The 72089-nt window shown below is 42.4% G+C and overlaps 1 protein-coding gene and 1 long non-coding RNA gene across 2 annotated transcripts; one reads left to right on the top strand and one right to left on the bottom strand.

The window, feature by feature from the left end:
• The first annotated feature begins 28878 nt into the window (after positions 1-28878).
• On the top strand, positions 28879-51702 carry LOC122661654 (F-box/kelch-repeat protein At5g15710-like). The gene is made up of 2 exons (XM_043857127.1): positions 28879-30112; positions 51497-51702. Exon 1 carries the CDS (start codon positions 28974-28976, stop codon positions 30066-30068), a length of 1095 nt encoding a protein of 364 aa, XP_043713062.1. The 5' UTR covers positions 28879-28973; the 3' UTR covers positions 30069-30112; positions 51497-51702.
• Positions 33730-44541, bottom strand: LOC122661655. Its single transcript, XR_006332916.1, has 3 exons — positions 44531-44541; positions 39871-39878; positions 33730-33916 (listed from the first exon to the last, which is right to left on the bottom strand). It is a non-coding gene; the product is annotated as an uncharacterized LOC122661655 (long non-coding RNA).
• Positions 51703-72089: the final 20387 nt, after the last annotated feature.

The raw sequence follows: 72089 nt of genomic DNA, 5'->3' as shown, positions 1-72089 counted from the left end.
AAACTCTATTGTAGAGTGTTGTGTTGTTGATTGCCTCTTCTTCTTCTTTGCATTTCCCTCTTTTATAATTGCTCCCTGGGCGGTTGTGGTAGTTCCAGCAACTTCCATGAACCTCTTTAGGTGGTTAATCCATAATTTCCTACCCCACCTTCCCACTTTGTCATTCAAAATCAAAAGAGGAACTCTTTTATGATAGTGTGCAATGCACGGCCTTGAAGCACACACAACTGAATCCCAATTTGTAAAATTTAGGTGCAAATACACGTCACCGTTATCATCCATGAAAACCTAAGCCCCCCAGAAGAGCCAAGACTCGTTCTAGTTTGATCGGCCGAAGAGACAGATCCATTACCAACATATAGTAACAAATTAATTTACCCAATTAAGGGCCAATCACATGATGTCAAAACAATTGAGAGGATGAGGTTCCACCAAAGGTTTCAATAATTGAGGTACTTTTTGGATTGCAGTGGAATATTGAGATGACCGAACCAATGTGGAGTGTCCTTGAGGAGGCCAAATATGGTGTTAAGCCCATGTTGCAGACTGAACTTTCTATTCCACCCTAGAACCTTTCCAACCAATTCTAATCTAGGCACGGTCCTGCAAGCATGTGAGTAGCAACGTACGGTCGGCAATGAAGAGAAGCATTGTCAACAATCCCCTTCAGCCTATGACTGATGAATCCACTAGTAAACCATGATGCTTAACAATTCTGGACCTGGTCTTCTTGTTTAATTTACCTCTCCGTCACCTCTCTAGAACGTCTCCATTCATCTCGCATGCCCCTTACCCAACATCCAATCCAGACATTTACTAACTGGTCGAACGACGGGGAAGAGCAGTAGAATAAGAACGCATACAAGGGGTGCTAATGATTCTCCCACCGCCAAGTCACAATGCGTACAAGCTACCTGTGGCTGTATCTTCTCCAAACAAGATGAACAAAGTCACCAACACCATCATTCTCTTTGTCAATTCGATCAGCGATACCTTCCTTGAGATGAGTGTTCTCCCATAATTTATGGGTCATCGCCATGAATCTACAACTTAGAGAATCACGAGCATGGTTTCTGAATTAGCAAATCGAATAAGCGAACAGAGCCATCCACAAAACCAAACGCGAGAAACATATTTGATGGCGTGAGACGTCGGCAAATCAATTCAATGCCATTTTCGTGATCGTTGTCAGTCTCCAATTCTGTATACACGGCCCTTCCAATTTGGAAGTTATGAGCCGTATGACGCCGATTTCAGATCTGGACTTAATGAATTTGGATTAAGCACTAGACCTTGGAATCTTATACGACATTTATTCTTGCACCAAGTAAACCTTACCTTGACCGTTGTCTCGGTCAACCTGGGACCAGCTTGCGAAAACAAAGCACCACGGAGTGGATGAGTGAAACTGGCAAAGTAAGCCTTTCTCAAAGCCATGCAAGGACTAAACAAGCTTAGCAAAGCTGCCAATGACGCCAATCGTGACTCCGGTCGGTGAATAAGCATCTGAAGGGATACCGTTCAAAGCCATTATCGCACCAGAGAGTTCAGCTGTTGGCCAAACAACGGTCCAAGGATCAAACCATGGTTCCCTAGGGAGACCAAGATATTTATCTTTAGGGTTTTGCACGCCCTGGGTTAGCCAATGGTGTCCCATAGGTGCCCCATTTGAATTTTAGGGTTTCCCATGGTCGCCCATGGGAACCCTGGTGCATCCCTATTAGGGTTTCTCCTTCCCTATTGCATTCCATAAAATTAATTATCACAATAGGGACGGAGAAACTCGTCTCTAGTCCATCACATGGCAAGAGGGATCCATCCCATACTCGAATGCGCAGCGAAAAATAATCGATTCGAGTTTCTTTCGCATCCCATAAATATTAATAATCAATGAACAGAAGGAATTAATAAAGAACTGCTAACCTGGTGAGCCTCAAGTGTTGCTCCTCCAATAGACAATGGTTCTTCCTCCAATGAGCGCTCCAAGCAAACAGATCTGAACCTCCAATGGTGCTACCAAGGTTCTACACGCCAATCCCAAATGCCCTCAAACTCCTCAGCACAGATCTAGGGTTTCACAAACCCTAACTCTCAAACACAGGTGAGAGAAGCAAGAAGAAGAAGAGAGATCACAAGAGGGAGAGAGAGAAACCAAAAACGTAGGAGGGAGAGTGTCTGCTCCAAAAACGTGGAGAGCTTCTCTTCTGCGTATTTTTGGTCCCCTATTTATAATAATAGGATTTAATTAAATCCTAGATAGATTTAATAGAGCCCTAGTGAGAGTCTGACTCTCTCTCTCTCAGTCTGGCAGTTCTGTTTAAACTCAAAATGCTACACAGGTGAAGAAGCAGAATCTAATAGGGAAAGTATTAATTAGATTCTTTATTTAATTATTAATGGATAATTACAATTAGCACCAAATCCATTAATTAAATAAAGAGCCAATTAAATTAGCAAATTCCAAATAACTCCCTATATGATAACAATTTATCATATACAACCCCCCCCCACTAATCAACACCATCATTATGGAATCTAGGGCATGTACACATGTATTGTCAAACCCCAATCCATAGTACATGTCCATATAAGAGCGTCTATGCATCCGATCGGGTCCCGCAAAACTCGATAAAACACTTTATTTGAAATAACTATAAATAATGTATCATTTTATGTAAAATAAATTTTGCAAAACCATTTCCAAAAGCAGATCGGATCCGATTCGATCCGACCATGCATAGACAGTCTCTATCTTGGTGTTCCCCAATCGGGCGGTTGACCGTGTTGGATAACTCCTTCACTCACAAAGTGTTCACGCATTCCCAGAACACCGGCTTTGACTCGCTTGAGTCTCAGTCATTGATGAACCAAAGAATGCGATCACACTTTGCAGTGACAGGGTTCCCTCAGGTACAGGGTGTCGGTGACACATGTCTATCCCTTCCTACATCTGGCAGTAATACATGAGGGAATCGACAAAGTAGATTCTTCGCCAATGCACACATCAAATATGTGAGCACTCGCATTCGTACCCTGACATCACATGTCTAGGCATACCCAATGCGACGACCATATGATAAGGGTGCCTAGCCCAAACCCTAGTCGTGACTACCATTTTAAGTATAACTTACGGACACATAATGCTCAAAAGGTTTATATCGCATGTGACAATATTAAACTAAAATGTATAAATGTTCAATACAAAGGTGAACCGGGTTGAACCGGACCGAACCGGGTTTGATGGACACACACTTGTCCAACAATCTCCCACTTGTACATCAAAGCCAATTCCCCATACATTTTAAACCCATGCCCTCCATGTGTTTCTCAAACACTCCTGGTGACAAACCCTTTGTCATGGCATCAGACACATTTTCAGTTGTGTCCACTTTGGAGATACTCACGTCACTCTGTGGATAATCTCTCCGATGAGGTGATACTTCACGCACGTGCTTGTTCCTCTGATGAGCCCTAGGCTCCTTAGCTTGTGCAATGGCCCCTCTGTTGTCACATAACAGGGGAATAGGGCCCTTGACAAGATCAGGGAATACTCCAGAAATGTTAGGAACTTCCTAACCCAAACACCTTATTAGCCGCATCACATGATGCAAGGTGTTCATAAAAATAGGGATCGCTGTAGATTTCTATTTTGTACTCCTCTATACAATGGCACCTCCACTCATTAAACTCGTAATGACTCACAATACCTACTGCATAGCAGACGTCCGGCCTCGTGCGCAATATAGCGTATATTAGACTTCCTACTGCTGAGGCATAGGGAATCCTCTTCATCTCTTCAATGTCCGTCTGAGACTGAGGACATCGAGATCTAGAAAGACTGACTCCATGTCTGAAGGGAACACTTCCCCTCTTGGAGTTCTCCATACTAAATCTGGCTAGGACTTTGTCTATATAGGTAGCCTGTGACAAGCCTAGCATCCTTTTCTGGCGATCTCTTATGAGTTTGATCCCAAGGATATAGCTAGCTTCACCAAGGTCTTTCATCGAAAACGTTGTGGATAACCACTATTTTACTGATGAAAGGAATCCTACATCATTACCAATCAGCAATATGTCATCTACGTATAAAACAAGAAAACATACTGGCCTCCCACTGATCTTCTTGTAAACGCATGGTTCATCCATGTTTTGATCAAAACCAAATGATTTGATTGATTGATCAAACTTGATGTTCCAGCTCCTGGAAGCCTGCTTCAGCCCATAAATGGACCTCTGCAATTTGCACACCTTTCTTTCTTCCTCCAAGGAAGAGAACCCCTCTGGCTGTTCCATGTAGATTTCCTCTTGAAGGAACCCATTTAGAAATGCAGTTTGCACATCCATCTGCCGGATCTCATAATCAAAGTGTGCTGCGATAGCCAATAAAATCCTGATGGATTTCATCATCGCTACTGTTGAAAAGGTTTCCTCTTAGTCTATACCCTCTTTCTGGTATAACCCTTTGCCACCAGTCTCGCTTTGAATCTCTCGACCTTTCCATCTGTGCCCTTCTTCCTCTTGAAGATCCATTTACATCCAATCGGCTTGACGCCAAGTGGTGGATCGACTAGAGTCCAGCCCTTATTGGAATTATCGAATCGATTTCAGAGCGCATTGCTTCCAGCCACCTAGTGGCATCAACATCCTTTAGAGCCTCAGAGTATGTTGTCGGATCATCATCCGATTCAACCGATACCATGTGGAACTCTTCCACTGTTTCCTCTTCGGTTAGAAGAGTTAGCCTGGTGGGTGGTCTAATAGTCCTCCCACTGCGTCGAGGTTCCTCAGGTGTTGGTATTTCAGCGGGTATGTCGAGTTGGTCTCACTTAAAAGTGATGTTTCGAGCCATCCGATAGCTCTTTTATGACTCTTGGTTCGGACCTCTGGGTCATCATTTCTTCCTCCAAAAATGTGACATGTTTACTTACAATGACCTTTTGGTCAACTGGGTCATAGAAATAATAGCCTATCGTGCCTTTAGGGTGGCCTAAGAAATAGCATCTCGAAGTCCTGGATTCTAACTTGTCATGCATGCATTGCTTTCGCACATGTGCTATGCAACCCCATACCCTAAGGTGTTGAATACTGGGCTTTCGCCCTTTCCACAACTCAAAGGGTGTCTTGGCTACAGACTTAGATGGAACCCTATTCAAGATATATATCGCAGTCTCTAAAGCGTACCCCCAGAAAGAAAGAGGCAGCTCACTATAAGTGAGCATCGTCCTGACCATATCCAATAGGGTCCGATTGCGTCGTTCGGATACACCATTTTGTTGTGGTGTGCCTGGATTAGTTAGTTGATTAACTATCCCTTGGGCTATGAGATGTTCTTTAAACTCATCCGATAGATACTCCCTTCCACGATCTGATCGTAAGGACTTGATGCGTTTATCGAGCTGTCTTTCGACCTCGGCTTAGAATTCTTTGAATTTATCAAAGGCTTCCGATTTCCTACGCATCAAGTATATGTAACCATATCTAGAGTAATCATCGGTGAACGTGATAAAGTACTCATACCCATATCTTGCTTGTATGTTTATGGGTCCACACACGTCAGTGTGTATCAACTCTAACAGATCTGTGGCTCTAGCACCTTTATTGCTAAAGGATTTCTTGGTCATTTTGCCCTGAAGGCATGACTCACAGGTGGGGAATGGTTCCACCCTCAGACTCTCTAAGGACCCATCCCTCACCAATCTACTGATTCGATCCACATTAATGTGACCCAATCTTAGATGCCACAGATATGTTGAGTTCACGAGAGCTGCTTTCCGTTTCAAATCAACATTTGAAACAACATTCATTCTAATAGGGCAATCTAGAAAATACAAACCACTTTGCAAATATCCGGATGCCACAAAGGAATTATTAAAATGAATAATCAATTTAGAATTTAAAGGAAAAACTATATCCGTCCAAAACAAGTTTTGAAACTGAAATTATCTTCCTCTTGAAAGAGGGTACATAATAGCAATCCTTTAAAACTAAACTAGCAGAACTAAAATTTAAAATAAAAGTTCCCACAGCCAACGCCATGTTCTCAGCTCCAGTGCCCATCCGAAGATGCACTTCATTTCTTTCCAGGTTCCTTGTCTCCTTGAATCCCTGCAAATCATTGCAAATGTGAACAGTGGATCCACTATCCACCAACCAAGAATTGGTCAGTTCAAAAGACAAATTAGACTCATAAAGAACGTGAACATCACATGTACCTTCTTTAGCAGCCTCTGTTTCATCCGGCTTCTTGTCTTTCAAAGTTTCCAGGTAAGCACGACAGTTTCTTTTCCAGTGACCCTCCTTCTTACAATAGAAGCACTTGCCTTTGCCTTTATTGCCAGACTTCCCACCCTTGGCTTTCAGGGTCTTGCCCTTACTTCCCTTTTTCTTCTTCTTCCCATTTGAAGAAGGCTTTACCTCAGTTGCATTGACCTCAGCCTTGTCCTTTTTCAAGGACGCTTCAGCCTCTACCAGTGCATTAGCAAGCTCGGTGAGCTCCATCTCCTTCTCGGACATCTTGTAGGACATCCTAAAAGCTGCGTGGGCGAAGTGAGTGACGCTAAGATCACATCGCTTGTATCGCAGGCTGAAATCAGTCCCCATGGATTCCAGTTTTTCAAACAGATTGATCATTTTCATTACATGATCCATCACTGGAGTCCCCTGAGACATCTTGGAGTTATGGATTTGACTCACCGCATCAGAATGTGCGTGTGTCAACTACCTATTGAACAATTCAGCAAGCTTATCTATTTTACCCCCAGCAGTGCGTATATCCTTGACTGAGTCTACAACTGATTTTTCCAACGATCCTAGGATATAGAGTGATGCCTTGGAATCCCTCATGAGGAACCCTTGCATCTCTTCATTTGCCTCAAAATCATTCGGGTCGGGTTGAGGAGGAACTTGTTCATCTAGAACTGTATACAGTCCTTCAGCAGTCAGGAGCAGCTTAATGCTCCGGTACCAATCGACATAGTTTGTACCATTAAGTTTGTATTCGCTAATGAGTGTTAACAGGTTGGAATTAACGGCAGTCATCGTATATTAATCTACACATGCACAAGTAAATAACCACATGCTAATTAATGACCATTGAAAATAATAAATTGAGCACACACACATCAATGGTCTTTCATGATTTGGGTTTCCCTCATAACCCAAAAGATGAATTGGATACCTACAACCCTTGCATGCATAACTTACCCTGTCGGGAGTCATTATACACACCATGGTAGTGTGGATTAAGCTGTCCACCTCATGGGCTTCCAATATTTTCGGCCACCTGGGTGTCATGTCCAGATCCTGTCGGCTGACATACACCCAAGTCATATACTTACCTATCGCATTAGTTAGAATCATGGAATCATGAAAGATGGCCCACTGTCGAGTGCCCTCTCACTATCCATACCCTAACGTATCTAGATGGAGGTAAATATAGATAAATGCGTGACAGAGGTCCTGGCAATGTCTTGTCGGCTTATGCGGGGTCATGTCACACATTTTCTACATTTATCTTCAATAGGAGGCCATGGACATGTCTACCGATTAAGACTAGTCCATATCATACATGTATTGTGAATAATGAGGGATTAATTAACTCTCACATATATGGATAGATTTAAACAACATAATTAATCAACATTAATTAAAAGTGATTATGGGATGGCGGCATTTTTATCACAAGCAATTAAAGAACCCTCCCAATAAAAATAAAACTAATAACTTTGGGTGCATTTATCATGCCATGGATGCCACGCCTCGATCATCTCCTCCGCCCGATCACGTCTTCAAAGTAGGTGACTTGCATCTCCATAAGCTTTGAGCACCACATGTGGATCACCATCTACATGCCCTGGGAGTCCTAACTCCTCTAAAATTACAATGAAAACCTAGAAAAATTCTATACACTTTCCTTTCCATAATAATAAAGAAACCCTGCATGGAGAAACCAACCCACCATTTGGGTTGCCCATGGGGTGGAGTACATTTGTTTATAAAAAAGAAAGGGGGAGAGAGAGAAAGAGAGAGAAGCATCACATCCACCCATAACCCCATGTATCACATACATAAACAATCCATCCATTTATTAGAATGCCATTCCCATAATCACATCATAATATAATTTCATGCATGGGCATTAAAGCAAGTGAACCAAAAATTAAAACATGGATTCCTTCAATTATTGAACCACCACATCGCATGTGATATCATGTATCCAAGCACATAAAATTAAAATCGCATTTTAATGCAAGTGGGTAAAGAGGGAATCTCTTCACCCATCATCATCCTCCAAAAACAAAACAAAATAATAAAATTCTGTTTTGAAAAATCTGTTTTTTTTTTTTTTTTTTTTGTTAAACTGGAGGGAAAACAAGGGGGGTGCATGCAGCCCACTTGCGCAGGCTGCAGGCACTCCCTGCGCAGCCCATAGGCACAGGGCCCAAGGACAGCAGCCTTGGGCTGCAGGCCGCAGGCCTGCTGCCCTTAGGCTCAAGCCCACGGACAGCAGCCTGCAGGCCCGCAGCCCGCAAGCTTGCTGCCCGCAGGCAGCAGCCCACAAGGGGATGCGCACAAGGGTAGGTTCATAGGGAAGGGCGTGCACAGAGGCTTGGCAGCGTGCGCTCCCCCCCCCACATATAGAACATGATTAAAAAATTTTAAAATAAAAATTAGTAATCACAACCTGATTGGATACATGCTTCAATAATTAGAATAAACAAAACAAACCAAATCCATCATCACATGGGTAGGTTGTTACACTAACAACCTTGTAACTACCCATGTGCACATGGGAAGGTTATTACAACAACCATATCCTAACCACCCATGTGCCAACTTGCATCCCACTCATGATAATCATATTAACCATTAATTATCTAATATTCATGGGTGGGAAAGGTGGCTCTGATACCACACTGTTGGCCAAACAACGGTCCAGGGATCAAATCGTGGTTCCCTAGGGAGACCAATATATTTATCTTTAGCGTTTTGCACGCCCTGGGTTAGCCCATGGTGTCCCATGGGTGCCCCATTTGAATTTTAGGGTTTCCCATGGTCGCCCATGGGAACCCTGGTGCATCCCTATTAGGGTTTCTCCTTCCCTATTGCATTCCATAAAATTAATTATCACAATAGGGACGGAGAAACTCGTCTCTAGTCCATCACATGGCAAGAGAGATCCATCCCATACTCGAATGCACAGCGGAAAATAATCGATTCGAGTTTCTTTCGCATCCCATAAATATTAATAATCAATGAACAGAAGGAATTAATAAAGAACTGCTAACCTGGTGAGCCTCAAGTGTTGCTCCTCCAATAGACAATGGTTCTTCCTCCAATGAGCGCTCCAAGCAAATAGATCTGAACCTCCAATGGTGCTACCAAGGTTCTACATGCCAATCCTAGATGCCCTCAAACTCCTCAGCACAGATCTAGGGTTTCACAAACCCTAACTCTCAAACACAGGTGAGAGAAGCAAGAAGAAGAAGAGAGATCACAAGAGGGAGAGAGAGAAACCAAAAACGTAGGAGAGAGAGTGTCTGCTCCAAAAACGTGGAGAGCTTCTCTTCTGCGTATTTTTGGTCCTCTATTTATAATAATAGGGTTTAATTAAATCCTAGATAGATTTAATAGAGCCCTAGTGAGAGTCTGACTCTCTCTCTCTCAGTCTGGCAGTTCTGTTTAAACTCAAAGTGCTACACAGGTGAAGAAGCAGAATCTAATAGGGAAAGTATTAATTAGATTCTTTATTTAATTATTAATGGATAATTACAATTAGCACCAAATCCATTAATTAAATAAAGAGCCAATTAAATTAGCAAATTCCAAATAACTCCCTATATGATAACAATTTATCATATACAACCCCCCCACTAATCAACACCATCATTATGGAATCTAGGGCATGTACACATGTACTGCCAAACCCCAATCCATAGTACATGTCCATATAAGAGCGTCTATGCATCCGATCGAGTCCCGCAAAACTCTATAAAACACTTTATTTGAAATAACTATAAATAATGTATCATTTTATGTAAAATAAATTTTTCAAAACCATTTTCAAAACGGTACTGGATCCAGATTCTGATCCGACCATGCACAGACAGTCTCTATCTTGGTGTTCCCCAATCGGGCAGTGGTGACCGTGTTGGATAACTCCTTCACTCACAAAGTGTTCACGCATTCCCAGAACATTGGCTTTGACTCGCTTGAGTCTCAGTCATTGATGAACCAAAGAATGCGATCACACTTTGCAGTGATAGGGTTCCCTCAGGTACAGGGTGTCGGTGACACATGTCTATCCCTTCCTACATCTGGCAGTAATGCATGAGGGAATCGACAAAGTTGATTCTTCGCCAATGCACACATCAAACATGTGAGCACTCGCATTCGTACCCTGACATCACATGTCTAGGCATACCTAATGCGACAACCATATGATAAGGGTGCCCAGCCCAAACCCTAGTCGTGACTACCATTTTAAGTATAACTTACGGACACATAATGCTCAAAAGGTTTATATCGCATGTGACAATATTAAACTAAAATGTATAAATGTTCAATACAAAGGTGAACCGGGTTGAACCAGACCGAACCGGGTTTGATGGACACACACTTGTCCAACATCAGCGACACCAATCAGAAAAAGATCGAGCATCGTCAAATCTCCATTGATCTCTATCGTATGCTTTATGGTGTTTCTGATTTTAGGTTTTCTCTCTGTTTCTTCTCGCAAGCACTTGATTGGTACTTGGAAGTTGGAATGGAGAACAAACAACAAAAACATAGCACTTGACAGAGGGCACCCACGTCTTCATGGCAGTTACACTGTGTTGCCATTGAGAAACACATCTAATGGTGCCTTATTAAGAGAGGATGTGTCTTCAACCCATCTCATAAGGATATATATATATATATATTTTAATGACTAACCGTAACCACTTTCCTTGATAATCATATCGGCTAAGGACACTTGTAGATGATGGATCCCACACCAATATGACCATATGCGAGAAAGATGGAATTCTAGGAAAGTTGGGAGAGATTTAGGAGAGGTTAGAGTAGTGGGTGGCATGTGGAGAGAAGAGAGAGAAAACTTAGGGAGAGAGGTGGTGGAAAGCATGTGGGAGAAGAGAGAGATAATGGGGGGATGAGAGAGAAAAGAGAGATTTTAGAAGAGATAAATGGAAATCGTGGAAGGCATGTGAGAGGGGAGAGAGAGAGATAATGGGGAGATGAGAGAGAATCTGATGGAGGACACGTGTCCCTTACTTTCTTTCTAATGATGGAAAGAAGAGAGAGAATCTAATTTATCTTCAACTACCCACGTCTCGTGCACCACTGATCCGAGTAAATCGACCTCTTGCTCTGAGTATACCTCAGATTTCCCATTTTTTCTCTTTTTTTTTTTTTTTTTGAAACAACCTACTCTCTTGTAGAAAAAGTGGCTATGCGGGCAAATTTCTGCCGCCTTGCCCTTGCTTGGTGTCTGTAGTTTTTGGCCAAAAAATAGGCTAACGGCCATCCAAAACAACACTTTGCACTCTCAAACTGCCCACAATAACAAATTGAATATCGAGTCGATCGATATGATGCACATTTTATGCCGCTAGAAACGGAAATGAGGTACCATGACCCCAAGGCTTGGTGCCATGAAAAGGTGAAAGTCCTCAGGTTCTTGATTTCACACCCAATGGCAACATCGGTCCGGCTTTATTTTGACTCTCCGATGGCATCATCGATGAAACAAAATTTTAATAAGAGAGACCGTTGCTGCTTACATCAGGAATGTGAGAATCAACTTTAGTTTGGGAAGGTAGATGAGGCATGACAGGTCACCTGATGCCATTGGATTATCTCGGCCTCAATTAGAGGCACAATGGATTATCACAGCATCAATAGAAAGATTTGCCCCTTGCCTGGTGATGTACCCTCCTCCTCAAACCATCAAAATTCTATTGGACATAAACCGTACCCCTTGCCAATGGGCTACGACCTCTCGGTGTTCATTAATAGCGAGAATTGCCCCTAGTTGAGCACATTCTCACTGCCTGATTTGCTAAAGGATTCCCTTCATTGGCATTTCTTCTTCCTCGAACCATCACGATTTTGCTTTCTGGAGTCCCACCGGGTGTGCTAAAATGGTGGCAAAAAAAAATCGCAACACTCACACACAGGGGCACATACACGTGGTGCAAATAATGCGGGTGTGCCAGAACCTTTGCGTAGGCTCAAACGAGGTTGGTACGGCCTGTCTTAGCTTCCAACCAGGATGAAACGACCTATTCTAACTGACTAACCGGCCTGTTCTAACTGACTAACCGGCCTGTTCTAACTGACTAACCGACCTGTTCTAACTTCTAACCAGGATGACACGACCTATTTTAAATGATTAAATGGCTTGTTCTAAGATGAAACGGCCTGTTCTAACTTTCAGCCAGACCAGAAACGGCCTGTTCTAACTTCTAACCAGGACGAGAAGGGGATCCTTCCGTGCCTGAGTAGCTCTAAGGTCTTTTTGGTAAAAGAAAATTATAATGGGCGAAGCAAAGGAAGAAGATTGAAAATCAAATTGTTTACTTGCAGTCTGTATCCGATTGGAGTCAGTACAACTTGTGAAATCCGACATTGATGAGGTTTATAACTTAGTGTTTACACTACAACTATTCTACGATCAAATCGCATAATCTCCCAAAAACGGATTTGATGAAGCTTCCACAACTCTGCCAACCATGGATTGATGGAGCTTGCAACTTGATGTTAATGGTCGTCTTCTGAAACACAGGCCAAAAGACAAGATTGCTAGAGTTATTCTCCAAGCATCTCCCAAAAATGATTTTGATGAAGCTTCCACAACTCTGCCAGCCACGGGCTGATGAAGCTTACAACTTGATGATGATGGTTGTCTTCTGAAACACAGGCCAAAAGACATGGTTGCTGGAGTTATTCTCCAAGCAAGGCCTACATGAATGCCCCTTGAAACACAAGCCAATGAGGCATCGGTGGCTAGAAGCCAACTCTAGCAAAAATTACATGACAAGATGAGAGATCTACATCTTAAAAGATAAAAAAAGAAAAGACAAAAACTCTATTCTAGAGTGTTGTGTTGTTGATTGTCTCTCCTTCTTCTTTGCATTTCCCTCTTTTATAATTGCTCCCTGGGCGGCTGTTGTAGTTCTAGCAACTTCTATGAACCTCTTTAGGTGGTTAAACCATAATTTCCTGCCCCACCTTCCCACTTTGTCATTCAAATCAAAAGGGAAACTCTTTGACAAGCGTGCAATGAATGGCCTTGAAGCATGCACAACCGAATCCCAATTTGTAAAATTTAGGTGCAAACAATGTGGTAGCATCGTTGCAGATAAGGAGCGGCACGAAAATGCCGAGAAGGTATATGGAATTCCAATTGTTGCTTGTTTGTTCCTAATGACATCATGGAGATTGATGGAGATGATGGTTCTTGAATTGTGTTAAATGTTGATCTTGGAATTACTATGTGATGTTCCTTCTCACCTAGTATAAGTGGTGTGGGCTTAAATTCCCATTATAAGAGATCCTCATGGAGTTGTGTCAAAACACAAGTTTGATCATGAAAAGATGAAAAGAGCCAGCTACGTGCATTATTTGTTCCATCAAGAAATATGTGACCGATCATGAGTGGAATGTTACTCATCTTATAAGATCGACCGATGGGCTTAAATTGAATAATAATAAAAAGAATACAAACCGAACGAATCTTATTTCGGTCAGTAAAATTGGCACACCCACGTATGGCCTTGGCTTCCTAAGCTAACGAACACGGCCGGTTAGATGTCAATGTCTACAAGATAGGATCGGCTTCTCGGTTTATACTTGGATTAATAGCCAGGATAATGGTGACAGTACGTGAGTAAATGGTGTTGTTGTTTGAATCGATCTTGAGCCAAAAATTGACAAAAGGAGACCGAGCAAGTAGGGACAGTGGCACCGCATTTCGGTCAAATAGACCGAACTTAAGACTACAAAAGCATTTCCACAATCCCATTCGAACTCGTGTGGCCTCGTTCAAATAGGATTGTGAGGGGCATTGTTTACACCCCACTTTTACAACTTGGGATTCAGTTATGCATAAGGCTGTACATTGCACGTGGCCATCAAAGAGTTACCCTTTTGAAGTGGGAAGGTGGGATAGAAAATTGTGGATTAACCACCTAAGGATGTTCATGGAAGTTGCTGGAACTACCACAACTGCTAAGGGAGCAATTATAAAAGGAGAGTGCAAAGGAGAAGAGGACAACCAGCCAAACAACACAACACTCTACAATAGAGTTTTATCTTTATCTTTTATTTTTTCCTTTTTTTTTATCTTTCAAGATGTAGATCGATATCTATTTCTCATTTTTCCCTGTAATTTTCGCTGGAGTTGGCTTCCAGCCACCGATGTCTCATTGGCTCGTGTTTCAAGGGGCATTCAAGTAAGTTTTGCTTGGAGAATAACTCCAGCATTCTTGTCTTTTGGCCCGTGTTTCAGAAGACAACCATCATAATCAAGTTTGCAAGCTTCGACAGATCATCACTAAACAAGATGTGGGCACTTCAACGGATGCGCTACTGGCAACAAGAGATTTAGTGTGGTTAGTGTAGTTTAACACCAAGTTGTACATGTTCAACAGTCTGTAGACGACCAGGTGTAAGCATCTTCAACGGCTATGTCATTGTCAAGCAACAATTGATTTTCAATCTTCTTCCTTTGCTTTGTCCATCGCGATTTTCTTTTACCCAAAAGACCTTAGAGCAACTCAGGCACAAAAAGATCCCCTTTTCGTCCTGATTAGAAGTCAGAACAGGTCATTTCTGGCATCTTAGAACAAGTCGTTTAGTTATTTAGAATAGGCAGTTTTGGCCTGGCTAGAAGTTAGGATAGGCCGTTTCATCTTAGAACATGTCGTTTAGTCATTTAGAACATGTCGTTTCATCCTGGTCGAAAGTTATAACAGACCAATTTGTCAATTAGAGCAGGCCATTTCATCCCGGTTGGAAGCCAGGACAGGTCGCTTTTAGTTTTGTTTGGGCCTGCGCAAAGGCTCTGGCACGCCCGCATTACTTTGACCACGTGTGTGTGCCCTTGTGTGTAAGTGTTGAGTTTTCTCCACTAACAGTGGTCCCTACCAAACATGATGTTAATGTGCTAACCTCTGCATATTTAGGTAAAAACAACATGATTTGAAGAAACTAGTACAAAGTCCCATCATCCTGTGCAATGCTTTAATCCATTGGCCGACCATTAAAACCTCGAATGGCATCAACTTAGAACATCGAAGACAAATTCCAACAAGTTCCAAGTTCCAAATGGAGCGATTGTAAAAGGGAGGTGGGTTCACATCAATGCCTCTACACACTTGACTCCATGAAACCAAGAAGTTGCTAGTTGAGTGCCCATTTGCAACTAGATGGTGTACTGTGAACCCAATCAGTAATGACCCACAAGTAAAGCGAGTGAGTTGGACTTGCACCAGCTCTTCCATACCTTTAAGGCTGGGGTGAAGGTTTAGTAAAATGGGTGATGGCTTAAAGGGCATGGCCTGATCAAGAGTGCAGTCAACTAATGGCTTCAACAACTTGATACCTTCATCGTTGAGTAGTGTTGTGCGAAGAAATCTGCTAGAGAGATATTCTCCAAGAACACAACTGTCAAATTAATTCAGAGCTTAGAAGAAATTGGGAAAAACAGAGTTGGCACTGCGAAGTAACTAAATATCTTTATTGATTATTGAACTTGGATTACATGAGCGTTGGGGCTCCTTATTTATAATGGTTATTGAGGATCTGAGGCAATCCTTCCTTTTTTGCCTTTCCTTTTTTGGGAGCATGGATTTAGGAAACTCCTACTCTAACTGCCATCCTCCTCAGTTCTCAGGATCTGGTGATTCTTGGGATATGTGGAAGTGCATGTGGGACCTCTACTTGGTTATACAACTGCCTTAGTGGGCCTACCCCCATAACCATTGTGAGCGTGATTTTTCTTTGGCATGCTTCTGATTCGATCTTGCTTGCAGTCCAAGATTGTTCACTTGTAGGGTTAAGATTAGGGCACAGAATGTGGTGTATCATTTGCCCCCTACTCCCTTTATCCTTGGTAAGATACATGGAGTATATATTTATCCTCGGTATCCCGTGTAGAATTGTGTGAAGCTCGGGCGACTTATGGATCAATCTTTTTGAGTTTGCTTTAGGACATTTTTATCCTCTGTAGGCTTTTTATAATCTTGCCGCCACTAGCCGCTATTCGAGCGTGGGGGTAAAATATCTTCCATTTTTTGCGCTTTTTGAGAGATGATTGATAGGATGTCATAAAGTTTAAATTTAAACTTCTTTTCTTTCCCAATGTTCTCTGATAAAGGCGGTCTTTTCCTCTTCCTGTAATCTGGACCATTCGCAAAGGTATGAACGGTTGGATCTTCATATGGTGTGTTCTAATGCCCCCAAGGGTATAAAGTATTTTGCTTTCCTTCACCTTTCTTCTTGGATCGTCCTCGAGTTTTTTTGCTCAAGGTATTTCTTTGAAGCTTCTACAGTCGCCTCATTTAGTGCTTCCTTTTTCTTCGACTATACCTTCCTTGTCCCAAATAAGTTTTTTCTCTTTTTCCTTTTTATTGAACTACGTTTCCTTTGTATTCATCTCTGGGAAATGGGGAAGTCCAAGAAGAGTTTGTCCTCGAAATCTAATCCAGAAGTAGAATCCCTGTTGGATGAAGGGGAGAAGCTGTATCATGGAGTAGCTCTGGAAGGATCCCGAGGGGCTTCATCCCGGTCCTCCCCAATAGAGGCTGCAAGTTCTAGGATTCCCATATTAGTTCCTAGGAATTCTTCCGAGGCGACAGCCAGTAGTTCTAGCCTTTCCTTCAAGAAGTTGTTGGGTAGAAGGGGATATCGGGTCCGCCAACCCCAACATGATCCCACCATTGGAAAAGCGGTGAATGATATTCCTTCTATCCTAACTGAGTATAACCTGCTGGAGATCCGAATCATCTACGGCATTCCTGATTCTGTAGCTCTCAGGGTCCCATCCCCTGAGGATAGGTTAAACCAGCCGCAGCGTCGTGAGGTGGGTCTGATTCTGGATGCCTTTGAAGCAGGGCTTCAATATCCTCTTCCTCCCTTCATTGCCCGGCTCCTTAGACATTATAAGGTTGCCCCCAGTCAATTAGTTCCCAACTGTTGGAGATGTGTGGGGGCTTTTATTATTAAGTGTACTCGATTGGGCAGATGTCCCTCTCCTGCCCTGTTCATCAGATGCTTCACCTTGAATCAGAACAGTGGTCATCCGGGGTGGTACTATTTCTGTCAAAGGGATATTCCAATCATGGGTCCTCCCCCATCTACTATTCATGGTTGGAAGCAGAGATTCTTCTGGGCAGCTCATGAAGGACCTAAGTGTCCCACTATATGGGATTATCCCAATACCCCGGTTGGGAATAGAATTCTCCCCTTGGACATTGAAGATCAGTTAACCCTGGAGAAGATGATGGCTGACAAGAATCGGGTCAAAGCTGGCGCCATTGATGTTTTGAATATGAACGATTTAGAGAGGGGTGAGCACCTCAAGAATTCCTCATTTCACCTTTCCCATGATGTTTTGTATAAGTTTAACTTCTTCTCATTCTGTTTACTTTTTGGCTGTAGTGGAATTTCCTTTGGATTCTCTTACCGTGTTTATGGAGAGTCTTCTTCAGTCCTTAAGGATCCACCACCCACAGACAAGACTAAGAAGAATAAGGGGAAAGAGAAAGTAAGCACGGATTTATTCGTTCCCCAGTGGTCGATTAGTAACGACCAGAGGAGGGGGTGATTGGTAGTGTTGCTGCTTCTGAGAATTTGGCCCTGAACTGCGTTCCTCCAGTCGACCTTGATTGGTTATCCAAGATGGATGACTATACACTAGAAAAGTCATCCCTTGCACGGGCCTACAAGGTAACGCTCTGTGCTCATCTTGTGTTTTTGTTATTTCCTATTTTCTATCTGTTGATTTTCCTTTCTACAACAGGCACTTGCCTTTGTCTTCGGGCTCGTGGAGTGTAAGAGAAAAATCATCGTCATGTACATGGAATCAGAGAAAAAAATGCGGGACTTGAAGAAAGCTGCCCGGGATAATGATGAACGGATTTTCCTGTTGAAGGCTGAGGTGGCGGACCACAAGGCAGGAAAAGAGGTTACCGAGAAAGCATTAGCAGAGGTTGAAGAGAAGCAAAAACATGCAGAGAAGGAGGCCGAATCTTCTTCAGCTTCTTATGTTAAGGTCAAAGAAATATTAGCCGAGAAAGAGCAGCTGATTGAGAATCAGAAGGCTGAGATTGCTACCATGAAGGCCCAAATCGAGGATGAGGGGGCCAAGGCTGTCGACGACTATCTCAAATCCGAGGCCTGCAAGATCAGTCATATGTCTACTGCATCCTTGGCCTTTTTGACAACAGCTTACTCCTTTTGGCAGCAAATAAAAGAGAGGCGCCCAGATTTTAATTTCGAGGGCATATCCGAGATACAAAACATGCTCGTACGGTTGAAGTCTGGTGCTTATAAGCCTGCATCTTCGATTGGTCGTTTGGATATCCCTTGTCCGTCTTCTTCTTCAGTGACTCCCTCAGCTGTTGGGACCACGGTGGATGGTTAAGGCTCTTCAGTTGGCATAGGGGAGACTGGTGTGGCTATGTCTGAGTAGGCGGGGGTTGAGGTTCCAATCGAGACGATCCCCGAGCAAGCTACTGACTAAAGCATTGAGCTGAGAAGCGAGGATCCCCTGCTAGCTCCTGTCGATGTCCCTGCCATTGCCCAAGCCGTCTCAGATGCTAAGAATGCCCCTGTAGTTTGACTTTCTTGCCTCTTGTTACTTGTCACTGTTTCATTCTCTCCCTTTCTCTTTTTGTTTTTTTTTTTTTTAAAGTGTAGTCTTGTGCCACTGTAATATGTGAATTTGTAATGAAGAGTGACCATAATTTACTTACTTTTCGAATTCTCATGCCTTTGAGCATAACTTTTTCCCTTTTTATTAGGATAATCTTCCTTTACGCGGTACTACGCCTGTTGATGCTTTAGAGCGAGAGAGGGAACTTCAGTCTAGGATAACAACATATGCCAAAGCCAATGATGTGCTGAGGAAACACTATCACCGTTTGAAGAATGAGCTTGATTACCTCAAATCTCTCGATCGTTGGGAGGAAGATCTATTGACCAGGCTTAAGTTCGCCCGAGATATCGTTGACAACGTCACTGATTATCTTTGGGCTAAGAAGTATGCCATAGCTAATCTTACAATCGAGCACGTGATTCAATTGCCAGTCTTCAAATGTTTTTGTGAGGACAAAGCCTTAAAGGGTGCTCAGCGTTTATACAATAGGATAAATGAAGTTGCTCCCCACTTCAATTGGGGGAAGATTAGGCTAGGTTTTGACCCTCGTATTCCTGTGAGGGAGGTTGTATTAAACCCAACTTCACTTTCAATTCCTTTCTTCCCTCCTCCTCGGGAGGCTCCTGTGCCTTTGCCCCCTAATCCTCCCCGTCCGGAGCTCACAGAGTTATGAACGCTCATATTATATCTCGGGTGGCGATTGTTGTTCCCTTACTTTGAAATAAATTATAATTTTCTTTGGTGATATGTCAACGCTGATTCCAGTTGATTTTTCTTGCCGCTCCGCTTGGTTCTATAGCTTTCTTTGGCTTAGCGACATTCGTGATGTATATATATATATATATCCATTATGACGCAAATCTTTTCCCCAAGGATTTCTTGTGGATTTCCCATAAACATTTATTGTTCCCGTCTCGACTGACACTTTGGTTAATTCACCATTAATGGAACTGGTACATAAGCTGGATCGTCGCCTCCGTAATTGCACCCTTCCCCTTTTGAGGTGGCGCTAGTCCAATGGACATTGGACACGTGGCCCTGGATGTAACTTCCCTTTAATTTGGGTAGTTGGGCCTTTATATTCTCTTTTGAATACGAACCGTCGCTGAGCCCTTTAAATAGTGTTTATACCCTTTGTTCCCCCTGGATCCATGGGTTTCCTCTGCTTATTACTCTTCTGCTTTCTTATGGCGATTCTAAACTTTCTCTGGTTTTTTGGGTGCCGGTGCCTTCACAGATATAGAGGTTGCAAGTTTCTGACGGTGTACCTGCCTCAAGACGCTTTTTTCAGCTTCAATCTTCAATCGACATTGGCCCTCACAGCTTCGATCCTCAATCGACACGCAGTGTCCATTGGGTTTCGTGGCTTTGGGGCCTTCTCTACATGTAATGTGCCCTCGCCAATGCTTGGAGGGGGAATGTTACATCAGATAAATTGAGAGTCTTGAGGGGGCTATTTCCTGCCGACCCTAACTTGTTAAGGATTCGAGGAGTGAAGATTTGGTGGTGGCAGTGCGCTGGAGGACCTAAACCGGCGCTACGCTCGTGCTCTTCAAGCTCCTTGTCTCCTGCGAAGGTAGAGGAGTAGAAACATGGCTATTTTGGTGCTTTGAAGGAGCTTCCAAATGCCCTGATGGTGAATCCCATTTGGCAAAATGGTCCTCTCCTGACATCTCGGGGTCGCTTTGGAACAGGTGGAATTGCCTCATGAATGTCTGTGTTGATCTCCATCTATTCGATATTGTTGTTATGGCTACACCTGTTTCATACCACTTGGCCTCTGGTTCTTGCATCACTCATCGTCCTGCTCAAGAGGATCAAGACAAGGCAGATCGGGCTTGAGGTTTAGGCGCACCTATAGTTTGCCTCGTTTTCTTCTTCCTGAAGGTGAATCTGGACCTGAGCATATTCGATCATAAAGGGAACCTGGACCCAAGCATATTCGATCATAAATTGGCTCTTGTAACTGTGTCAACCTTGGATGTTGTAATTATCTCATGTACTTGTATTGAAATTTTGGGCATATTAATAAAAGATCTTCATTATCTGAGCATCCTTTATTTGTATTTCTTCTGATGGCCTTCTGCTCCTTATACTTTTCCTTATTTGCCCAGATGTTCCTTGTACTGATTGGAGAAACACCCCTATGGTGCACTTCACCCTTATGGCCGGATTACCATCAGCTTGATTGGAGAAATACCCCTATGGTGCAACTCATCATTATGGTCGGATGACCATCAGCTTGATTGGGGAAACACCCCTATGGTGCAACTCACCATTATGATCGGATGATCATCAGCTTGATTGGGGAAACGTGCCTATGGTGCAACTCACCATTATGGTGGGATGATCATCAACTTGATTGGGGAAACGCCCCTATGGTGCAACTCACCATTATGGTCGAATGACCATCAGCTTGATTAGGGAAACGCCCCTATGGTGCAATTCACCATTATGATCGGATGACCATCATCTTGATTGGGGAAACGCCCCTATGGTGCAACTCACCATTATGGTCGAATGACCATCAGCTTGATTAGGGAAACACCCCTATGGTTTTTTCACCATTATGATCGGATGACCATCAGCTTGATTGGGGAAACGCCCCTATGGTGCAACTCACCATTATGGTCGGATGACCATCAGCTTGATTGGGGAAACGCCCCTATGGTGCAACTCACCATTATGGTCGGATGACCATCGGCTTGATTGGGGAAACGCCCCTATGGTGCAACTCACCATTATGGTCGGATGACCATCGGCTTGATTGGGGAAACGCCCCTATGGTGTAATTCACCATTATGGTCGGATGACTATTAGCTTGATTGGAAAAATGCCCCTATGGTGCAACTCACCATTATGTTGATTGCTGGCATATTATTAGTAACAGAGATGAACATTTAGGAAAAAAGATAATTGCAAAAATAGATCATTGCCATTAATTGCTTGATCAACTAAGGATATCTTTATTGGTCGTAGTCTTGCAATAAGAAAAACTTTGCTTTAATCAAATGAAAATTGAAATTGAACAACCTGACCTTATTGGTAGAATTTTCATAAATTTTCTGCATTCCACGACCATGGTATGGGTACCCCCTCCAGAGTCTCCAAATGAAAGGCCCCCGGTGCCACTTGTTTGGAGATTCTATATGGTCCTTCCCAATTGGGTGCTAATTTTCCCATGGACCTCGGGTCTGAAGCTTCTACCTTGCGTAAGACCAATTCTCCTTAGGGAAATCTTTTGACTTTCAGTTTAGAATTATAGTGGCGGGCTGTTCGCTGTTGATGAGCCACGTTTTTAACCCGAGATGTTTCTCTAATTTCTTCTAGTAGATCCAAGTTTATCCTTAGTTCTTCATCATTAACTTTTGGATTATAGAATTGCACCCTCATGGATGTTTCTCCTACCTCCATAGGAATTACTGCCTCTGTTCCATATACCAACATGAAGGGTGTTTCACCGGTTGCCAGCCTCGTTGTCGTTCTGTATGCCCACAAAATGTTAGGCAACTCTTTCACCCACAATCCCTTGGCAGTTTCCAGCTTCTGCTTGATTCCATCTAGTAGAATTTTATTCATCGCCTCTGCTAGTCCATTAGATTGGGGGTGGGCAACTGAGGTCTTCCTTAGTTGGATTTCGTACTGATCACTAAACTCCTTGAATTTTTGTTCAAACTGTTTTTCATTGTCAATGATGAGGGTTCTCGATATTCTATATCTGTAAATTGTCGAGTGAAGGAAAAATTTCCATACCTTTGCCGCAGAGATTACTGCCAAAGCTTCTGCCTCTATCCACTTGGTAAAATAGTCGATAGCCACAACTACAAATTGTCTACCTCCAGATGCTTTGGGAAAAGGTCCCAATATATCCATGCCCCATTGTACAAAAGGTAATGGACTTGAAATTGAGGTGAGTTTTGTTGCAGGTTGACGTGTGATAGGCATAAACTTTTGGCACTTCAGGCATTTGCGGATAAAACTCATTGCTTATTTGCAGAGGTAAGGCCAAAAATATCCCTGTCTGATGACTTTGTGAGCGAGCGCCATGCCCCCTAAGTGTGGTCCACAAATGCCCTCATGTATTTCGCGCAAAACATATTCCGCCTCAGTTGGTCGGAGACACTTCAGGTAAAGCATAGCAAAGGCCTTCTTATAAAGGATTCCTCCTATTATTGTGTACCGAGCTGCCCTTATTCTTATTTTCCTTGCTTCCTCCCTGTCGTCTGGTAATGTGTCCTTTTGGAGATAATTCACTATAGGATCCATCCAACGGGGTTCCATCTCGATTGGTAATATCTCTTCTGACTTTTCTATGCTTGGAGTGGTAAGGACATCTATGTAGACAGTTCTGCCCAGGGCTTGAAAATCTGAGGTGGCCAGTCTTGAAAGGGCATCTCCTGATACGTTCTAACTGCAACGTGTCTCCCAGTTCAAGTTTTATCAGGAGGGGTGGTCGCTCCAAGTACCTTTTCAATTTCGTGAATGCATCTTGACATTCCTTCGTCCATTCGCAGGTGAGCTTGGCTTCTTTAGCTTCTCTCTCTCGTGCTCGGCTCTTCAAAGTTTTGAAAAAAGGTAAACAACAATCTCCCGAGGTCGAGATAAATCTTCCCAATGCAGCTATCCTTCCGGTGAGTTCTTGTAGCTCCTTAACTCTCCCAAGCGGGCGCATCTCCAGAATGGTTTTTATTTTTGCAGGATTTGCCTCTATTCCTCTTATTAAGACCATAAAGCCAAGGAATTTTCCTAAGGTGACGCCGAAGGCGCACTTGGCCGGATTCAGCTTCATCTTACTTTTTCTTAAGACTTGGAATGCCTCATCCAGATCTCTAATATGGTCATCTGTCTTTAGACTTTTTACCAACATATCATCCACATATGCCTCCATGTTTTACCCTATCTGGTGCTTGAAAATGTGATTCACCAATCGCTGGTAAGAAGCTCCGGCGTTCTTCAACCCGAAGGGCATACGGGTATAACAGTATGTATCCTTCCCTGTGATGAAGGAAGTCTTCAAGATATCAGGTTCATACATCCTGATCTGATTATAACCTGAGTAGGCATCCATGAAACTCAACATCTCATGTCCCATCGTAGCGTCTATTAGTAAATCAATGCGAGGCAATGGGTAATAGTCCTTAGGGCAAGCTTTATTCAAATCAGTAAAATCAATACACATTCTCCACTTCCCATTAGGTTTGGGGACCATTACAACATTAGACAACCATTCTGGGTAGATGGCCTCCTCAATGAAACCAGCTTCCAACAGCTTCGTCACCTCCTTGATCACCTTTTCTTGCCGCTCAGGGGCAAAGGTTCTTTTCTTCTGAAATACCGGCTTAGCAGTGGGATACACGCTGAGCTTATGCTCAGCCAGCTCGTGGTCTACCCCGGGCATGTCTGTTGCGGACCACGCAAATACATCTGCATTTGCCCTCAAAAATTTTATGAGGGCAATTCGTTTCTCTCCATTCAACCTTGCGCCTATCCGCACAGTACGTTTTGCATCTCCTTCAACGATTTCTACAGGAGCTAGATCTTCTACAGGTTCATTCCTTTCTTGCTCGATGACATCTCGGTTATCATCCAGATTGATCAGTAGTATTTGCGGCTCCTTTCCTTTAGCATGCAAGTATCCTTCATAACATCTGTGGGCGGCTATCTAACTCCCCCTACACTCTCCTATCCTATGGTCAATTGGGAACTTCATCATTAGGTGTGGGGTATAAACCACTGCCTGTAGTGTGTTGAGTCCTTGCCGGCCCAATATTCCATTATGCGTGGAATTCACTTTCACCACCAAAAAGTTCATCTTCATAGTGGTAAGCTTGGGCTCCGTTCCCACCGTTACGAGCAGCTCAATGAATCCTTCAACCTGTACTGGGGTCCCCATTGAATCCATATAAAAGGGATTCCACTTTCTTCAGCATCTCAGGTTTCAGGAACATTTTGTAGAAGGCATCGTAATACAAGATGTCGGCCGAGCTCCCGTTGTCTACAAGGATTCTCCCCACCATACAGTTGGCGTTGATCATCTTGATCACTAGTGCATCGTCATGTGGAAATTAGATGTCCGCTAAATCTTCATCAGAAAAGATTATGGGCTGGTCCATCCTCCTTTTATCGGATACCTCGGTTTGAAGCACATTCCGAGCATGATGTTTTTGAGAGTTAGAAGTTTCTCCCCCCATGCCCGGTCCACCATATATGGTGGTTATCACTCTTAAAGGTGCATTCTCAGCATGTGGCTTACCTCGAGGTGGTTCTTCCTTATCGGCCTTGACAGGCGATCTTTGTCTTCCCTCAGGCTCCCGAGCTCGATAATCTGGTCTTCTGTCGCTTCCCTCCTCCTTGACGAACCTTCCCAGGTGTCCCCTCTGAATAAGGGCCTCAATCTCATCCTTCAGTTGTCGGCATTCTTCAGTGTCATGGCCATGGTCCTGGTGAAACCGGCAGTATTTATTCTTATCATGTTCATGTGCTGGTTTCACCATCTTGGCGGGCCAGCACAGGGTCACCTGGTCTTTTATATCATTCAAGATATGAGCTCAGGTATGAGTAAGGGCTGTGTAGTCTGGTTTTGACTCTAGATCTGTGGTTCTTGGAACCCAGGCCTTCCTTTCATCCTTCTTTCTTCTACTATCTTTGTCATCTCGGTCGCGCTTCGAACCAGCCTCACGGACGGACTGGTCCTTCTTTTCTTGGGCCTTCTTCTTGGGTTTATCTTCCTTCTCTGTCGCAAGAACTTTGGCCAAATTGATATATTTCTCACTGCGTGAGAATAGCTCGTACATATCCCCTGGTTCATCTATGATCAAGGACTTTTTTAACTCAATGTCACGAATGTCGCTGCGCAATGCCTGGAATTTCACCATCTGGTCCAAGTTGAGTACTTCCAAGGCTTCTTTATTGAATCTTGTCAGAAAGACTCTGATTAACTCATCGGGGAGCTACTTTATGGCTAGCAGATTGGCGGATGTCTTCTTGTGAACTCTACTGCTCATGAAGTGGGCCAGGAAGGCCCTCCCCAGATCGATAAAGTTGGAAAGAGAGTGCGGGGGAAGTTGTGAGAACCACTGTCATGCCGCTCCTTTCAGAGTGGAAGGAAAAGCCCTGCACATGATTGCGTCAGAGGCGCCCTGAAAGAATAGTAAGGACTTGAAGGTCTCCAAGTGGTCCTCCGGATCTGTGGTGCCTGCATATTGTTCTAAGGTCGGCATCTTGAACCCCTTTGGAAGAGGTTCAAACCGTACCTCATCGGTGAACGCCAGATCCGTAGTAAAGTGAAAATTATGATTTGGGGCTTGATTATTTCCCTGTATGACTTCTTGGATCTGACCTTGGAGTTCCAAGACTCTTTCGTTCAGAGCCTGTTCAACTTTGGTCATCTGAGAATCTTGATCCTTGGCATTCCGCTGCGTCTCCTTATTTCTCCATCGAGTGTTGTTAGCATTACTGTGGTTTTCACTGTGGCCCAGAGATGGAGATCTTTCGCTGTCCTGCGGAGGGGGTGGGGGTACGGGGATCCCCTGTAAGAAGTCACGCTGCATCTCCATCATCTGCTCCATCTTATCTTCCCAGTGGGTCTGCATTGCGTCAAACTGTTCCACCGTCACATACGGCGGTGGATCCGCCAGTAATCTGGAATTAAACCCCCCTGGCGTGGTAATCCATTATTTTCCGGAATAGGATCCTCGACCCCCTGACGTGAGACGACAAGAGGAGGCAATATTTCACCTTGAATAGCAGGAGGGGGCGCCAGAGGAGCAATAGTCACTGCTGTCGCGACGGCGGTGGCGGCTCTGGTAGCCCTAGATTGATTTTTGGTGTTGGTCATGGTGGGATCTCCGTAGGTCTTTTGCTCCGTTTCCCACAGACGACGCCAAACTGTTGTGCAAAGAAATTTGCTGCTGAGATATTGTCCAAGAACACAACTGTCAAATTAATTTAGAGCTCAGAAGAAATTGGGAAAAACAAAGTTGGCACTGCGAAGTAACTGAATATCTTTATTGATTATTGAACTTGGATTGCATGAGCGTCAGGGCTCCTTATTTATAATGGTTAGGGAGGATCAGAGGCAATCCTTCCTTTTTTGGGAGCATGGATTTAGGAAACTCCTACTCTAACTGCCATCCTCCTCAATTCTCGGGATCTGGTGATTCTTGGGATACGTGGAAGTGCACATGGGACCTCTACTTGGTTATACAACTGCCTTAGTGGGCCTGCCCCTGTAACCGTCGTGAGCGTGATCTTTCTTTGGCATGCTTCTGATTTGATCTTGCTTGTGGTCTAAGATTGTCCACGTGTAGGGTTAAGATTAGGGCACAGAATGTGGTGTATCAAGTAGAATGAGAGTGACCCTTCTCATCTTCCCCAAATAGATTTTTGGTGCCATTAATTGATCGATTAGGGTTGTGTGATTCAAAAAGTTGCAGAGGAAGGAAGATGGAAGAAGAGGAAATTTCTTCATCCACTGCTTTTCCCCTCTTTCCTGCACCTCTCAAAATCAAATCCCCATATTGGCCTTCAAAACTCAAACAATTCAACATATGGAATTGGGACAAAAAGGGAAAAAAAAGAACCCATTAAAACTTGACAAGAGGGAGAGAGAGAGAGAAAGGATACCTGCAACTCATCTTGGGGAAGATGAGTTGTAGGCTTTTTTTTCTTTGCAAGGGTAATTTTGTCATTTTACCCTATGTTTTTAACACTGTTAGTCATGAACTGATGGAATGAATGTATTTATTAATGTTTGTAAATCTCAGGAGAGTACGTAGAATTATTTAAAATTGGGGGATAAAATTATACTTTTGTTCAACCTTAGGGATGGTATGTGTAAATTAGCCATAAACTGGGATAAACAACACTGTACATGTGTGGCATTGATTAAAGATAGGCCATCAGATCTCTCATATGACATAGAAAATCTTTCATCCATCTAATGTTTAGAATGTCAAATCATTTGTCCATATGGCCAAAAAATAGTACTAGTACCACCAACTTTTGCAAATTGATTGTGAGACATCACCAAAAAGAAGGTCTAGTGACGTGACTCCTAAGGCCCCAAGTGTCTGGACCGTGGACATTTAGACATCTACCATTCAATTTTCTAAATGAAGGTGGCGTGATCACATTAATTTTCCTTAGAAAAAAAGCGAAGAGTTATTAGTTGACCAAAAAGTCTACGGTGTAACGAAATTCCATCGTGTAAAATGGACTCGAACTTTAACTCTGTCGGATCCCAGACGTCTTCAAATCATCTGTTGGGATTGTAAGCCTTCATTTTTATTGCACGAGAATGCAAAATGGACAAAGAATGCATTTCAAGAATACATATCAAACCCAACTTAATTTAATGGGAAAGCGTTTTCTATGGAGAGAGTGTAGGGCCCATGCGTGTGACAGCCAATGAGAACATTGGTGGCTCGAGACAGGAATTTTCACCTTTCATGAAGTGGGACAGTCATTTCACCCCCATTGTGTCTATGTGTGACTTACATCTCTGGATCTTTATCCCCTCCAGGGTGAAATGACCAACTACCCCTTCTCGAACACTCTGCCCTGATGGGGTCCATCCCCTTATTAGAGATACTAGGGAATTGGCCGGGGTAAGAAACTTTTTTTGTTTTCTGGTAACTTGAGGAGATAATTTTCCTACGTCCTCGTAGAGAATATTTTTCCTTGTTTACTGGTAGATCTTGACACGATGCATCAGAAATATAAAGGTGAAACACCATCAACCATGAAACACCGTCGATCCACTACAGAATTACCCAAAAGAAAAGAAAAGAAAAGAAAAAGCAGAAGCAATCCTGTCTTCCAGACAAATGCTAACCAACCGAACCAATTAATAAAGAGACCTAACAAAACTCTTCTTCCTTCTCAGATTTCTTCTCTTAGTCCTGGTCTCCTTGGATCTCCTTCTTCTTCTTCTTCTTTTCTCTCTCTCTCTCTGTAGATTCTTGGTCCTCGTTAGGGTTTCTCTATCTCCTCTTCTTCTTCTTCTTGTTCTATTCCTCTCTAATTTCTTTCGCCCTAGAAGAATCAATTCTCAGAAGAGAAGCAACTCAAGAATCAAGAGTCACAAACAATGGTGGAACGAGGAGCGGTCTTCAATCAATTACCCGAAGAACTAACCGAGAGAATTCTCGCCCACCTCCCAATCTCCACCATCTTCCGCTGCCGCTGCGTCTGCAAGCATTGGAACAAACTACTCAACACCAATTCCTTCCTTGAATCATGGGGTGAGTTCTCCCCCAAAGACGTCTGGTTCTTGGTCTACCACACTCGCCGAACCGTCGCCGCCTACAGCCCTCGATCGGGTTGGTGGAACAATCTGCCCTTATTCGATCGATGTTCCCTCGATTCATCTCAGGTACTCCTCTTAGCATCTTCAGGCGGTTTCCTATGCTTTCGCAATCGGAATTCCGATTACCCTACGCTTATCGTCTGTAATCCCGTCACTAGAACCCATAGGGTCCTCCCTGAGATGCCCCAGATTCGTTACATCGACATCGTGGGCATGGTTGCTGATAGGGTATCTGGGTCTTACACGATTCTGGTCACTGGAACCCCTGAACCCACCTGTAATGAGAGCATTACTGAGGTATACGACTCGAGAACGCAGAGGTGGGAGCAACACTGTCGTTCCCAACAAGAGTTCTTGCAGTTTTGGTACGAAGTTCACGCGATTTGGCATGATGGGTTCTTCTATTGCCTAGCGACTCCGCTCAATACGTCCCAGGGTTACCGATTGATTGCTTATGATATGAAGAAGAGGGAGTGGATGGATTTGAATGTGAAAATGCCTTCTGGAGATCTACGTTGCCCGTCGTTGCTAATCTGTCGGGGTAAGTTGCTGTTGGCTGGAAAAATTGTGGAAGATTATCTGATTAGGAGTATCTGTATATGGGAGCTTGAGAATTTGAAGTGGGTCAAGGTTGTGGAGATGCCTGATGAGGTGTTGAAGAAGATACATTCACCTCATTCGGTGTTGATACAGTGCCAGGGACATGGGGATCTTCTGTGCTTTAGTACACACCGAGGATGGCAATCTATAATCTACGATTTGTCAGAGCGTGCTTGGAATTGGCTGCCGGAGAATGACGTGAGCAAGTCGCAGGCAATGGGAAGGAATAACCTTGTTGGGTTGCCGTACGAGCCTAGTTTGTGTGCAAGAGTCTAAGTTGTTTGGCTGGAAGGGAATGGATTGGTACTTGCATTGGATTGGTTGGTGAACCTCAGCTGACCTCCTTTTCTTATATCACTCATGGCTGTTGACATGAAATTCTTGCTAACCATCAAGATCACCTGAATCTATGAAATTTTGACATCTGTTCCGTGCTTTCTTTGTTCGTTGCTAGTCTTAGAAACTGCTCATATAACAGTCATTGTCTTGTGCTTTTTGCTGGTATAAAATTGAAACTTTGCTTGCATGTGATTGTTGTGCTTCATGTTTATCATATATGACCTTATATATGCTTCATGTTTCACTTTGTCAATTGAGAATAGAGGTTCCTGGAGACACCAATTCTGTAGGCTTTGATTAGGACTTCAGAAAGTCGGAGCTACTGCTGATTGTGGAGAGCTTAAATGGTGATTGAAATACATATTCTGTTTCCTCTCATATCTTCTTATATTCTGATTTGGTGGGATTCCCTGATTCTTAGATGACTAGAATGAAATTTGGAGGTGTATGTGATGTTTGTAGAGATCCAAGCTTAAAAGTTCCTTTCTTTCTTTGGAGCTGTTTCAGTCCCAAAACTGGGATATCTGTTAGTCATAATCTGTGCTTTCCACTTTTCTTCTTCTCCTTTGTGATCGACAATCCCAAATTAGATTTAATAAGAAAATATCTGATGAATCTCCTTACCCTTGATTTATCTGCGCAGTAATGTTGTCTGCCCCTTTGGGGAGGCAAGTTCTCTTTATGTAGTCTGTTGCGTTAGTGATCATAAAACAAACCAACCTTTGGCTCCATGGATATGTTTCGGCTTCGGGTGGGGCGCTTAGGATCTTGAGCCCATGGATAACTGTCTGGCACGAGATGTCATGACCATTTGTATTTGTCTATGATCATATCATAGACGTGGAATTGGTGTGACTTATCCAATTCACAGTGGTATCCACATTCAGAGCCAGCAGGCATGGAAGAACTCTATTGGGTTGAGACCATAGTTCGAGAACTTGCGAGATCTCGTTTTTTTGAGAAGTCGAGTCGAGTTGGTATGCGAGTTAAAAAATTACACTTTCTCAGTCGAGATCTCGGGTCGATCTAGATCTCGACCCATCTACCTCTTCAAAAGTCACCTAACTTGACAAAACTCGATCGAGTTTTGTCCAAAAGCTGTTTTCTTCCCCATTTGAAGGCTGTGACTCATTTTAGCTCTGGATTTGAAGTTGTAACCTGCGGGAGAGTTGATTCAGCTGCACATTTGAAGGATTTAGCTACACATCTTCAAGATTCATCTCAAATTTGAAGGATTCAACTCGTATATGCTTGCTGTGGAGCACTATATGCAACAGTGCAGCAACACTATGTCATGGGAAGACTATGTGGCACTACTGGGGACTGAATACTTGATTCAAACTCAGTTTATGTGATGATAGTTGTAACTTGTAACATTGTTAAAGAGTTTGATGTATCACTTTACGTGCCCGCTTGATAACCGTACGGGTGTTTCTGTTCTGGTTATGTGCTGAGAAACAACAGAACAATTTTTTCATTTTCTGTGTTGAGAAACCGTTTTTGACCGCTTGGTAAACTTGTTCTGGAAACGTTTCCAGAAGACAATTGGAACACCATTGGGACTTGATAAGAATTAAACCTTTCTTTTTCATGACTTATAAAAGCATTTCTTAGATCTTGTAACAAAATGGTTTTGGGATTTGAACCAAGGAAAACGAAAGTTTTGGGAAGGGATGAGTTAGTTTGAAGAACTACAATTATCCCAACCACTAATCAATAGTTCTATCTCCATTTTGCAAAATGTGATTAATTCTGACCATGAAAGACAGAAGAGGAACTTTTTTTTTTTCAAGCTTGGATACAACTTAAAACCATTTGATAGTTCTCCACATAAGATGGATTCTGCACCTGATTTGTAGAAACCCATTAAACATTGGATCAAGTTTTCTGTCATCTAGATGAAGGTCGTCTTTGGTATGGAAACATGGGAGAATGAGAATGAGAACATTGTCTAGATAGAAGTTTGGTTAAGTGCATTCATCATTTTAAAATGCACATGCATTTCATCGAACACCTCATGAGCTACTTCCAAATATTGAATTTTGTCTGCTGCTGCCATGATTTTGTCTATCTGAAGTATCATTAATATTTGAGTAGTGAAAAAGTACAAACTCTAAAGAATAAGAGATGTTGATTGTCAGTCATTCCAATAGCAAGATCAAAACATCATTGTGTTTCATACCTTAACATCACTCGCAGACTTGTGCCTTAGGCCCTCAGCCATCCTTCATTCACTCGTTAGCCCAGATACCATGATAGTCCAGTATGCAACATCTAGTGGACATTTTTTAGAACAACTACTCTGTTAGATTATGCAAGTTCAATACTTATTGAACAACAAAAGTGCATCATCCATTAAATAATTGTGAACATAATCCGCTACTTTGGAATTCCAAGTAACAACATCATGGAAAGTCATCTATTAGATATTTGTTCTACACCATTAATGTCGCCATTCTGCATCAATCCATCGATCATGGTGGGCATTTGATTAAATAAATGTCTCCATCGATCTTGGTATTGAAAGTGTTGGGATATAATGGATACCATTACCTTATTGGATGAAGATAGCCTCGCCAGAGAAATTATTCTGACGAGAGTGCCATGCTTGAGACTTACAGTGGAGTGGAAGACGAAGAACATACACCATTATTAGTAATCAATCGTTTTGTTTGAAAATTCGTAAACTCATCAATAGAGTCCTTCACTTTGAGATACCGAACGTCGTAGCGGTCAACCTCGGAAGATTCTTGCCATGGAGTGCTCGTGACTCTGGTTATCTTAAGATCGATGGAGACAAATCGATGTCTCGAGCAAGGCTTCTGTGATCTTTGATGACAGAATCAAAGTTGGTTTTGGTCACTTTCTTCATAGCGAAGGTCAATGTTGAAAAGATGAAAACTTAGGTACAACAAAAAGAACCATGGGAGTTGGAGATGTCTCTTCGATAGGGTTCAGCAGCAGTCGTTGAAGGAGACGATGAGAAGTCGCGGTTATGGTTGGCCGTGAGGAGAAGAGAGTATTATGAGAAAGGTCTTTCACTCATGATTTTATCGGGCAAACTTTTCCAATTTTGAGCCCAGAATGGACATGTTCTGTCAAAACTCTTCCACAGCTCATAAATTTTGATTTATCCACCAAAGAACATATTCTACGGAACACTGTTTATCAAGCACTTTTTAGGTGTTTTTCTATTTCTCAGAATGGAAAAACACCAGAAACTGTTTCTCGTAAGGTTATCAAGCGGGCTCTACATTTCTAATGCTTATTTAAGTAGTTTTGCTATTAATTGAATGTTTTGCTTGCTTTCTATTTCTAAATTATGTGTAGAGTAGGGTATTTTAGTACGTCGTTGCCTACCAACTTGGGGTCCAAAGTAAAACTCCTATTTGGACTTTGTTTTTGCAAAATCTGATAATGCCATTGTGTTTAAATGGCCTAAATTAGGCTGAATACAAAGTTTCAGACCCAAACTAGGTCTAAAACCCACCGAGTTGAGGTTTCGAGTTGAAAAAAAAAATATGCACCAACTCGACTGAGATCTTAGTTTTTCCCAGGGTTGAGTTGGGGTCGAGTTCCGAGTTTTAGTACCTTGGGTGAGACTCTAACCGTTCCCTGAGGCCAGAAGCAAGGTAGGTCGCTTGGCTTCCAGAGATTTTTGGTTGAGAATGCTGTTGTGGTTAATGGATGGTTCCTAAAAGATATGGCAGGTTATGGAGATTTTCTCACTTATCCGACAGACTCATGCACTTGCTTTGGCTTTTGATAATTTTGTTCAATTAGAGCTGATGACTTAGCTAAGCAGGGATTTTGTAGGGGTACAATGGCACCTCCTTCCTTCCATATGTGAGTAGCTTCATCCTTTCTATATGCTTCATCTTGGATGGCCTTCTGAACCTATTAAGAATCATCTTCATGATTAGCTTTTTCTAATGTTCTCAACTTCTATCTGGTAAAGGTTCAGCCAAATTCTCCGTACACACCTCTATCTCTTTGCATTGCTTTCAAACTTGTTAGTTAGAAGGGACTCGTTTGTAATCTTCATTTTCCCATCAACTAGGTGGGAAAGGCTGAAGAGGATATTGTCCACAGAATTGGAGCATGGAACAGGTGATAGAAGTGGTGAGGTATTTCTGAAATGTTGTGTGATTTACTCATGGCAATGAAACTGAAGAGAGAAGTCTAGAAGATAGCTATATTAGCCATGCTTTCTGGTAGAGAATGAGTGGAAGAGGCAGTGCTGATGATGTTAGAATGAATGAGTTTTTAGACTAGAAAAGGAGTGCAGTTGTTGAACTTACGTGAAGCACCTTATAGGTGTTGATGTGAGAAAATTGACTGATGGCCTGGTTATTTGCAAATTGCAAGGAAGATCAATTGCCACATCAGTGATGAGTAGGTTGGCGTAACTTGAAGACTTTAAAAGGATAAGGGAAGGCCTGAATGGATTCGGGTCAAGTTAGTGAGAGAAAATGATTTCGAAAAGTGAACCGAAAGCAATACAAAAAAAGAGTGTCGAGGCTTCCTACTGCAGGGTCTGGGAGGGGGCAAATGGATGCAGCCTTACCCCCACTTCACGGAGAGGCTGTTTCCATATTTTGTACCCACAACCTGATGGTTGCAATAATGCTACTTAACCGTGCGCTAAGGCTCGTCCACTGGGACACGATTAAGGTAAGTGATGTAGACTTTGTCTCTAAGATGGGCATGATGTACCTGGCCTATATCCAGGGGGTTTATTCAAACCCATATTGAGCACATTGAGAGTGAAGCTTATTTCCAGGTTCGAGTAGGGCCCATGCCAGCTGGATGAGATCAAGAATTCAAGAGTAATTGAAAACTACAATGCATCTTCCAGCTATAGTTTAGGCTTAGTTTTAGTTAATCTTATTTCTTCTTTTAATTATGATTTGTAATAGCCAATAAGATTTTATTTTCATAGTTAGATTATAACTGTTTTAGTTTTCTATCAATAGATTGTATTGCCATTAACGAGGAGATGATTGATTGGAGATTTAATAGAAGTTTGAAGAGTTTACTTCAAAAGGTCTTGTGCGATTCAGTTGTTGGGTTAGAAGCCTTGGTGTGATGCCATGACAGTGAGAGACTGATCTATTGGTGGGATAGTGGGATACCATTATTGGCTCTATTACTTTCCTTTCTATACACTGTTTTAATGCAAGTAAGCTCCTATTTTATAACCTGCAACTGTTCTACTGGGAGGATCTACTGAGACACCCCTGAGTACTCTTTGAAGTGCTGTTGAAGCTCCATAGTCTGATCTATCGAGTTCCCTAAGAAGTTGGGTGGTTGGAGGTTAGCATATACCTTGTGGCATTGTTGATTGGATTCCCTGTTTCAGTCAACAACCCCAGACCAGATCGGCAGCTGAGCTTCTTCAAATCGGTTGCAAGATATGATAACTATTGGGACATGTATTCTTATCACCTAAGAGTCTCTCTTGGGATCATATTACTGACACGTATTTCCTGTCAAAGCTGATTATCGTGGGAAGAGTTCAAGTGATTTAGAACTCCCTAATTTTGTGGGTTACTAACAGTTTCTGTTGGACTCAACCTTCCTGATCTCTGCCACACCAGACCAAGACAAGGACATTGCTGAAACTGTTTGTTAAATACTCAGATTCTTTCCCCACAGATGCTCTGTTTTAGGACCCTTTTGGGCAGAATTGAGATCCAATTTTGAGGGGAATCTAACCACCAAAACAGGGAGATAGTTTGGGGCATTAAAGTGCTGTCCAAGACTGACCTTCGACCAAGCCTTCTTGTTGATAAGGTCATCTGATTTGATTTTATCAGAAATCTCCTGTGTGATCTCTGTTTTCTGGGCCAGACCTGAAATATTCCTAAATTATTTTAAATCCAGCCATTGGATATGTCTCAGACTTTGGGATTTGTTTTAAACTGCTAAGAGGGAGATTCGAATAAAGTTTCAACCAGATCCGATTTCCAGATTGACATTATTTAGAGGTTCTCTATTTTCTGGAATTTTGGTTTCAGCTTTAATTTCCTTCTTATTACTTTTAATCTAGAACATCAGTATTTGGGATTGGGTTAGTCTATTGGTTTGTGAGCTTTGGTTAAATTCTGACCTACATCAGAAAAGGTTGATTTTCGTTTACTTTTTGGTTGATTTTCTGATTTGGGTTCACTTGGGATCCTGTCTGGAAGGGTTTTGGGGCTCATCCTACCTACCCCCATCAATTTGGTATGTGCAAGATTCTTCCAGCTTGAGTTGTCCTATATTTTAGGATTCAGTTATGCCTTGCGCAGGGGGTTTTATTATACTAGAGAAGTTTCTATTTTATAGAGTTGTTTTTATGTAATGGGTTTCTATTTTAGTTAGTTAATTACATTGTTATTAGGATTTTATTTTATTTCTAGAAGACTTTGGTTGTAATTAATTATTATAAAATAAAGAACCAAGGTTTGAAAACTCGGGTCTCGGTGGCATCTCGGCTAGGCCAGAAACCGAGTCGAGCCGAGATCTTGCTGCAAATTTTTTTTTTTGGGACTCGGACCCCCAACTCGGTGGGTTGTACACATATTTTGGGTCTGAAACTTGGTATCCAGCCTATTTCAGGCCATTTAAACACAATGGCATGCCCAGATTTGCCAAAAAACAAGTCCAAATATGAGTTTCACTTTGGACCATAGGTTGGTAGGCGACGAGTCATACTAAAACAACCTAATCTACATATAATTTAGTAAAACATAGCAAATTAGCAATCAAAACATTCTAATTAGTACACATCAATCAAAACATTGAAATAAAATGTACATTACATCAATGCTCATTTAATTTGTTACATAAAATGAGATTGAACAAGAAATTCATCCCAATATCGATCCACATAGAATTCCCATGTCATGGAATTGCTATAGTGTTGCAGATAGTGTGACATAACTTCCATATAAGTCTTCTGATCAACATATACCAATCTCCCTATCTTAGGGTACATGGGAGGCTGTTGGTATGAGGTGTAAGATCCACTGCTACTATCATATTGAGTTTGAGGCATGTATGGCTGGTTTGGGATTAGGAATGTGTACCCAACACCTGACCCAGAGCTTTGACTGTCATACTCAGTTGCTGACTGCCCATACTGACCATAGGCACTATAATCAGAACCGGTGCTCTGTTGGCCATAGTCATAGCCATGATGATGCTGAGATGATTGCCATGACTAATGCTCACTAGTAGTATCTATACTCATGCTTCCGAAACTTGTAAGCATGGTGTTCATACTGTTGTTGTCCTCCTCCTGAGCATATGACTGATGTGAGTGTTTGCGACCCTTCTTTCTGTTGTATGTTATAGGGTGGCCACCATGGTCTTGATCTGGAGTGGCATGCGTAATCTGAGACTCACCGGTGAAATGCACAGGGTTCTCCTGCGTTCCAACTTCTTGCTCGTATTGCTCGTGCATCCCCTCATGACGATCATCATAATAACCGCCACTCCGCATGCCACTAGCAGCAGCAGCTTCACCACCACCACCACCACCAGCATCAGCATCAGCATCACCATCACAGCATCACCAGTGTCATCACCACCACTATCATCATCATCAGCAGGACTTCCTACAGCAGGCTCAAAAGGTTTCGGTGACTCTGCATGTGCATGCCCCTCTTGTGTCGACATATATTCATCAACATCAATGCCGGTTACAGACGCAATGGTGGGGTCGGGCCTACCCCCAGGCTGATCCATATCAGGTGTACCACGATCCCTCACCCACTGGAATAGGGATCCTCATCGTCATCGAGTCTTCTTGAAAAATGTTGGGCGATTCAATGGGTTCTTTATCATTGGCCTCAATTCCTTCACGTATGTGCCTCATCCTTAATCTCATATTGTAGTGCACATACACAAGCTGCTCCAGTCGTTCGCTACCCAACCTGTTCCGCCTCTTTGAATGTATCAATGAGAATTTCTCTAGTTGCGCTCACATCCGGAGGATGAACAAGTTTGTGAGAGCACTCTCACTGCTACCTTCCTCCGGTTGGGTGAACTTGTACCATAAAGCACCCACCAGTCGGCTGCATTACAAATATAGAATGGTAAGAATATGTACATTCTAAAGAGATAAAATTATAATTCATAAATGTAATATCATGCCACCTATCGTAGTCCGACTTTTGTCTACCTCCCCACTATGACTAGTAGACCAGAAACATGCTTGAGGCCTCTCTCAAGTATTTGATTTATTTTCAATTTGAGGCATTAGTATTTCCTATTTAGTAATTACATTCATAAACTAACTACCAAAGTACTAAAGTCTCATACTCTCAGCTCATCATTGTAAGCAGCTTGTGTCTTTGGATAGGGCTCCAACTTCTGAGTAACAGCTTGAACTGCCTCTAACAATTCTATGTTTAGCCTAAGATCATGGGAGTAGTGATACTTTGGATTCAAATAGTATGCTGGTAAAGTAAACACCACAAATATGATTTGTTAGTGACTTAATGGCTTTAATGTCTTTAGGGTTTTGAATATGTAAATGTAAAAAAGTTATAACATTTAAAGTATAAAGTATGTTGAACTCACCAGCTTTATGCAATGGATGACTCAAGTACTTCTCCCACCGCTCATCAATGATGTTAGTGTAGGACTTTGCACTTCGAGGTATAGCAGCTCTAACCATTTCCTTCATTTTTTGGATGGTAGCATAAATGTGGCCCAAAGTAGGCTTCTTCTCTGTATCAACCATCCTCAGTACTGCCACCACTGGCTCTAATATGCCAACCACTTTCCCCAAGTCCTTCCAAAATCCATCATTTGCAATGGTCTGTCGTGCTACTTTTGCTTCTTCTGACTTAGAACCTTGCCAACCAAACCATTCATGATTTGCAAACATACACCTTAGACCAATCGCTTTAGTCTGAAAGCTCTTCAATGCAATGTAATTGGTGGCAAATCGAGTGACACCAGGCCTCACTAAATCTCCATTGTATTTCTCCCTCATCAAGGCTAAAGCATAAGAATGGTTGTACACAAAAGTTGTCACTTGTTTTGCCCTATTTACCACACCCGCCACCAAAGTCTTTTTCCCCATGTCCTTTAGCATTAAATCAATAGAATGGGCTGCCCATGGGGTCTAAAAGAGCTGGATCCTCTTACTCTTCTTATTCATCAACTTCTCTCCAGCCTTTTTATAATTGGAACCGTTATCCGTCACAATTTGGATAACGTTCCTTGGTCCTACCTCCTCCACCACTTGCTTAAACTCCTTATACAAGTATGATGCATCCTTTATATGCTTTGATGCATCGATAGACTTCAAGAATATAGTCTTTTCATTGCAACTCACCATGAGAGTAACCCCATATGTCTCCCACATTGGCTTCAAACCATCAATGTATTCTTTTAGCTCCTCTACCTCCTGAGGCAAATATACATTGTATAATTCAAATGGTGAAGGTCCCTTCCATCCTACACCAGCCCTCCCTGCAGCATCAAGGAATGCATTATAGTATGTTCCTTGTGCTACATTGGCTGGAATGCCATGGTAAAGCATGAACTTGCTGAAGACTTTTCGTGCTTCCTCTTGTTTACCACCAAATACTTGTGGGATGGTTGGCTGGTAGGCATCTTGTTCCCTAAAAGTAGTGGGATCCTGCTCAAAAATGGGTTCTGGACCTTGTACTAGTGGTCGGGTTTGGGGTCGTGGTATATTTCTTGTCCCAGTGCTTCTCCTCCTCTCATCTTCTTGCACTAGTGCAGCTGAGCCAGATCCGCCAGCTCCTCTTGCTTGCTCATATGCTCTTAAATTATCAAAATGAAAACTTTGTTTACTCTCAGCCAAAGTCTGCTAGTAAATTCTCCATTCAGCCTTTGATTGAAACTCACCAGGTGGAGGCCCAATGTCAGTATCATCTCCGCCACGGACCTCTACACCAGCCCTCTCTAGTTTTGCCTCATTAAACTCTTGTTGCATTTTTTCCCTCTCAGATTTTTTTAATCTTCCTCCTTTCAAATGTTGTGTCATTGCCACTTTCACTTGGATAAGAACATTTGAGCATAAGGAAACATCCTTGCCTGTACCAGACAAGTGTTGCTTTAACCTGATGGCTCCTCCAGATAGCAAGTTCCCACAATAATTGCATTTGGATTTCTTTTTGTCTGCGGACATGGGAACTCCATGTTGCCATGCTATATCAGACATTGTATACAAAATGTCTTATGTTTTACACTGTTACATAAAAAAGCATGTATTAATAACCATGGATCACTTAAATTAAGGTATTTAAGACTTAAAGTATGCTATTCATAACTCTTAAACGTAATGTCAAGCTACTAGAACTATGAAATAACTCTCTTATTTATCCCCTAACCCTAGTATTTATTTGTTAATTAAAACTAATATTTTGAATTTTTTTTAGAACTATTTATACCTTAAAGTATAAGAAAAATATAATGTAATGATAAATTTGACACCATTTGAAGTTGAATATTATGTACATATGTTGTACATAATTTTCCATAAGCAATAAGCATTTTTCCTTAATATTATATATATATTTTTAATTTTTATAATATATTTTTTAAATCTGAAAAATAAAATAATTTTTTTAGCGGTTGAAAATAAAAAATTAATCCATGGGGCTGTAGAGCATCCCAAGTAGTTTAACATATATCAAAATCATTTGCAAACAATCACTATTCATCCTATTTTTTTCATTTTCTTTTTTCAAATAAATCATTTATTTTTTCAAAAATTATAATAAATAATTTATCAATTGAAAAAAAAATCCGACTCCATCAAGTGATAGATCGGGCAAAGATGTTGAAGATATATTAAAACCACATGAATCTAACAAGGATTACAAAATTTTTTTTTGGAAAAAATAGATTTGGGGAAGAAATAAAAAATACCTTTGAAATCTTGCAAATAGGTGATGATGCTCCAAATTGGCACTTGAATCTTCACTTTGGCACTTCAATCTAACTCCAAATAGTGCATTCCAGCCAACAATTGAAAGAAAGAAGAAGAAATTTGAAGGAGAGGTGTTTTTCTCCTTGGTTTAGAGCCTATTGAGTTCTGTCCCTGCTCTCTCTTATGTTGGAAATGGGTTTTTGGGTGAAAAATGGGCTGAATACAAGTAAATAGCACTTTTGGGCCCAACCAAGATCTTGCCGAGATCTCGGCGAGATATTGGTTTTTTTGCATTGAAAATACCCTGTTTTTGAGCCTCAAGATATCACCGAGATCTCGAGATCTCGGCCGAGAAATTGCACTCCTAGGAACCGACTAGTAACTCGACTCGGTATGGCCCAAAACCGAGAAACTCGGCGAGATCTCGCCGAGATCTCGCGAGTTCTCGAACCTTGTAAAGAACAAGGCTGAGTACAGCCCACAGTTGAGTAGAGTAATTTGAGTTTGTTTTTTAAAACCTTGCTAATGGCTTAGAGATTCAGTTGAGGGGTGAGATACCTATGCTCTATGATAGGGTGAGTGACCCAAGGGAGCGAGTGAGAGACTCAGTCCTATTTATCCATCTTCTACCTTCTATCTTCTTTATTTTCCAATAAATCTGTTTGCTTGATCTATTGCAAGTCTGAGTACATTCGATTGTGTATTTTCTGCTGCTGAAATCTTCCATCGATTGGTACAATTGCTGCAATAGTAATCTGAATTGATTATACCCGAGATCCTGCCTGGGGTTTGGTCATCCATGACCCAGCCTTACATTAATAAGTGACCCCCCAAGTTGCTTGGATAATCTAGTTGGCTTGAGTTTAACTGAGCGTAATTATATCATGAAATAAACTCTGTTCTTTTATTAGTTTCTGATAATTTTTTTATAATTTTTTCATACACAGCGTGCAAGGGGCCGCATGGGCTTCCAAGAGGGGTGGGATTTTTCATTTCATAGTGGGCCGAGTGGTCATTTCGCCCTTTCTGTGTCTGGGTGCAGGCTGCATGCAGCCTGGCAGCCTTCTTTTTATTTTAATTTTTTCCCTGTGCCCATTGTTGGAGATATTAAAGCATTTTGCTTCTAGGTTGTCGGGTTGTTCTTTTACCCACGTTCCTAGAGAGGAATTACATTTGCCCAGTGCGTTGCAAAATGGGTTGTATCCTCATTTTGTGCTGGTCTACTTATGTCTTGTTAGTTAATAAAAAAAACAGTTTTTGCACAAAACAAGGAAAGTATGATTGGTAATACACCATTGGGCCCTTAGGGAGCTATTTGGACATCTTTTTACCTTCAATATAAACAGTTCTTTTTGAATATTTGATGACACATTAATTTCTTATGCTAGTTAATTTTGTGTTTAATTTGGTTATTTTTTACCATTTCATTGATCCATCTTATATGCTTGTAAAATTCCTCAGATCCCATTTATGGGATTGCTTATTCATAGTGTATCATTGCTTTATTAGACTATTATACTTAGAAACACTAATTTTGCATGTATCTTGAGTGTAGGGGGTGCAACCGGGTCCGGCTGGTTTGGGTGTTTGAAAGCCCAGGCCCAAACCAGGGTTCCAAGGCTCGCCTGGCCTGGCCCAAGATCAAGCTGAGATATCTCAATGCAGGTGCAGCCCTGCTGGGCTCAAGCCCCTGTTTTTGTTATTTTTATGTTTGCTTCACATAAAATGGACAAAAATAAAAGGTATTCTTAAGCTAAATATTTATATGTTTACTATATTAAATCAATGGTGTATATTAAATGTAAATTATGATACTTAATCCCAGCCCAGACCAAGCCTTGAATGTTTTTAATGTAGTCCTAGGTAGGAGAAGTCCCACTAGGAGCCAGGAGAATAGGATCACCTAACAAGGCTGGCCGATTGGGACAGCTTAGGCTAATTAGGGCAGAAATTAGGGTTAGGGTTGAATAAAGGTAATGGGGTTTATGAGGTTTTAATATGCAGGTCTAGGAGGCTTTAATGGCATATAAATATTAGGGTTTGGATGGGTTCTAAAATTCTGCAATCCTGGGCAGAACCGAGTTGCAGGTTTTAGGTTTAATGGAGTGGGGGAATGGAGGGGTTGTAGTGGAGATTAAGGGCTAGGTTTAAGGGCGAATGTAGGGAGAGGTGTGGGGGATATAGGCTGGAAGTAGGGTTCGAAATTGATGGCTAAATCTGGAGTTATGAGGGAGTCCTAGTTGAGGTAGGAGTTGCAGGTTTAATGGAGATTAGGGCTTGATGGATGGAGGGGAATGTGGATTAGGTCTAAGGGAAGATAAAGGCTGGTAGAAGAAGGTTTAAAAACAAATAGCTGGTTCAAACTTCCTGGATTGCAGAGAACAATGGCAGCGGCTTGATAACTTGAAGAAACCTCCCGATCTTCACAATGCAAGGAGTCGTAGGAGTCCACCCACCGTTCACCACCTTGAGATCCACAAGGATATACACTCACAAAGAGCAGCAGCAATGGCAGCAAGCATAAAGCTAATTTTTATTTATCAAATTCGTATCGAATGCTGGCCTCCCTTACAAACTTATATAAGACTCAAAAATAGACTTAGACACTAAAAAGGAATGGCCTAACCCTATTCCTAACCTATTATGTAACTTAAACTAACTAGGAAACTAGAATACTAAAGGAAATAGACTCAAAACATGGTTGGACTTATAGAGTCCTAATCCAGCCCAACCTACATCACATGACCACTTAAGTTGTCACATGACCACTTAACCAAGTCACATGATCACTTAAATTGAACCAATTGGATGCAACCAATTTGAACCGGTTCAATTAAAAAACATAAAAATAAGCTAAGTATTGGGCTAATCCCGTATGCAACCTATATACCCATATTTTAGGACCATAAAAGTAGCCTATTACATTAGAAACCCATGGGATCAAAGGCCCAACATGTATGTAACCCAACCCTAAACTTATTCCCAATGAAACAAGGCTTATTTGGTGATAAATCTGCATCAACTCTCCCCAACTTGAAAAAATTCGTCCTCAAATTTTGTAGTGATGAAGGGGAATCAACATGTGATCGGCGACTTTGACCATCCCCAAACAGAATTCCGGTGAAGCAGGGACATTAGGAATAAAATCTTCAAGGCGTGGAGCTTTCTCTTCGAAGAACCATGGTGGCATAACAAACTCTCTGTGTTCCTTTTCTGAATCAACAGCAACTGTGAATGTCTTATCCATAGAGTCTTCAGTGTTAGTAACCTTCTCATCTAATGCTTGAGACACAAGCTCCACCTCTTCAAGAACAACATCTTAAAGGTCATTGTTCTCCTGTGGAATCACCTCTTCATTTCCCGTTGTATCAGCACAAGGACTTAGGCTCTCTTGAATGAAACCCTTTTGGAGCAGCTCTCCGACATGCTTCTTGAGTTCATCATGCTCTGTAGGATTCATTCTGTAGGCTGGCAGATTTGGTAAAGTAGAACCAGGCACCAAATCAATTACATGCTGAATATTTCTCAGTGGGGGTAACTTGTTTGGTAGCTCCTTTGACACTACATCAGAAAAATCATGCAATAACTCCTTGATGGGCTGTGCTAACTTGACCTCAGGCTGGGCAGCAACTTGTTGTGTAACAACGTCTAGAATCAGACTTGAATCATGGCTAGTCTGCTCAAATTCCTTCTGTGGTACAGCTAAGACTTTACTCTCACAATCTGTCCCCTTCTGGTTGGTGCGCATAATTTATCGTTTGTGCATCTCGGAGGGTAGATTAAGAGGATTTAGAATGATCTGTTGTCCCTTGTATTGAAACACACACTGTTTTTTTCTTCCATAAATAGCAACATCGTTGTCATATAACCAGGGTCTTCCCAATAACACATCAGTCATTTGCATTGGGATGATGTCGCACCAAACCTCTTCAGCATAGTGTTGGAGTTGTAAAGGAACATAACACCTTTCATTTACCTCTAATTTGTTGCCATTTAGCAGAGCAACCTTGTAAGGTAGAGGATGCTTTTCACGCTTCAGATGAGCCTTCTGCACATATCTTTCAGAAACCACATTAACACAACTGCCACTATCAACAATAATCTGAGTAGTGCGTTCTCCAGCCTTCATACGAGTATAGAATATGCAGCTACGTCGCCAATCTTCACCTTCAGTTTCAACTATCAATATACGTGCTACAACATGTACTCCTCGGGTATCTTTATAATCTTCACCCAAGTCTTCATAGTAATCAACCCCATCATCACTATCATATGAGGGTAGGGCAAATAAACATTGTTCATCTGGTGGAGGTGGCAGAACTAGAATGCCATAGACATCCATAGCTCTGATACCAATTAATGTAGTCCTAGGTAGGAGAAGTCCTACTAGGAGCCAGGAGAATAGGATCACCTAACAAGGCTGGCCGATTGGGACAGCTTAGGCTAATTAGGGTAGAAATTAGGGTTAGGGTTGAATAAAGGTAATGGGGTTTATGAGGTTTTAATATGCAGGTCTAGGAGGCTTTAATGGCATATAAATATTAGGGTTTGGATGGGTTCTAAAATTCTGCAATCCTGGGCAAAACCGAGTTGCAAGTTTTAGGTTTAATGGAGTAGGGGAATGGAGGGGTTGTAGTGGAGACTAAGGGCTAGGTTTAAGGGCGAATGTAGGGAGAGGTGTGGGGGATATAGGCTGGAAGTAGGGTTCGAAATTGATGGCTAAATCTGGAGTTATGAGGGAGTCCTAGTTGAGGTAGGAGTTGCAGGTTTAATGGAGATTAGGGCTTGATGGATGGAGGGGAATGTGGATTAGGTCTAAGGAAAGATAAAGGCTGGTAGAAGAAGGTTTAAAAACAAATAGCTGGTTCAAACTTACAGGATTGCAGAGAACAATGGCAGCGACTTGATAACTTGAATAAACCTCTCGATCTTCACAATGCAAGGAGTCGCAGGAGTCCACTTACCCTTCACCACCTTGAGATCCACAAGGATATACACTTACAAAGAGCAGCAACAATGGCAGCAAGCATAAAGCTAATTTTTATTAATCAAATTCGTATCTAATGCTGGCCTCCTTTACAAATTTATATAAAACTCAAAAATAGACTTAGACATTAAAAAGGAATGGCCTAACCCTATCCCTAACCTATTAGGTAACTTAAACTAACTAGGAAACTAGAATACTAAAGGAAATAGACTCAAAACATGGCTGGACTTATAGAGTCCTAATCCAGCTCAACCTACATCACATGACCACTTAACCAAGTCACATGATCACTTAAATTGAACCAATTGGATGCAACCAATTTGAACCGGTTCAATTAAAAAACATAAAAATAAACTAAGTATTGGGCTAATCCCGTATGCAACCTATATACCCATATTTTAGGCCCATAAAAGTGGCCTATTACATTAGAAACCCATGGGATCCAAGGCCCAACATGTATGTAACCCAACCCTAAACTTATTCCCAATGAAACAAGCCCTATTTGGTGATAAATCTGCATCAGTTTTGGGAGCGGTTGGGTTTGCCCCGAGCCAAACTTGTACCCCACTTAAGTGTATCCAACATCTCTTGGCAGTTGGCACCTCATTAAGACGTCTCAATATGCCTCCGAGACGTCTGCCCAATACTGATACATTAAACTTTGATCACTACTGCCCAAAGAAATTCTTTATGTTTCTCTGAAACTCGTAATTCTCTAACAAACATCAGATATCAACAATTCAAGTCAAGCAATCATTTCTTGAGTGATGATCCAATCCTGTAATGTATGCTTTTCTGCTCAGTATTTTTATCCAGCTAAAGGCTCAGTCACTTCCTTTCTTGATCAAGTTCAGGTCTTTCCCAGTTAGAGACTTGTAATCGGCATATAACTAAACAGCTGGCATTATACTTCTTTACATTTCTGTATGGTATACATTTCTGTTGTCATTCAACCAAGTTTCCATGTATAGCACATTCGAATCTATTGGCAGGCATGCTATAGCATGGCATATCTATTCAAAACACTCAGTAAGAAGAGGAGGAGATGCATCTATGAGTCGGGGCATAGTAGCAGAAGAGTGCTTCTAGTAAAAACTATTGAAACAGCTTAATATAGGGCCCTTACCAGTGCTGGTTCCGCCTATGTTGAGGTCCTGGGAGGGGTGAGTTTGGAGTCAGTCCTAACCTTTGGCATTTTTTTGTGCAAAGTGGCCGACCTCAATACTCGAACCTGGGCATTTTCCCTGGCAGCCTGAACCTTTTACCTTGATCTAAGCAATGGCCCCTTTTGAAAGAGCTTAATATAATTGAAAATCCCCCCGTTTCTGATTTCTATCTATACTTGTCTGCTAGATCAGTCACCAATTCCTACTGCTAATCATCTTGATGTGTAACAAGAAGTTTCTTTCCATCTCCTTGCTTAGATTCTTATGCCTAGTCTTCCTACAACCACAATGTAGCCAGATTTTCCTCGTATCTTGCTTTTCACTGTAAGACCAAGTTTGTTTCAGGGTCTTTTACGGGAGGTGATATCAAATTTATTCATACACATGAGAACATTGAACATCCGTGGAAAATGTTCCATAGCTGCTCCTCTATGCCTTATGGTTAGCTCCACAAATATTTGTTGAGTGGTTATGTCCATGAGTTTACCCATAAATTTGTTTTAGTAGTTTGTTGTGTTTCTTTTGGCATTTTTTCTTTTCCTGTTTCTGTCCTTCGATGTGCCTTTAGGCCTTCTGGTGTGGAATAGGCCCGTTCCCAAAGAAACTCGCATCACCTATACTTCTGCATTAGAAAACACCGACTGTGAGGCTCTCTCTCTTGTTTGCCACAAAACTCATGTGCCGTAAACTTATGTGCTGAGCTGCTATAGTCATTCCTTCATATAGGAGCACTAGTTTATGGCATATTGGTTTTTGTGGACATACATGTATCTACTTGTGGTCTTTTTCATCTTCAGACAACAATTCCAATCAATTGATCTCCATTTAATAGAAGAATTTTTATTCTACTGAAATGGATTGAGTTTATACACTATCTGCTGTCAAAAAACTTGATAGAGAGTTCCTTGAAGCACAGGATTGAAGCGAAATGGTATACATGTATGAAGAAGGTTTTGAGGTAATATTTGCTAAAACTCTCACTTTTTTCTTCTCTCATAATTGGTCGGATGCATTGTAAAACTTACTATTATTCGTTATTTCGTTAACCCTTACCCTTCTTTAAATGCTGCTGTTAAAGTAAGGTCTCCAGTTCTGAGTTTTCATTTTTTTGGTAATAAAAGTTCCTTTGGGAAAGGTTTTTACATGGAAGCTGATTAATGAGGCATCAATCATTGGAAATTTTGCTGGGATGTGGTTATTTATTAAGATCATTCTTTGCGCTACTTTATTTCCTGGTCTAGATAGAGATCGCTTAGTTGCTGTGTTGAGCATTGGAGATGTTAAAGGAATGATTTGTTGCTGGAGGGAAAGCTGTATGAATCACCAACTAATACAGTAATTAACTTGATATTGTCTTGATTGTGTCAGTTTTGTACGATGAGGAGTTCTGGTAACCTGGTCAGTCCATTAATGGTTAAGTAAATGAAATTATCAAAGTTTACTTGGGGAATCCTCAAGATCTCAAGTCTCTAGCCATGGGTACTCTCCTGCTGCCAGTTGATTTATTGGTATTGTTCATAGCTGACAAGATTGTATCATTGTCCTATTATTGTATTCTGGTCCTGGACTGTAATTGGAATGCTTGCAGGTTTCTATGATTTCCTGTTATCTTATATGAGACTATAGAACTGAATGACAATTTTGAATGGATAAAGCAGAATCGAAGAAGAAAAGAAGGACCGACCTGAATTGGTCCCACGGTGGTTCATTCCTTGACTTTTAAGGAATCCAATCCAGCTCTGGTCGTGGGGTCAGTTTAGGAGTTAATTTTTTTGGCTTTGCTTTTGATGTTTGATTGTTAATAAGTATTGACTGGAATTATGACAGTAGTTTCCAGCTTGAATGTGAAATGTTTGTAAATCCTAGACGGACTACGAGTTCCCATAGGCTGGTCGATAGCTAAGTGTTACAGATTTCTGTTTTCCTTATTAGTCTGGGATTTGGTCCCATCAGTCCAGAACAGCTCATCTGTCAATCTACTCTAAAAGAGTGTCCAGTGCACGAGGCTCCCGCTACTGCAGGGTCTGGGAGGGGCAAAATGTATGCAGCCTTACCACCTGTCTCGCAGGAGAGCCTAAGTTCTATAAACGTAAAAGCTCACTGCCTACACCTTGATTTCATGAATTAACACTCTGCAGTTTTCTCTCCATATCTACTGTGGATTCAGTACTTCTTTTAGTGGATTCTCTGGTTCAACTTGGTGGATTCCTGGCCTGTTTATCTTCTTATCTTCTATTTTCTAATTCTATCACACACAACAGGTCAGAATCTCCTTTTCTAATATTCCAGTGGCTCCCCCCTGTTTCATTCAAGTTTGCTGATTGCTTTCTACTTTAATCTCTCTCCAAATATTGATCTGATTTATCATTAAAGTTTGCATATTATTTTCCGGTCAGCAGATCTCTTGAATTCTGGGTTCAATTTCTGAGAACTATTAGCTGATATTTAAGTTACGGATATTCAACTTAATTTTTCTAGTTAGACTAGGACTTGTATACACAGCTCAATATAGAGTTATGTTTTCTGGTATGTTTTGCAGGCCTTTTCTATTGATTCATTTTAGCACTCGACCATAAAAGCACCTCCATCTGGTCACTTTGTTACAACTTATCAATTATCGCCGTAACTGTTCGTTAGTTCTCTGTTTTGGTGATCCTGTTCTGCTAATCAGTTCTAGTTCTTCTATTTTGGTCTCTTTTGTTGTTCTATTTCATGTCATGGTTTTCACCCTTAGTGCCACAATCCATCAAGTAGGGGCATCGAACTTGCACTCAGATCACAGATTGATGAACTGAGGGCAAGAGTGGTTGAAATTCTCGGACGGGAAATGAACAGAACACAATTCTGCGATTCTGAGCCTGCAACTTCAACGGATTTTGAAGTACATTACAACCTTTAGAAACATAGATAGATATAGAAATTGACTCTGACCAGATTACCAACACCTTATTGATTAATTTGCTTCTCTTGACTAAATCAAGCCTCCTCTGCATATCTCTTCCATTGACATCAACTACCAGTCTCCGGAATTGCCTCCGTGTAAGAGACCTGCTCCTTTGGACCAAATCGGAACAGGGTAATCTTGTTCCCCCGCAGAAAACCCAAAACTTTGCCCTTTTCCCCCACTCTATCTCCATCAAATGTAGGGGTGAATCATGTTGTTCCCCAAAACAGGGGCTTCACTTGTGTCTTCTTACTGCAAGCCCACGCTTCCCTCTCTCTCCCTCTGTGTGTGTGTGTGTGTGTGTGTGTGTGTGTGATACAACCTTTGACCAACAAACAAGACATGCTGGTCCTGTTCCTCAACTCTTTTACTTTTTTTTTTTTAATTTTTTATTTTCTACACACCTACATGCACACATGGCCTTTGACACATACAATGCTCTTATCCTTTTTTTATTCATTTTAGATTAAATTATTCTAATTTTTTTTTTGGTTTTATGTATGTCTCTATATACATGCATACCTGCATATATGTGTATATACACATGTATTTATGTACCTCTCTGAAGGTGCTCTTGAATTTTACCAAATCTAAATTTGATGCTCTCTTACTCGCTTCTGCTATTGCTTTATATGTTTTGGGCACTGAGATTTCATCATAGTATATCTTTTAGCATTTTCCGTTTTTGTTATATCATTTATTTATTTAAATGATCTTTCAATTGGCATCCAGTTTTAAGCCTGGATCACTGAGCAAACAATTCAATTCTCTGTACAAAATCTGTTTTTTATTGCAAGGTTGTCTTTGGATACATGCTTTCACTGCACCTTTCTTCAGGTCATGCCTTGGTATCTTCCTTATCCTATAAGGAGTTCTCCCTTGTTCTGTACCATTTGAAGGATTAGATATTTTTCCACAATATGCTGTGTTTTGCATTAACAGTGTACTATTGACTAAGTAGTTATTAAAAACTGTATACATGTTATTGTTTCTAGCACTTCGTGTTTACCTGCTCCGACTGTCATCTGTCGCCCCATTTAGCAGTGTACAAAGGAGTCGAACAGTTGGATATAAGAACCCACAATCGTGATACTAAAGATTAGTAAGGTCTCTTACCCAAAAAAAAAAAGAGGATTAGTAAGGTCAAAGACAATCAAATCATCTAGCTCTCCAACTTGATTGTTAATTGTTGATGTTATTCTTTCTGTATCAGTATGCATTATTTAATCCTTTAAGAATATCAAGTTTTCACCAAATCATAAGTAGTTTCTGCTTTAACCTTTCTAATACTGTTCTTAGCTTTGGAAGTTCGTTATTCACATTTTATTGGAGGATTAATGTGCTTTTTTTTTTCTTGAATTCTCACAGCCATAGATCAAGCAGGTCTTGCCACCACAGTCAAAGGCAGGTAAAGCCGTGGTGCCTCGTGGGCAGATTAAATTCATGGAAATTGCAGGCCCATGACTTTGCCAATCATTTTCTGCTTTTCATGTTAATGTTTCGTGGTATATCTCTTTGGTAATTGATTCTTCAATATTTAATAAAGATCAGATAACATGCTGTCTGTTTTAAAATGCACTCATCAAAGTCACTCATTTCAATATAGTTGTTCATATATTCAGCACCTTGAGACGAGCTTTTGCTTCCGAGTTAACTTAAATATCATGGAATAACTGTATTCTTTATGATGTCATGCCTATGTAGAATAAGAAATGTTATCTGTGTATGCACTTGAGATTGAGGTGAATTATGTGGCTTACTAGGAGTTACCACTTGAGAATCAGAAACTGGTCTATCCTTTTGAGATTAATTGCCCAAAGAGAGCAGTGTACACCATAAGCATGAGCAGTCAAGCATTAAGGCACAGTGTGCATAAACCGTTTGCCATTACAGCTTTATGCCACAATGTAGGAATGGACCAGTTACTGTTATACAGCACAGGAAAACATTCCCATGGCCACATTATCTCATCTGACATGGGAAGCATTCAGCTCAAGCTTTTAAAGATTTGCCACCCAATAACAATGCTCCTTGGATCCCTTACATAATTTTTGAACTTCTGCTTCAGTTGCACTTTCTGCTACACCATAATACATAATACCAATAAATAGAAATTTTTTTTGATAGATGATAAAAGGTGCCTATTCTGCTTAGGAATTTGGTCAAAGCTGTCATTCAAAATGATAATAGGATGATATGTGGTAGGCAAATCAGTGTAATCTGAAAGGTTTAAAGAATCTTTACCCAAGGGAGCAGGAGGGGATGAGGAGAGATGGATGTAACTGAAGGTTTAACAGTCCACCTTGTGATGTCTGCAAAAAACAATAATAGGATTTGGAGCATATTTTTTTTTATAAATTACTTGCTTTCTGTGAATCCATAGGAAGTAAAGAGTGATTGAAACCATGCTTAAAAAACGACTGACAATCACAAGTAGACATAAACCCTGCAGTCCAGAATCCAGATTCATGTAGGAGTCGCAAGAAAAGAAAATGTGCCAAACAAATTCTTTAGTGGTTGCATGAATGTGACTCTTTCATGCAACCACTAGAGCTTTGCTTTGGTTGGGATTCTGTTATTCAAAAGTTTCCAAACATTGTAACTTTAGGATGGATGCATGGGTATGAAACAGGCTACAGATCTAGGAAAAATGCAGTTGATGGATGCCAATAGTTTCTAATAACAATTAAGTCACTGACCAAAGAAAAGTTTCAGTGCCCAAGAACAGTTGATGGATGCCAATAGTTTTGCATATGGGGAAGGTGGGGATCAGTCCAAATATTTGTTTGATGCCTATTACTAACCTATTGCAAAATACTTACAATATTATTTAAGTCATAAGAGCTTTTCTTCGAGAAAAATAATTTGTCAAAACATTTGGCTCGTAAAATAGAAGTTTGAAGGATTTGGGGATTAGTAATGTAAACTCTAACCCAGTTTAATAAGGACAGATTTATTTTGAGTAGAATAGTTTCTTAACCCAAGCTCACCCAAATGGTAAGGAGTACAAATAATATGCCAAGAAAAAAGATTAGACTTCTTATCACATTCTTACCCAAAAATTAGAGTTGATTGAGTCCAATTTCCTATTAGTTCTTTAAGAAAAATGAAAACGAGACATAAGATATGAAGGGACAGATGACAAAACCAATTGAATTAAAACTGTATATGGATCAACTTATTGGCCTTCCAAATAGGTAATCCCTTTTTAATTCTACTCAAAATATTGTTAAGACCTGCAATTTTTTAACGGAAAATAAAAAAAAATAGTACCAAAGTAGACTAGCATCTCTAGTTATTTCTTCAATCCCCAATAATTGAATAAAATTCTTGTCTTTTTTCTTAACTTGGGCAATATACTTATTAAACAGGACACCACATTTATTAAAGTAAATATCTTGTCTTGAAAGATCCAAAAACAAATCATGATAAATCTGATAGTAAGAACATCATTTGTAGTATTCCTACAAAAAATGAAAGTGTCATCCACAAACAAAAGATGGGAGATTTTCATAACCCTTATAACAACCTTAACACCTCTAAGAATATCAATCTCTCTATAAACATTAAGTAATTGAGAAAGAGTTTCCATGTCCATATGGAAAGGACAAACCTGCCTAACACCTCAAGTAGGTTCCATATTATCAAAACAATTGTAGAATATTTTCACCATAAAAAAAATAAAAATAAAAAACTTGGATAGAATGAGTAATAGAAGATATAAAGGTAAGCTATGAAGTATCACCATTTGGAATCACAATCTTATAATTCAAAAACAGCCTGATTAAAACTCCATTCAAATTTATCATAGGCCTTGGACATATCAAGTTTTAAGGCAAGGTAACCAATTTTACCTTTTTTGTGAGTCAAGTAATGAAAGATTTCTTGAGCTATCACAATATTATCAGAAATTTGATGACCTGAAACGGAGAAATGTTCCTATCTTGATAGGGTTTCCATTTGGGTAACAAAATTTTTTTTAATAGTTTTATAAGAACATTACATAGACTAATAGGTCTATAATCGTCCACAACTTCAGGATTATTTCCCTTAGGGACTAATGTAATCATAGCGTGATTAACTCCAAATGACAGAAATGTTAGTAAATAAATCCTCAATAAACTTAGATAAATCAGGGTTGATCAATTCCCAATATTGCTGATAAAAAATTTCTTGGAATTTACCATAATGTGCAGTTCTGTACGCTGGCATACTAAATATTGTTGTCCTAATCTCATCCTCCAAAGGAATTCAACCAAAGGAATGATTAAGAGAACAAGACAGAACTGGGGTGAATAAGATCTCAATAAAACTAGGGTTAAGGGAGTTTGATGAACTAAAGATAGATCTAAGATGATCGTAGATGTACAAAATGTGGCATTTTTATCCCCATACTTAAATATACATATGCCTAGATTTTTGTAAGCAAATAACTCCTTAGCATCCAATAGCCATTGGGTCGATTGCTCTATGTGAATATGATCATTAAGGGTTTGAGGGGAATATAGATATTGTAATGTAGTCAAATACATCAACTGGACTATAGAAAATATAAATTCGAGGCATTTTGTGTTTAGCCTTCAAATGAAATGTTGGTATTATTTTTCAACGAAAAGTAAAACTTTTAGTATCCTTAATGTCGGTTGTTGAGAGGGAACTTCTTGTTGTCTGATCTTTTGTTGGACCAGTATATGTCTTTTTCTTTTGCCCGAGCTTTAATGAAATCAAGGGAAAAACAACATTGCCTGGTTGTGTGGTCCCTGCACCTAGACACAAGAGCACGCAAAATTACCACCGTACATCACAAAATAAAAAAAACATCCCATATATTTTGATGCCCTTGTGTGCATTCTCATTGGCCCCCGTGTTGTTTTGAGAATTGGGTTCACCACGAGTTGGTGGATCGGATGGTGAAGATTGCAATATGGAGAGAGAGAGAGAGAGAGAGATCCAAACCTGTAGTGCTGCTGGTCCCACTGGAGTTGTAAAAGGAAGGTGCAAAGTGAAAAGTTGCAATCAGGCAGTTGAAGGGTTGTGGAGAAGGGATTCAAGGAGTCGCCTTTTGGTCTTAACAATTTTACAACTTTAGTTTTATTTTTATTAGTTGTTATTATATTTATTGATATATTCACTCAACAGTCATCTAGTCAAGTATCATTTATGTATTTTAGAATTTGACAAGACTGTCTCAATTAACAATGACTCAAGTTAAAAAATCGAGTCTTGCTTGATTCGGATAAGTCATTACCGAGTCGCATCACCCTAGCCGAGTCTATGACTCTTGACTAGGTTTTCCAAAATTTTGACTCAAATCGGGTGACTCGCCCGAGTCAAAACCTAGTTTTCCAACTATGCCTGATACATGAGACTTCACCATGTAATACACTGGGACCTATTGTGTCAGGTGGGTTAGGCGTGCCAATGTGTTTATGGGGACGTGATGATAGTGGGAGTAATATTCACTAAAAACAAATTGGACCTAGTTTCTCTTATCATAATGAAGAAGGAATTTCTTCATCCACAAGATCTAAACCATGAATCCTCCCCTAATTGGATTGAAGAAGGATATTTTCAACTCTTCCTAGACTCCTCTACGACGAAGAAAAACTAAATCCAAATTGAAGAAGAATTTTTTTATGATAAAATTGGAAAATCAATTACAAACTCTAGATGTCAAATGTAAAGGTTAGCTCGGATACTTTTTCTCTTTTTTGGCAAAACCTACGAATTTTATTATTACCAAAAATCAGCACAAGAGAAGTTTCGGCTGTTGGAGACTAACTAAATGAAGAAGCCAATCTTTAAAATGGTTCCTATTAAAATGTTGGTAGTCAATCCTCAGTAGAGAAGCATGCCAACAGGAGGCAGCAAAGGGACAGAACCAAGACATGCAAAACAAATTCCTCTTGCCCTAGACAAAAAGGGTAAAAAGGGTGAAAAACCAAATTCCTTTTACGGAGAAGGTGTTTGACTGCCAAGGAGTCAGAGCAACATCTACATAGTAATAGCTTTATCTTGGGAAGCAATTTGAGGCCCTGATGAACCCAAATTCACACCAACCAATCAGAGATCGCCACGTGGCACGACCCAGAAGAGTGGGCCAAGACAGAGTCAGTGAAGCACCATCCACCAACACCCATGGGCGCAGCCACCCTTGGGCGCCAACCCCCTTGGGGGTGTGGACCTCCCTGGGCGCCAACCCCCTTGGGGTGCGGACCCCTTCTCCGAACACATCATCCCCTAGCACAGCTTCCCCGAACACGTCATCCCCAGGTAAGTCTCCCTCGAACACGACAGTCACCGCCGCCATCAACAAGGCACAGATCGCATCACCAAGGACTCTAGGCCAACACCTATCGAGTCACGTAGTCTGAACAGACTCATGCTCCAAAAACCCCGTCTACCACGTAGATGAGGTGTATCCACCAAGGACGCCAAGTCTATCAGTACACTACTTCTTACAGGAAGACAACTACCAAGTCTATCAAGGACACCACGTCTCTCCGGAAGACAACTACCAGGTCTACCGTGACACCACGTCTCACGGGAAGACAACCTATCAAGGATAAGCCCTGCTACTCAGGGACTCTATCACCTACGGCAAACACTCTACATCAACTGGGACTCTCCACACAGCCATACACTACTATGAAAGGCAAGGTACACAACCCCATCAAGGGACATCTTAACTCATATTGAATACTACTATTCATCTGTTTGCTCAGAGAGATCTAACTTAGGCATCGGAGAGTCCTATGCCGGAACCACATCGGTTCTCCTTTGTCACCCCAGGGTCTTTTGCAGGTTACGACACTCGAAGGACCGCTGAGCGATTTCTTGATGCAACAGATTGGCGCCGTCTGTGGGAACGACGCTAGCCATTACACCTACTAGCTTGTTTCCATATCTGATCAACCATAGCACGCAAGAAGACCGCTCCCTCCGCCAACAATGCCCCGAGGGAGGGGAACGGATCACCTCCTCTAGAGAGCTCATGTCGCAAAGCCACAGACCATGTCTCTCAGGGGAGGGAGGTCCCAAAGAGGCAACAGGTTGGGGGAGTCAACCTCAACCCCGAAGCAGCCGCTGAAGGCGGCGTGGAACCAGTACCTAATCTCAATGCACCAGTGACTGTAGGTCAGATCAACAACCTGCAACGTCAGATCCTCGATGACCAATGACCCTTCCACGAATATCTAAGGCAGAAAGCGGTCACCCATCATCGTAGGCGGTAGCAGAGGCGAGAGCAAAGCCCTAGGAGATCACCTCCCAGGGGTGATAGGTCCGAAGGGCACACCGAGCAGCAAAGGGATCCCTCCCAGCATCTGAGGAGAACGGCAGACCTTCCGCCATGGTCAGACCAAAGGAGAACACCATCACACCGATCCGTGGTACCCACCCCTGAAGGGTCCATTCGGAGGTCAGTGTTTTATGGTCGACTAGGAGGAAGTCATGTACCAGAGCGAAGCCGAACTTACAGTGAGGCAAGCTCCCCACGGTCAAGGTAAGATTCATCACGACGTGACCCTTCCCCATCTCACCATCAATCGAGATGGGAGGGGACTTCCAGGAGAGGACGTGAATGAGCTCGCAGCGAACGACCAGCAAAGCGTGGGGAACAAGCACGGGATGAAGAGTTAGACAAGAGACTCCGAGAGTTGGACGAGAAACTGGAAGGGTTGAAGAAGCAAACCAAGGGTGAGACACACTCAATCCCTAGACAACACCCCTTCTCAGAAGAGATCATGTCAGCCTCACTGCCATCCAGGTTCAGGTTGCCTACCTTTGAACTCTACAGTGGCACCACCAACCCTAATGACCACATCAACTATTTCAATGGCATGATGACACTATATGGTGGATCGAACGGGGTGTCCTATTGAGCATTCCCTACATCCCTCAAAGGTATGGCGACCTCATGGTTTTCCAGACTACGACCACGATCGATCGGATCATTTACAGAGCTATGTGAACAATTCGTGACCTGCTTCCAGAGCGGTGTCAAACAGAAGAAGACCACTGTCAATTTGCTGAACGTGATCCAAAACCCTGGGGAGTCTCTCAGGGAGTATGTCAGCAGGTTCACCAAGGAATCCTTGGAAATCAGAGACTTGGATGACCAAACCCAGCATGCAGCCCTAACAGGGGGCATCAAAGACATGAAACTAATCAAGGACTTGGCACGTCAAGAGACCAAGACCATGAAAGAGCTCCTGGAATGATGTAATAAGTTCGCCAGCATGGCCGAGATAGTACAGTCACAGACAAAGGCAATTGAAGGCAAGACCCAAGACGACAAGAGGTCAGCACCAGATGATGGCAAGGAGAATAAAAGATCAAGGACTGAGCGACGACAGGAGAAGGGCGATCGCCCATCAGGAAGAAGTGATATTCGATCATAGAGAGGTGAGAGGGCAAGCAGCCCAGAGTTCACACCCCTCAACACCACCAGGTCACAGATCCTCATGCAAATCCAAGACCGTGACTTAGTCAAATGGCCACGACCCATGCTGGCAAGACCTGAGAAGCGCAACCTTAACAAGTACTGCCTCTTCCACAAGGACTATGGGCATGACACAGAGGAATGCTATCAATTGAAGAGAGAGATAGAAAATCTTGTAAGAGCAGGAAGTTTGAATAGGTACATAAAAGGAAGGCGTGACAATCGTTCAGGCCAAGGTGACCGAGGTCGTGATCGAGAAAGAGAAGAACCAAGAAGGGAAGAAAGGAGAGCGGATCGAGATAGAGAAAGAGACCGCACTGACGAGAGAAGAGATGCAGCAGAGACAAGTGGCACCAAGGGAGCCCCTATCCTCACCATACTTGGAGGACCGGGGCAAGATTCAACCAGAAAAGCCAAAGCCGACGCTAGGTTTGTGGAAGTAACGGAGAAGCCAAGCAAAATAGCAAAGATCGAGACGGTGATCTCCTTCTCGGATGCAGACTTGGAAGGCGTAAGCTTTCCACAAGAGGATGCCCTGGTAGTACAGGTGAAGATCAACTTAAGCCAGAGCCCACCTACCTCCATGGATTCTCGGGCGCAACAGCCTCCATCGGAGGCACTATAGAGCTACCCGTCACCTTCGGAGAACACCCTCGCCAGGTGACCATCATGGTGAACTTCATGGTGGTCAGGTCCGTGGTGTCATTCAATGGCCTCCTAGGGCGACCATCCCTGACGGCCCTCAGAGGCATCGTATCTCCAATCCACCTGAAGATGAAGTTCTCCACCGATAATGGTGTGGGAGAAGTTCGAGGTGATCAGAAGAAGGCCCGAGAATGCTATGCCCTCTTTATGAAAAAGAATAATGGCAACACACGAGGGATGACACTATGCATAGGGAACCTAGTCAGTGACCAGAGAGACGAGCTGACAGAGAAGAGAGGAAGACCGGAGGAGGACCTCACCCCCTGGCCACTCAGTAAAGACGACCCTTCCAAGGTCATACAGATGGGCTCACTACTAAGTAACAAGCAAAAAGAAGAACTGGGACACCTCCTGCAAACAAACATGGATGTCTTCGCATGGTCGACTGTAGACATGCCAGGCATACCCAGATCCATAGCAGAGCATAGACTACATGTAGACCCAACCAGGAAGCCCGTCCAGCAGAAGAGAAGAAATTTTGCCCTCAATCGACAGGCAGCCATCAAAGAAGAGGACGAGAAATTGAGTCGAGCAGGGTTCATCAGAGAAGAAAAGTTCCCTACCTGGCTCGCAAACGTGGTCATGGTACCCAAGCCTAACGGGAAGGGGAGGATGTGCGTCGACTACACTGACTTGAACAAGGCATGTCCCAAGGATGAGTACCCACTACCCAGGATCGATCTACTAATCGACGCTACTGCAGGACATGAGATGCTAAGTTTCATGGATGCCTACTCCAGCTACAACCAGATCCTCATGCATGAGGATGGTGAGTCTTACACCGCCTTTCGAATGGACAAGGAGAATTACTGCTACCTTGTCATGCTGTTCGAACTAAAGAATGTAGGGGCCACCTACCAGAGGATGGTCAACAAGATGTTCGAGGAACAGATTGGGCGCAACATGGAGGTGTACGTGGATGACATGCTCAGGAAAAGCGTCCAAGCTCATCAACACCTGCCCGACCTGGAAGAAGTATTCGCTGTACTGAAAAGGAACCAGATGAAACTCAACCCTGCGAAGTGCGCCTTTAGAGTAACGTCTGAAAAATTCCTAGGGTTCATGGTCTCAGTACGAGGAATAGAAGCCAACCCATCCAAGATCAAGGTCATCTAAGAGATGGCACCACCTCGGACAGTCAGGGAAGTACAGAGGTTGAATGGAAGGATTGCCGCCCTATCAAGGTTCATGTCACGGTCCGGAGACAAATGCCTACCATTCTTCAAAACGCTGAAGAAACTCTGAAGTCCTAAAGACTTTGCATGGACAAAGGAGTACCAAAAAGCGTTTGAAGAGCTGAAGGCGTACCTCAAAAATCCACCATTGCTTGGGCGCTCAGAGCCCAATGAAGAATTATAGATCTACTTGGCGGCGACCCCCATCGCGGTGCGCAAGAATAGAGAAAGCGGACATCAATCGAGTCGAACATAGACCGAATGAGCAACAATGACCGTGGACCGAATGAGTGTTAATGACCACGGACCGAATGAGCAACAATGACCGCGGACCAAACGAGCGTCAATGATCGCAGACCGAACGAGCGTCAATGACTGCGGATCGAATGAGCGTTAATGACCTCGGACCGAATGGGTGTCCAAGGGTGCGAATCAGGATCGAATGGGCGTCACCAGGCGTCAATCAAAGGGGCTTTAACGGGGGCGGATCGAACGAGGGCGCCATCAATGGGCGTCGACTCTCACAAAAAAAAAAAGAGAAGAAGAGGGTCAAGAGGCCACGGCCTATGGGCATCAACCCCTTAGGCAAGGAGAGAAAAAAAAAAAAAAAAAAAAAAAAAAAGGGAAAGAAAGAATATACATACCAAGTACAAACGGGAGCGGATCGAAGGACTCCCAATAGGAGCGGATCAAGGACTCCCAACAGGAGCGGATCGAGGACTCCTGAACTGGAGCGGATCAATGACTCCCAATAGGAGCGGATCAATGACACCCAAACGGGAGCGGATCGAAGGACTCCCAACAGGAGCGAATCGAAGATGGGTGCCGACTAAGCACAGATTGAGGACAAGCACAAGAGGCACAAGGGCAAGAAGGCAAGAAAGAAGGCACACACTATCCCTTGCCCCCGAAAGGCAAACACTTGGGGGGCACCTAAAGACAAAGGCAAATGCCAAATGCATGTAAGAAAAAAACAATAAAGGAAGAAAAGGACTGTAGGCAACAAGCCATGGACATGGACGAGGTTCAAAGATGAGGTCAGAGGTCCGAGGTCTGAGGTCCGAGGTCCGAGGTCCGAGGTCCGAGGTTCGAGGTCCAAGGTTCGAGGTTCAAGGTTTGAGATTCGAGATTCGAGTAAAGAGGTGTCTGTGGCCAAAGACCAATTCAAAAAATAAAGAAATAAATAAAAATGCTACAGCCAGGGACCATAGGCGACAAACCATGGCCGAGGTTCGGGGTTCGAGGTTCGAGGTTTGAGGTTTGAGGTTCGAGGTTTGGGGAGTTTGGGAAGTTCAAGATGGTTCGAATTCCAAGGATGGAGAATGCAACTACTGATGTACTGTCCAGGGTAGCCAATGATGAACTCAGAAACCTGGCAAGTGCAGTGTACGTGGAAATATTACATGAGCAAACATACCAGGAGAAGGAGAAGCAAGTTAATGAGATTGAGGAGGGGCCTAGCTAGATGGATCCTATACTCAACAACCTACAGAATGACATCCTACCCGAAAATAAGGTTGAAGTAAGGAAGATGAGAATGAGAGCTGCAAAGTACACCGTCTTGGATGGAGTACTGTACAAGAGGGGGACCACTACTTCAGTGCCTAGGACCCAAAGGAGCACGATATGCCCTGACAAAGGTACATGAAGGGATCTGCGGAAGCCACAGGGGTGGAAGAACCCTAGCCTACAAAATCCTCCGCCAAGGACTCTATTGGCCAAGAATGCAAGAGGAAGCCATCCAGTACGACAAGGCTTGCGAGCAGTGTCAGTTGTTCGCCCCAGTACCCCATCTACCCGCCACCCAGCTGATATCAATCCTCAACCCCATTCCCTTTGCCATGTGGGGGGTGGACATCTTGGGGGACTTCACTGCAGCATCAAGCAACCGCAAATACCTAGTGGTCACCATAGACTACTTCACCAAATGGGTGGAAGCCAAGCCACTAGCCAAAATCATAGAAAACGAGATGGAGAAGTTCATCCGCGACGACATCATCTACAGGTTTGGTGTGCCAAAGATCATAGTCTCCGACAACGGGAAGCAATTCAACAACCCCAAGTTCAACACCTTCTATCAGAGCTACAACATTAACTATCGGCCTGTTTCGGTACCCTACCCACAGGCCAATGGTCAGGTGGAGGTCACCAACAGAACCCTGTTGGATGGAATAAAGAAAAGATTGGAAGGAGCCAAAGGGAAGTGGGTCGAAGAATTGTTGAGTGTTCTGTGAGCATACCGCACCACAGTAAGGATACCCACAGGAGAAAGCCCATTCCACCTGGCATATGGAACAGAAGCATTGGCACCGGTAGAGGTCCTCGCCATGTCCCACAAAGTACTACACTTCAATGAAAGAACTTACACAGATGGACTGCGAGCGAACCTAGACTTCCTGGATGAGGTACGTGAGAAGGCATTGCTGAGGAACGTAGCCTACCAACAGCGAACAGCCAAGTACTACAATGCCAGGGTACGTGAACGGTTATTCCATCAGGGGGACCTAGTCCTAAAGAGGGCAAGTGCATCACAACTAAGGAAAGAAGGGAAGCTATCAGTAAATTGGGAAGGACCCTAGTTTTCAAGCAGATACGCCCAGGGACATACCACTTGAAAACTCCGGGGGGCAAGGAGGTAGACCGTACCTAGAACTCAAAACACCTGAAAAAGTACTATCGGTAGAAACAACAGAGAGCGGCAACACCACCGTGAGCGTGAAATGGCGATCTTGTTTTAAGGATAATTTGAAATTTTATATGGGGATACATTCGTCTACTCTACCCAGCGGTCGAACACCTCCAAATCACCAAGGTCCGTTGACCACCAAGGCCCGTCAGCCACCGAGGCTTTATGCCTAAGGCGTTATGCCACCACCGAGGCATTATGCCTAAGGCGTTATGCCTCCACCTAGGCTTTATGCCTAAGGCGGTATGCCACCACTGAGGCTTTATGCCTAAGGTCTTATGCCACCACTGAGGCTTTAGGCCTAAGGCGTTATGCCACCACTGAGGCTTTATGCCTAAGGCGTTATGCCACCATCGAGGCTTTATGCCTAAGGCGTTATGTCACCAAGGTGTTATGCCACTGAGGCTTTATGCCTAAGGCGTTAAGCCACCACTGAGGCTTTATGCCTAAGGCATTATGCCACCACCGAGACTTTATGCCTAAGGCGTTATGCCACCACCGAGGCTTTATACCTAAGGTGTTATGCCACCGAGGCTTTATGCCTAAGGCGTTATGCCACCAAGGTCCATGGACCACCGAGACAAGACATCCCTATGGACCGTCTACTACATCGGGTTGCACAGATACGAGAGCCATCAAAGCAGCAAGGACCAAATGCAAGTCATATCAACATCATCAAAAGAAAAAGTCAAATACATATAGAAAGACAAAAAGCAAGCATCACAATCCAAAAGTTGTTATCCAAAAAGTTCCCATCCAAAAGTTCGACATCCAAAAAGAACATCTATAAACTCATGGAGCATCTGATAGATGGACGACATCCTATCCAGCGGGGGACATCATATCAGCCTTAGCAGGGTGAGCAACACTCTCCTCTGGCAAGACTGCACCCTCCTCTATGGCTGCAGTGCCATCCTCGGGAGGAATACGAGCCACTGCAGCAGTCTCAGGAAGCAATGTGGTAACCTCTGGGAACCCCGAGAAATCATAATCAGGGGTCCTCTCCAGAACGCAAACCGCCAAGTCCATGGAGGTCAAGACGTTAGGAATGTGAGCCAACTTACTCCTAGGGTCACCAACAGAAATAGAAGCTTTGGAGGCCCTATCACCCCTACTAGGGGCGGAATCTCCAGAAACCTCCTCCCCATCACTAGCAACGGGGGAAGGCAAGGAAGCAGAAATATCCGCAAGGGAAGACGACCCCGAAGAAGACTCCTCAACGGATCCAACCACGACCATAGTCGGATCAGAGTCGTTAGACGATGATATGGACAAATAACGAAGCACGACCTTAGAAGGAATGTGGAACTCTCGATGAAGAGATGCCAAGTCCGCAGAAGACAAGATGATGGTAATATGAGCCAACTTACTCCTACGGCCGCCAATAGAAGTGGAAGCTCGAGAGGCTCGGCGACCTCTACTAGGAGCAGAACCCCCAGAGACCTCTTCCCCATCACTAGCAACAGGGGAAGGCGGGGGAGAAGAAGCACCAGGGGAGGACGACCCCGCTGAAGACTCCTCAACAGATCCAACCTCGGCTGAGGCTAGATTAGAATCATCAGATGAAGTCAACTGATCACTTACTCAAAGAGGCGATCTCCCAGAACCAAGCAACCAGGAAGAAGAAGAACACAATGAATGTAAATGCTATATGAAAAAGCGAGAAAGGAAGAACAGTACTCACCAAGGACATCGATCGAAGTTGGGGTAGGCACGGATCACCTATGGGCGCGGATCGCCATGGGTGCGGACCATCACGGGCACGGATCGCCAAGGGCTCGGACTACCCAGCCATGGGTGTGAATTGCCTACTGCGGTGCGGATCGCTGTGCGGGCGCGGATCGCTACAAGGCACCGATCGAGGCAACGAGGCACCAGGAGCAAATCGTCACGGGGCAGACGCTAAGGGCACGGACCACCCAGTCACGAGCATGAATCGCCTACAGGCACAGATCACCACGGGCACAAATCGCCAAGGGCGCAGACCACCCAGTCACTGGCACGAATCGCCTACAGGCACGGATTGCCAAAGGCACGGACCACCCAGCCATGGGCGCAGATAGTTGTGCGGGCGTGGATCGTTATAGGGCGCCGATCGAGGCAAAAGGCACCAGGCGTGGATCGTCACAGGCGCAGATCGCCAAGGGCGCGGACCGCCACTAGACATTGGTTGAAGTTCAAAAGAGCACGAGCCGTGGGTCAAAACCCAAACAAAGAAGCCACAGCAAGGCACCAAGCCAAGGCAAGTAAAGGGTATATGGCACAATATGCAAAGGCTCAAGGCACTAAATCAAGCAAAGCACCAAGGGCAAGACAAGTGCCTAAGAGCTAAGCAAAATGCCCCTCCATGTGACAAATGATCAAACACTTGGGGGGCATGGTCATGGGACACAAAAGCCAAAGATCAAGCCAAAAGGTGAAAGAAGAAAAAGCAAGGGAAGAGAAAAAGTTAGAAAGAGAGAGAGAAGATGGAAAGCAAAAAGTAAAAAGTGAAATGAAGACAAAGACTTATATATCTACAAAAAGAGTGGGAAAAGACAAAGATGGGGAAGGAGGGGTTTGAACCTATGACCTCTCCCTCACCAAGTTATTCACAAGCACACCCTCAGAGAAGAAATTATTCACAGGGAGCCCCCTAGTTGATACAAGGAGATGGAGGATACTCTCTTGAGCACTCCATTCCAAGAGAGTTGGGGGGCAAATGATGAACCCAAATTCACACCAACCAATCAGAGATCGCCATGTGGCACAACCCAGAAGAGTGGGCCAAGACAGAGTCAGTGAAGCACCATCCACCAACACCCATGGGCGCGGCCACCCTTGGGCGCTAACCCCCTTGGGGCGCGGGCCCCTTCTCCGAACACGTCATCCCCGAGCACAGCTTCCCCGAACACGTCATCCCCGGGCAAGTCTCCCTCGAACACGGCAATCACCGCTGCCATCAACGAGGCACAGATCGCATCACCAAGGACTCTAAGCCACTGCCTATCGAGTCACGTAGTCTGAACGGACTCATGCACCAGAAACCCCATCTACCACGTAGATGAGGTCTATCCACCAAGGACGCCAAGTCTATCAGGACACTACTTCTTATAGGAAGACAATTACCAAGTCTATCAAGGACACCACATCTCTCCAGAAGACGACTACCAGGTCTACCGTGACACCACGTCTCACGGGAAGACAACCTATCAAGGATAAGCTCTGCTACTCAGGGACTCTATCACCTATGGTAAACACTCTACACCAACTGGGACTCTCCACACCGCCATACACTACTATAAAAGGCAAGGTACACAACCCCATCAAGGGACATCTTAACTCATATTGAATACTACTATTCATCTATTTACTCAGAGAGATCTAACTTAGGCATCAGAGAGTCCTAGGCCAGAACCACACTGGTTCTCCTTTGTCACCCCAGGGTCTTTTGCAGGTTACGGCACTCGAAGGACCGCTGAGCGATTTCTTGATACAACAAGCCCCAAAGCCAATTCTTAAAAGGGCTATTAGAGGTTTTAGCAAGGGGTTGGTGTTGGGAGACCTCAAAATGATAGGTTGTTTTAACAAAGATGATCTCAGTTATCACGGGGGCCCAAATCCAGCTGTCCGGAGTATCTGAAATTGGTATTTGGATTTGGCCAATGTACTAAGCTTCAAAAGGAAAAGCTAAACTATTTATAAAGTCTCGTTTCCAAGTCTTTGAGGGAGACAAGATGAAATTTACCACTGGACCATTAAAGGATTGGTCAACGGTAGTGAGGATCCGATCTCCAGGGAGAGAAGGCAACCAAGCATCGGATAGGAAATTAGTGGACTATCCATTACCAATCTTACGACAAAGACCAAGAGAGAGGAGATCTCTACCTTCAACAAGACTTGTCTAGGTCCAAGAATAGTTTGATATATAGGGAGCTTCTAACAAAGATGATCTAGGAAAATATTTTAAGAACGGATGATTGGCACTCGACATAGAGAGGGGGGTGAATCTGTGTGAATTAATATTTTCTTCCCTCAAGACAGATAAAACCTTGACAATATACCCGGTCGTATGGTCACTCACCTCTCACCACTACGTGGTAGGGTCTACCAGTGAACCACACCCAGTCTCCAATAGATGCACTTCAATAACAATAAAGGCAAACCATAACGCAGGCATTTACGTGGTTCGACATAATGGCCTACGTCCATGGAGCAAATACCTCTCGCGGAAACACTCTCCTCAATATATCAATAACAAGATACACAATTTAACTCCTGATAGTCCAGGATCAAGGAAACACTACCCCAACCTGTCAAATTTGAATCTTCAAGTAGGTATTCAACCCTGTAGATCACACCCTGTAACACCTTAGCAGCCTCTGGAATGCCTGTGTATGATCCGGTACACTTTCCAAAGCATTAAACAATGCATTTATTCATCTACAATGAAGATCTTTCAAGAACGACTCATGGAAGCTTAAAATCAAGAATCTGACTCCACCAGTTTGTGTTTTTTTTCCATTGAAAAACCTTGGGTAGGGTCTCTTCACGAATGTCCAAATTCAAATCCTAAGAAACCCAAACTTCGAGACAAACTATGCCCTTAGATCAACTTGTACGGACAACCAAAATTAAATGGATAATCGAAACTTCGTCTTCAGCTTTACACGGAAACGGCGTCAACCACAACCGTTAGATCACCTTCTAGATTCTATGGTTAAAACAGAGCTATTGGATTAAAGCATTGATCCACCAATCAGTAAACCTCGTGACAAGTTAAAATGTCACCAACTTAAGTAAACCAATTATGCACATGCGAATTGTTGAGACGTGATTTGGAATTTTGGCTCGCAGCTGCTAATCATGACTTAGATCAACCAATCAAATACTTCTGATCTTCAAATGTCACCATGAAACGCCGATACACTGCATGATACTTCATCAGCCAATCCGAACATAAGATAGAAAATCCCAATTAAAGACCAAACTCAGTTGCACACCCCCTTGCGTTTTTGGGAAATCGACAGTTCATCAGTGAGCTGTACACAAGGCTAAAATAAACGAAACCTATATGTTCCGACTCCTTGCCATGTGGGCATCACATCCATACAGATGGATATTGCTTCTGATTCTCCAAAAAAATTACTAAAACCATTATTGGGTGAAACCACCCGAGCATGGTTTTGAAAAAATCAAAATTTTTCGAAGTGTTGAAAACTCCACCACCCGTTCGACAAAATTATCCAGCATAAGCCAGGCCTTGTGGTAGTTGTGCATCATGGTTAGGCCCCCGCACGCACGTGCTGGTGGTGTTGTGCACTATTGTTGTGCAGCTGCCATGGAGCCTAGCACTGCTGAGTTGTAACATTTGGCCCTGCTAACCTAGTAGGCTGCCTAGGTGGCCGGGCCACCTCACACCCCTGACATGTGGCAACTTCAGGTGGGGTCCACACTCTCTTTCCTCGTTTCTCTCTTTAAAATGTCTTCAAATGGAGCAATTCAACACTAAAAAGTTGTTTTGCTATTTTTTTATATTTTCAACTTCAAGTGAGCTAGGATGGACCTCACTTTGAGAATTTTCACCTTCAAAACATTTTGAGCAAACCTAAAGCACTGAAAGAAATATAGGTAGACAATTAAATAGCCAAAATAACCTCCATTGCTCAAAATCACTTGTCAAACCAAGAACATAGCCTGAAAACCCTACCAGACATATTTCAGACCATGCACAACACATCAAGACCACTGAGAAGGGATATGTTAGCATATCAAAGTACTTATGCTAGAGCTGTTAGAGCTGTCCAACATCTGAGACAATGTAATCAACACAAACACCTACATGCAATGCGTATGCTATGCAATAGTGCTCAACTAATGTAAGTAATGCAAAAATATGCATGAATGAACTATGAGATGCAAAACTAGCCTAAGGTATGCAACCAAATCATACTAAGAGAGATTTTGCAGCCAAGGCATACCTGTCAATGGCTGTCATTGTGAGGAATTGATAGATTGTTGTGAGCCATCTCCATATACAACAACTGTCATGCAAGGAAGGGGCAGGCTCACATGCTTTCTGTCCTCATTTAACTTTTCCATTGTTTTTTTTCTTTTTGGTTTGCTTTTCATTTTTATTTCTTTTTCTCATTGCTCTTTTTTATTTTCATTTTTCTTTCTTCTTTTCATTGTTCTTTAATGGTCATGCTTTCTATCTTCTCTTTGGAAGCTCACATACCATGCTTTTGAATTGTTGTGAGGCTCACATGATTTCTGTCCTCAACCCCAACTTGCAGTCTAGCTGAGCATACTGCAACACTCTTGGCTATCCATCAAGTTGCCAACAATGACAACAATACCACTAGGTCAACAAGAACTTGAACCCAAAGTGTTGTGTCATCATGCAAATTACGCTATCCTTACGAACTAAAAGGGCCAATTAAAATTTCTCAAATCACAAAAACCAAGATCCCCAACATTTTTTCTTGTGCACAAAAGATTCTATTTTCTCCAAAAGACACCCTTATCCTTATTGTCCTTCCACCTAAAGTGGCATATCAATTTATTAACATTTGAATATACGCTGGAAGGGAGAAGGAACATGGACATAGCATATGATGGGATACAAGTTGCCACAACTTTGATTAAAACTTCCTTACCGGTAATAGATAAGGTGGATTCTTTCCATCCCGCAATCTTGGATTGGACTCTTTCAACAATGCTAGCAAAGAGGTTTCTCTTGGATTGTCCAAATTCTGTTAGCAAACCAAGATACACATGGGACTGGACCATACAAAACCCCGATAAACCAGGCACAACATTCCTAGTTTCCTTAGGGTGTTAAGGCTGAACATAATGCTAGATTTTTTTTAATATTAATTTCTTAGCAGAAAACTAAACAATAGTTTGAAAATAACCATTGTAGATTACAGCATTCATGTTGCCCTAATTTAGAGAAAAACATCCAATTGTCGGCAAAAAGCAGATGCGACACAGAAGGTTCGGTTCTACAAGTCTTGATACCTTTAATTAAAGAAGATTGTTTAACATGTATCAAGTGACTAGAGAAAGCTTTTTGATAGAAGATAAAAAGGTAAGGGCCAAGTGGGCACCATTGACGTAATCCTCGTTTGGAAAACACCCTACCAATGACTGATCCATTGATTTTCAAATGGTAAGAGACAGTAGTTCACAGTACATAATCCATTGGGCCCATCTACTAGAGAACCCAAAACGTATGAGAACTTGTTTAAGAAAAGACCACTCAATCTTGTCATATGCCTTGCTTAAATCTAACTTCCAAGCCATAAACCCTGTTTTGTCTTTAGAAGAGCGCATTTGGTGCAAGATCTCATGGGCTAAATAGATGTTATCAGATATTGCCCAAAATGGAATAAAAGCGCTCTGATAAATATTGATTAATGAATTAAGGATTGGCTTAAGGCGGTTAACAAGACATTTGGCAATAATTTTGTACAAAACAATGCACAAACTTATGGGCCTAAATTGACTAAGCTCAACAAGGTGTTTAGTTTTAGGGATTAGAACAATGGCCATTCTATTATTTTTCTTGAGCATTTGCCCATTTTTAAAAACTCATTGGACAATGCCAATTACATCAGGGCCTACAATATCCCAATTTGATTGATAAAATTTACCTGGCATGCCGTCTAAATCGGGAGCTTTGTATACCCCAATTTGAAATGTAGCCCTATGAATAGCTCCCCGTTGTTTTTAGTGCATACCCTAGGATCATTGCAATTAAGAAAATCCATAATACCATTGGAGTGGGTTGAAAAGAAAAGTTTATCAAAATAAGACTTTATGTGCAAAGAATCAAACTTAGGTCTTCCATAATACATGAGTCATCATGGACACGAAGCTTATGAATATGTTTACAGTGGCCCCTTTTGGCTAAATCAATATGAAAAAAAGAGGCGTTACAATCACCCGCTTACAACCACTTGATGCGAGACCTTCGAACCCAAAACTTTTCTTCTAGGCCAAAAAGATCCTCAAGGTATTAGTGACAAATCATCTCGGATTGAAATAATTAGGGCGATTAGTGTGCTTTTGATTTTTTGCAAATTCGACAGAAACATTAGTTATTTCATGTTTGCAGCTTTGAAATGTAGCTCTACTCTAAAGAATTGACTACCATAGTTATTGGTCTTATGAGATGATGTGAAAGAGGGCAACAACCCCTTAACATTAGTGTCCCAAGATTTAGAAATAACTGAGGATATATAGGTCCGTGTGGGTCTCCCATCTTGCCTCAAATATAAAGCACTTATGGGGTTTTTTGTCTCGGGGGGAGAATATCAACCATAATGGGTGTGTAATCAGAACCTACTATATTATGACGATAAACACTAACCAAGGTAAAGTTATGAATAAACTCACTATTACCAGAGGTTTTGTCTATGCTGGTCATAACTATGTCTGATTCGAAACTCTAGTTGGATCAAGAGAAAGATGGCCCTGTGAATTTCAGCTCTAAGAATCCGTAATCATTTATTGGCTTTTGAAAATCAACAATTTGAGAAATACTTTTGGATTTGCCGTCCACTTTCTCATCAACAAAGAGGGTTTCATTAAAATCTCATGCATAGCCACGATCCAGAGACGATGCACCCTAATTGGCTAAGCTCTCTCCAAAAAATCAAACGACAATCAACCTTTGGATCCATTTATTGGGTAGAGGATATGCATCTAGAACTAATTCCACAAATCTGGGTGATACAGATAGCACAAATACAAAAAATATCATTAGTCCAGAAACGGGGTTAACATAAAAAGAGTTTGAGAAGCCTAACCTCCATTTTATTTTATTCATATGATCCTCTGATTGATTGGTTTCAAGGAGAAAAATGAAACATGGTTGATCAGAAGAGCACAATTGGATCAAGTATTGAACTATCAAGGCAACCACAACCCTGATAGTTCCAACAGAAGAGGCTAAAAGAAATTGGG

This window comes from Telopea speciosissima, chromosome 5 (assembly GCF_018873765.1).
Source record: "Telopea speciosissima isolate NSW1024214 ecotype Mountain lineage chromosome 5, Tspe_v1, whole genome shotgun sequence".
NCBI classification, from domain to species: domain Eukaryota; kingdom Viridiplantae; phylum Streptophyta; class Magnoliopsida; order Proteales; family Proteaceae; genus Telopea; species Telopea speciosissima.
This window is presented reverse-complemented; position numbering and strand designations above follow the sequence as displayed.

Excerpts from the sequence above, each read along its gene's own strand:
- LOC122661654 (XM_043857127.1), top strand. The coding sequence starts at position 28,974 with ATGGTGGAACGAGGAGCGGTCTTCAATCAATTACCCGAAGAACTAACC.